The sequence below is a fragment of the Watersipora subatra genome, chromosome 10 (genome assembly GCF_963576615.1).
Source record: "Watersipora subatra chromosome 10, tzWatSuba1.1, whole genome shotgun sequence".
Classification (NCBI taxonomy): domain Eukaryota; kingdom Metazoa; phylum Bryozoa; class Gymnolaemata; order Cheilostomatida; family Watersiporidae; genus Watersipora; species Watersipora subatra.
In genome coordinates, this window is record NC_088717.1 from 47,154,229 (window position 1) to 47,226,317 (window position 72,089).

Genomic DNA, 72,089 nt, shown 5'->3' on the forward strand with positions numbered 1-72,089 from the left:
AATTGGTAGCACAGTTTTTAGCTATGTGAATTTTTTTTTTGATTACCCATTTTTCAACCATCTCTCATCCTAGGTCTCAATGCGCATTGAGCGCAATTAAACCTTAAGTTATTATCATGTATGTAGTTCTGTTATCAATGTGAACTGTGTACCCTTTTTCATGTGTATTTCTGTGTGCATGGATAACTACGTAATAAAAATTCAGCGTATCCTTACGGAGTAAAAAGCTGAAAAAATTCACAAATAGCTTGTCGTCAGTTAAAAAGATTTAAATAGAAGCATTCACAACTTTAATTCTCAAGTCATAGTTGTGTGACTTTTAAATGAATTAGCTCAGCACCGTTAAGCCTAGCGCTCTTTCAATCTAGACGTAAAAGCTTTGTTACATTAAGGTAAATAGAATAAAAATTTACATTTCAGCTCTTTACTAAGCTAACAGTTTTAGTCAATGATTCAGTAGATTTTTTTAGTAAGCTAATACTGCATAAAGCATCCATCAGCAGATAATCCTATCATCTCACTTATTAACACAATACCCAAGTTAGGAATTATTGACCAACAAAAATTGTATTATATTATTGTTTTATTAAATTTGTTAAGCCATCCAATTTAAGCTTTTAAAAGTTTTATTCAAGGTGCTGAATACAGATGATATCGACATATTCATCAAACAAAAACTATGTATTCATGTTCCTACCAGAACACCGGTAACCAAAGTTGGTTGTCTTTGAACAAAAATAATCAGTTATCAGCTTCACTGCTATGAAGGTTTTGATAACTTGTATTAAAAAAACCAAAATGTGACTCAGCTCAGATGAAATAATCTTTATTTAAAATAAAGCATAAATTTATAAAAGAAGTTAACGGAAGTAAAGAATTGCTTCTCAGTGTATCTTAGAAGAAAAATCCAACAAATGTATCAGCTTTCTTTTATAGTTCTGCAGCCATCACTGATCGTGCAAAGAGTGACGAGCGAAGAGCTGTAAAAGAATGTGTTTTATTAAGACGAGTGGACAATTATCACATATTAGTAGCTAGGGGCTACTAACGGTAACTATGGTAACCCCTGGTAACTATTAGTAACTATTGGTACCTACTAGTAACTACTGGTAACTATTGGTAACTAGTTGTAACTATTGGTAACAACTGGTAGGTAATGGGAACTATTATTATATTAGTGAAGAGCAAATAAATAAGATGCTTTTACAAAGTAAATAATTCATGCCAAGAATATTTATGTTGTAAAGATTTTACGTTAAATGAACATTAAAATACATGTGAATTGCGTAAGTTGTTCAAGATCTAAAATCACCATTTTGACCGTTTAAAAAGAAAAAACTCGTTTAAACTTTCTAATTTATTGGCTGTATTGTAACTGTAGAATTATTTGTTTATATCGACAAGTTTTTTCCATAGTCTTATAGCTTTCACTCATTTTATGTTTCATGATTGTGGTATCAATCACCTTCGAAATCCATTTATAACTATTAGTTTATTTTTCAAGCCAACAATGTCTATTTTGCAAAAAAAATTATAACAAATATTTTATACGTCTACAATAAAGTTAAACAAAAATATAATTGTTTATTATAAACGGGGTGTCTACCGGTCCTTTCTTTACTCGTTTCGAGAGGTCATGGTTATAATAAGCGATACCTTTCAGCAATACTCTAACTCATGACATTCAGATTAGTAGGCCGGCGACGTACGTATCGCCTCTAAGTATTTTTGAACAATTATGCAGCTACTTATTCTCTGTGCTTTGTTGACCCACCTGACGATCAATTATAGCAAAATAAACTGTCATTGAACTTGTGTATATAATAAAGATAACGCTATGAACACGATTTTTGTGCCAGACTTGGGCAAGAGAGAAAGCGGTATTTTAAGATGCACCAGAAGATTATCTTTTTTTAAGATTCTCGTTATTTAAATAGAACTTAGGAACTTGTACTGACTTGACACTAAGAACTTGTACTGACTTGACACTAGGAACTTGTACTGACTTGACACTAGGAACTTGTACTGACTTGACACTAGGAACTTGTGCTGACTTGACACTAGGAACTTGTACTGACTTGACACTAGGAACTTGTGCTGACTTGACACTAGGAACTTGTACTGACTTGACACTAGGAACTTGTACTGACTTGACACTAGGAACTTGTACTGACTTGACACTAGGAACTTGTACTGACTTGACACTAGGAACTTGTGCTGACTTGAAACTAGGAACTTGTACTGACTTGACACTAGGAACTTGCACTGACTTGACACTTCACCCTATATGGAATCTTTTACTTCATAAAAAGCAATAACTTTACATGAGTTCTCTACTTTATATAGAATTTGCGTTATATGAGATTTATGTTATAAGAGCGCCTACTGTGAAGGCAGTTAATTAATCCCAGCAAGTAAAGTAGTTATTAGTAGCCTAGCTATTATATTCATTCAATATAATCCTGGTGTAATTTTTCTGATCAATAAAATTAGTCAGCACCTTTATATGTGTCTCAAGCTTGGTAGACTGGCAAATTCTTACCAGTACAGGTATAAAGGTCACTATTAACTTTTTAAATGGTTTAATGGCACCTTCAGAAAACACCGTTTTTTTCCTTTAAAGTAACTTGATTAATAGAAGTGTGAATATCCCACTATAGCTGATCATAGTTGCTGTGATAAGGCCTGCAGTGTACAATATAGCCAGCTAAGACTGTGATAAGGCCTGCAGTGTACAATATAGCCAGCTAAGACTGTGATAAGGCCTGCAGTGTACAATATAGCCAGCTAAGACTGTGATAAGGCCTCCAGTGTACAATATAGCCAGCTAAGACTGTGATAAGGCCTGCAGTGTACAATATAGCCAGCTAAGACTGTGATAAGGCCTGCAGTGTACAATATAGCCAGCTAAGACTGTGATAAGGCCTGCAGTGTACAATATAGCCAGCTAAGACTGTGATAAGGCCTGCAGTGTACAATATAGCCAGCTAAGACTGTGATAAGGCCTGCAGTGTACAATATAGCCAGCTAAGACTGTGATAAGGCCTGCAGTGTACAATATAGCCAGCTAAGACTGTGATAAGGCCTGCAGTGTACAATATAGCCAGCTAAGACTGTGATAAGGCCTGCAGTGTACAATATAGCCAGCTAAGACTGTGATAAGGCCTGCAGTGTACAATATAGCCAGCTAAGACTGTGATAAGGCCTGCAGTGTACAATATAGCCAGCTAAGACTGTGATAAGGCCTGCAGTGTACAATATAGCCAGCTAAGACTGTGATAAGGCCTGCAGTGTACAATATAGCCAGCTAAGACTGTGATAAGGCCTGCAGTGTACAATATAGCCAGCTAAGACTGTGATAAGGCCTGCAGTGTACAATATAGCCAGCTAAGACTGTGATAAGGCCTGCAGTGTACAATATAGCCAGCTAAGATGGGCAGAACAGTAAACAGAAAGTATTTAAAGTTCAAGAACATTCAATTCTATAATCGACTATAAACTTCATGCGAGTAAGAATAAATGTTTTTATATATGAATGCTTGTATAAACACACATGAGTATGTATACACTGTAGTATGCTTACCTTTTTTGCATATCTACACATTTTTATGTATACAAATTAGCGTGTGTACACATTTGTATTATACACATTTGTATGTCTACAGGTTTGTATGAAGGCATGTATTTATTCATGCACTTATGTTTACATTCACACAGGTAAAGCTACTCTGTCTAAAGATTTAATTAACATATGGTATGTAGGTTACATTAACTATTGCAAAATAAAGGGTGGAAATAAATATTTGGCAGCATCTGACAGCACTAACATGGACTAAAACTAAACATAATAAACTGAAATGCCAAAAAAGATCACAACAATTTTATAAGCAGCGATTAGCTTGAGAAATAATCTGTTGCGATATAATTTGTATACAGATATTAGAGAGCTTGATCATCAAGAGACTTTTAGACTTTTATATTTTGAGCAAAGTATGCTTAGTAGAAATTTGCATTGCTACTTACTTTGAGTAAGGAGTTCTGAAACTCGTCATAAGAAACAAGGTCATTATCTGCAAGTGTAAAAAAATACTTTACAATTCGAGCGGGTAAGCCAATCTATGTGTTAACTGCATTACCGACAAGCCGATATCAGTCTACACATTCTGTTGATGTCTTTTACTGGAAAGATTGATAGTGCCTCATACATTTGTTTCAGGAGTAAAATATCAGCTACAATTATAACTTGTTAAAACTTTCAGAATAACCATGACTTTTTGAAAGGTTTCCTACTGATTTTTTTTCACTGCTACATGCAAAATTAAAAATTATAGTATTTAAAAATGAACTTACACAACATGTTAGTAGATTTTATCAGAATCTATGTATACTTTTTAATCATTTGTAATCGTTTATCATGTTTGAGATGATCTGAATGCTAGGATGCTTTAAGAATGAGATCAGCAGAACTTGATTGGGATTAAAACCCTCAGAAGAAAAACACAGGCAAAATGACATCACTAGTTGTTATCATTACTATAGTTGAAATCATTGCGTTCAAGTTACAGCATTATGAGTCTCTATTCTGTCAGTGTGTTTGCAACTATAGATGTCATAATGGCGCTTTCACTTGAGCTGATTGTTTTAACTGTGATCACATTTTATCGACTTCAATCTTTAAACATTCTGGCAATCGAATTACCTCAAACAGCAAAAGCCATCACGAATTTAAAAAAATTGTTACTTTTTGGTGAAAACTCTAAAAATTTGTGTTATTTTATTTTAAATAATGTAAAATATTGACTCATCATTGCAGCCATTTAAAATATAATGAATAAACCATCAAAATATATGTCAGCCTATACATAGCCTATGTACTAAACATGAGAACAATCAGCCAGTAAAAGATGGCTAATAGGCATAGGTAAACCGTAAGTGTACCTCCATAATCCATCGACTCAAACAGACTCTGCTTCTCTTGGCCATTGCCAAACATGCCATTTGTATCACTGTCAATATATGTAAACAAGAGCACAGTTCTGTCAGCTGGTTCCAAAGTCGCTCTCATCCAATTTTCTTTAAATTCTTCTTGACTGACCAGTCCATCCACTGCAGGTAGATGTAACATAACACTGACCAGTCCATTCACTGCAGGGAGATGTAACATAACATTGACCAGTCCATCCACTGCAGGTAGATGTAACATAACACTGACTAATTCATTCACTGCAAGGAGATATAACAATTGACGTGAGCCATCATGTTTTGTAGACCATATGTTGTAACTGAGATGTTACAGAAGCATAACACTAGTGATATCTCAACTCAGTTATGCCAAGTGTCCACACATACATGAGACGTGACCACACATTACCATGGCATGTGACCCGCCATATTTCAGACCAAAAATGAGCCATCACACAAGTGACCAATCAGATGTTAGGGCTAGTTCACTGAACAGGGTATATGGCAAGTTTCTTCTCTGTAATGATATAAACATAATTGAAATATTCCCATATGTCATGTGATTGGTGACACATCCAGAATGCAGACTCACCCACCATATCCCGTTTGTAAAGAGCCTTGACACAAATCAGACATGTCAGCAAATTTGATTAGCAGACATTTGGCATGCAGGGTGATGTCATGCTGGCAAACAGTATGAGGCAATACACAGAAAGTATGCTAAGGAATTTATGTCTACCTACGTAGTACCTTGTGCAGGGAGACAGCAAATAACAGGTACTTGGCATGTTACTTGCATAGATGACTCATACTAGTAACTTGCCAAGTGCTATCCTTGTAGAGAAATTTAGAGTAGTTTATAATCACACATGTGCAGTGAAATCGATTTTAGTTTGCTTATTGATTATGGTATGTAGGTACAGATACCTAAATAAATTCCTAACACCTATAGGGAATTGTAGTTCTGGTACCCAAATGTACACGTAATGCTATAAGTTACATAACAATCCTATCTAGAAATCACTCTTACGGGATAATATTAAGTTTTAAAGATGGACTTGCATAAAATTCAAATACATTTCATAAGCTTTAGCGGTATTCTTCTATCAATTATTTTTGAGGTTTGAGGTAATCTGCCTGTCAGCATATTTCAAGAAAAAAATCTTGAAAAAATTAACAATAAGTGCCAAAAGGAAGGCATTAGTTGCATTGCCTGTTTCTCTCGCTATTGATAACAACTATTGCAATTAAGTTGCAGCGTTACATGTCTCTATTCTGCCAATATTTTTGCAACTACAGTCATACCTAGATACATGAGCTTAATACATTCAGGAACTCAGCTTGTATGTCAATTTATTTGTGTCTCAAGGCATTGCCTCTTATATAAAATAGCTAAACACAAATTAATTTTTTACCATACTATGAAAAAAACAGGATATTTTGGTGGAACAACGTTTTTGATTTTTTGTAATTTATTACATACGCTAAGAAAGTAGCATATACCTATTCAGTTGTTAAAGTATGCAATACAGTGTATCATTACTATAAATTGTACTGTGAGTTTTTACCTTAAAGACAGATATTGTGGCTAACAGCGGTCTGAGAGACTGAAGCGTAACATGTTCGATACAGAGAACTTTTAATAAGGTAAACGAATTTACCTTAACTAGAAATTCCACTGTCATACATCCCCCGACCAAAGAGATATTGGAAAAAAAGAAAGGGCACTGATGGTTGAGAAATGCAATATTAGCAGTCAAATGGCACTGCAGTGCAATAGGATAACTGCAATAGTAGCTGTAATGTACTGGGTGTGGGTGTTTTTATATACAACAAAGAGCGATAATGAAAGGAAAAGATTATATGTTTATATCTCTCCCCTGCAATAGGAGAAATGCAATATTGGCCAATATTAGAAGTAAAATGCACTGATATTATTAGAATAACCAATATTAATAATATAGTAATAATATAAAACCAATACACAATTTTTTTACATTTAAAAACGTCATAGTTTTTATAATCCAATAAGTATAATCTCATAATCTTAAAATCTCATAAGAATCGTTAGAAAAAAATATCATCATCATTTCCTTTACTTACACTGCGTTGTACATCAGTTAGAATACCGAAGCACTCAAGGGTCTAAAATTTTAGTTACTTTGAAATCGGCAAAAATGAAACGTCTTCAGTACTCCTGCATTAATTACAGAAACCTTCGACAATGCTATACACTGGTGAAATGTGCACGTTATTTTTTCGCGAAATGCGCACGATTTTATCGTTCTATTCACAGTCGCTCGGCGTTTCAATTTCCGGTCTTAACTTTTATTAAACCAAGCTTTTCAAGTGTTTTGTTGCGATTTTCGTCCAAATTAATCTGTCTATATGTGTATAATCCGATCAGATGGGTAAGTTTTAAGATAATGCCGATGGTTTACAAAGACTTGGTAACATATTTAAATAGGCTTAAATGTGTTTTGTATCGTTATTATACTTTAACGATTCTACAAAACGATGGTGGAACTTTTTGATGAAATCTTTAGATAAGGGTTCGTCTCATTGTTAATAATTAATTTTCGTAAAATGTGTGCACATGCATTTATCATAAAAACTCTCATATTTCGCTTCCGCTCATTTGTTTGTTGGATAAATACACACTTAAACCTGAGTTTTCATCTTGTACTAAAATTATGGTAAAACCGTTAATTAAATGCCACCTCTCTTTGAACACCCCCTCTACTTGACGGCTACTATGGGAGAAAGGTTAAAAAAATAACCGCCACTCTCTAATTGAACGCCACATCCAATTGAATGCCATGATGACACTTTTTGATATTTACGAACCCATAATAGCAAGTGGTCATTATAAGCGTCTACAAGATCGTATTAATAGTTCACCATTTATATTAAAAACAATTAATTATTTCATAGTCCAACTCTAGAGCGATTCATTTTTTGTTGTTAAAACCTTGAAAGCAACATCACTGAAATAATTAAAACCTTTTTCGGGTAAATAATAGTTCTTGATTTAACACGGGCCTGGTACTTCGAAGTACAGATATAAAAATGGCTTACATTTATGATGGTAAGTGAACGACTAGTTTTAGGCTGATGATTGTGCTTATCGAAAAACTTTTATGAGTCGCATTTACACAAAATAAAGTCCGTAAGAGTTTTGCCCTACAAAAAGAAATTGCTTGCCTGCTAATATTGACTAGTTCAGCAGTGCAGAAAAAGAGTTTAGGTCGGAAGACGTTGAGGAAAGTATTGAACAACCAAAAATTAATTGTTTCATCAAAAGCAGCAATCAGGTCGCAGCTGTATATGCACATATTTTTGTTTTAAAAAAGTTAATTTTTGATTCTGCATGTATTATAAGTAAGGGTTGTCTATGTCACGTTTTCATAAATATATACAATGTATATATATATATATATATATATATATATATATATGTATATATATATATACATATACATATATAAAAAATAAAAAAAAATTGTTTCCTCACCCCGGATACCCCGGATACCCCGTATGGGTGGTAAATTCTGCTCTAACTCGGGTCTCCTACCAGAGACCTGGGAGTTTGAGCACTCGTCTCAAGATCTTAGCTGTTCCCAATAGCGCACTTTTCTGCAACTCACCTGAGTTGATTGTTGTTGGTATTTGGGCAAGCCACATTTTATGCGCCGGTGTTATTGCGCCCAGTGCCCCAATGACTACTGGGATTACGGTTGTTCTTACATTCCAGCATTTTTCAATTTCTTCTCCAAGAGGGAGATATTTTTCTACCTTTTCTTTTTCTTTGCTGGCTATATTGTAGTCATTGGGTACTGCTATATCTATTATAGTAGCCCTCTTGTTCTCCTTGTCTACCACCACTATATCTGGTTGGTTTGCTAGGACATGCTTGTCAGTTTAGATGTAGAAGTCCCAGAGGATCTTAGCGCGGTCATTTTCATTGACCTTACCAGGAGCTTCCCACCAGTGTTGTGGTTTATTAAGGCCATACTCATCACATAGACTTCTATACACAATACCTGCGACAGATTATGCCGCTCAGTGTATGCGTTCCCTGCTAGCTGTCTGCATCCACTGATGATGTGTTGGATGGTCTCAGGTGCATCTTTGCACAGTCTGCATCTAGGATCGTCTCTAGTGTGATAGATTTTCGTTTGGAGTTGCCTTGTTGGGAGCACTTGCTCCTGGGCTGCCATGATTAGCGACTCTGTATTGGCCGTTAGGTTTCTTTTGTTCAGCCACATATATGTCTGGTGAAGATCGCCAACCTTAGATATTTGTTGGTGGTAAGCACCATAAAGAGGTTTCGTATGCCAGTCAATTTCCTCATCATCAGGGCGTAGGTCCGTTGTGAGAGCAGCCGATTGAAATTCAGCTAGCAAATTATCTGAGATGGCCATGGAGGCTGCATATGCTTTGATGCTTTGCTCCTCCTCTTTCACTGTCTGCTGTACACTTTTGAGTCCCCTACCGCCATCTTTCCTATCAAGATACAATCTAATAGTATCAGATTTTGGGTGGAGTGCTCCATGCATGGTCAGCAGTTTACGAGTTGCTATATCTGTTTCTTTGATGGCTTCCTCAGTCCACTTTATTATGCCTGCTGGATATCTTATTACTGGCAGTGCGTAGGTATTTATTGCCATGATTTGGTTCTTGGCATTGAGCTGGCTCCGTAAGACCTGCCGAAGGTGTTTCTTGTATTCGGTAATGGCTTTTTGACGTACCTCGGCTTCGTGGTTGATGTTGCTTTGCATAATCCCCAAGTACTTGTACCCTTCTTCTATATCTTTGATGGTACCATTTGGCATTCTTAGGCCATCTGTGAGCATAGAATGGCCTTTCTTAAGAATTAGCCTTCCACATTTCTCAATACCGAAGGTCATTCCGATGTCCTTGATGTATACCTGAGCGAGGTGTATTAGCGAATCAATGTCCCTTTCTTTGTTAGCGTACAGCTTGATGTCATCCATGTAGAAGAGGTGGTTTATCTTGGTGCCACTTTTAAACTGGTACCCATATTGAGTCTCCTCCAGCATATTGCTTAGAGGGTTTAGGCATATGCAGAAGAGCAGCGGTGATAAGGAGTCACCTTGATAGATGCCTCGCTTAATTTGTACACTCGCCAGCTTTTTGCCATTAGCCTCCAGTTCTGTCTTCCATTTGGTCATTGACATCTTGATGAATGCCACAAGAGCAGGGTGAACATTGTACATACTGAGGCACTCAAGTATCCAACTATGGGGAATTGAGTCATAGGCCTTTGTGTAGTCAATCCAAGCCATGGCAAGATTGGTTTGCCTTCTCCTGCTGTCTTGACAGACCGTCCGATCTATCAGTAACTGATGTTTAGCTCCTCGGGTGTTGCGCCCAATTCCTTTCTGAGCACTGGTCATATAGTGACTCATGTGCTCTTCCAGTTTGTCTGCAACTATTCCTGAGAGCAGTTTCCAAGTGGTGGGCAAGCACGTTATTGGTCGATAGTTTTTGGGAATCGGCCCCTGCTTTGGATCTTTTATCAGAAGCACAGTTCGTCCTTTGGTCAGCCATTCTGGATGGTCACCTTGTTCTATTAGGTATTCCATCTGCTTAGCCATTCTAGTGTGAAGTGATGTCAATTTCTTTAACCAGAAGGCTTGAATCATGTCATGGCCAGGTGCTGCCCAGTTCTTCATACGCTGCACTCTGCACTTAATGTCGTCTTTGCTGATGGTGAGTCCTTGCTGAGCCACAGTGTGTTGATGGTTCTCTTTAAGCCTCTTCAGCCAATTTGCAGTGGTGTTATGAGTGGTCTCTTTCTCCCAGATGTCCTTCCAGAACTTTGAAGTGCTAGATCGGGGAGGCTCAGACATTGGCCTCTGCAGTTCACCTTTGAACTGGGAATACACTCTAGATGGATTATTGATGAACAGTTTGTTCATTCTCTTGTTATCTCGCTCTTTGGTGTACCGCTTCAGTCGTGCCGAGAGTGCTACTAGTATATATATATATATATACATATATATATATACATTGTATATATTTATGAAAACGTGACATAGACAACCCTTATATATATATATAAATATATATATATATATATATATACCTCAAATCCTTTCTCAATTTTCTCATATGTCGCGACATGACTGTATAGACACGATATTTGCAATTTCACTTTGGTCTGAGCATCTCAACTGTGATAAAGCTTTTCTGATCGCTACATTAAAACATCCTGGCAGTGAGATCACCTCAAACATCCAATACAATCGCTAATAACAGAGAAATACTGATACCTTCTGATAAAATCTAATAGAACATTGCACAAGTTCATTACTAGCCGGTATCACACGTCTGCTCACCGTTAGTGTCGGCCATGTTGAAGATGTTGCTAAACTCTCTATATGTCAGATTCCCGGTCTTGTCTGTGTCAAATTTGTTGAAAAGCAGAGCAGTTCTGCTACCTGTAAAGCTCGCGTCAGCAAGTTCTCTAAGGATATCTGCCCACTCAGCTGTGAACTCTTGCAAGATCACCCGGCCATCACCTATAATTACCATGCTTCTATTTGCTTACAAAAAGCAAAGCGAGCTATACTTTTCCCTGTTTAAGGGCTTGTTTCAGACTTAATGTGAACAGCAATTCAATGTTTGTTTGTGTTTATTTTTACAAAGAACACAGACGTATGCGATTTCCTTTTAAACATTGTCAAAAAACAGCTCAAAATTGATCGATTGAATACAATTCAAGTTTACTTACAAGTTGAAAAATTGCAGCTAAAACCTTCCAAGTGCGTAGTAGTATTTCAATACATTGTAATACAGTCTCAAATCACAATCAGCTTGGCTAAAAACTATGATTGAACCTATAATTTGATAATGCTTTTTATCAACTTCAATATAAATCCATTTAAAAATTTAATAAAAATAGGATATTTTATAAATAGTAACTTGTCGCTATAAATATAAACGAAGCATTAAAACTTAAAAGTTCAGAAATTAACACAACAGCTCACTGACACTCTACCTATTCAGTTATTTTTAAGTAAGCTTTCAAAAGGACATCACCCAGTTGGTTAGCTCTCAGAAGGACAACACCCCAGTTGGTAAGCCCTCAGAAGGTCATCACCCCAGTTGGTAAGCCCTCAGAAGGACAACACCCCAGTTGGTAAGCCTTCAGAAGACTATTGCATAAGTTGGTAAGCCCTCAGAAAGACACCACCCCAGTTTGTAAGCCTACAGAAGGATATCATCCCAGTTGGTGAGCTCTCAGAAGGACATCGCCCCAGTCGGTAAGCCCTCGGAAGGACATCATCTTAGTTGGTAAGCCCTCAGAAGGAAATTGCGTAGATTGTAGATCGTAGATCTCAAAAGGACATTACGTGAAAAGGTAAGCCTAGCCCTCAAAACCACATTGAGTTGAGAAAGGCATTAGTTATGAAAATTAAGTTTACTAAACATACACAAAAACTATGGAATACCCTCAACTGGTAATAAGATCATCAACGAAAGAATGATTAAAAAATTTAAAGATGCTATGAATTTGACAGCGTAGCGACTGATGCAAGAGTTCTTAGCAAACGCTATAAAAGAACTTTTTATCAGCTAATCTAAAATCTCACCATTGCTGTCTAGGAAAGTTATTGAACTATCAAAGGCTTGCTGGTTGAGGCTAGTGTCAAAAGTATTGCCAAGAAGACGATAGAACAGGTATTGAGCTCCTGTAGGGTGAAGACCTGAGTTAGCAAAGGCAGCAATGAACTCTCCAGCTGAGATCATGTTATTGGCTACAACGTGAGAATTAGAACAATCAAACTAATGACACTGGGAAATAAAATATCGCTGCATAATTTTCATGTAACATTAAAAACATAAATAACAATCTTTTTTACAGCAAATTCCTCTATAATTATTTACTCTAGCATCAAAGATACACCTATTTAACATTTTAGTAGATTTCATCAGAAAATATCAATATTTCTCTATCATTTGTGATTGCTTTTGATGTTTGAGTTGTTTTAACTGCCAGGATATTGTAAGATTGAAATTACCAAACCCTGATGGTGGTTAAAATTCTCAAAAGAAAAATATGTTAATGCTTGTCAACTACAATATTTTTAAAATGTTTTTAGTGATTGCTACAAATATATTAATTAAATTTGTCAGCGAGTTATCCTGTAATCGATAACACATTTACTGGGCTGACATTGTATATTGCAGTGAACAGTACGTTGAGGATGATTCCAAATTTATGGATACATGTAAACCACTCAGATTAGTTATCATGTGCCCCACCGTATTCAAAAATAAATATATTTAACAATAGATGTAACCAACAGCAGATGTATTCAATAATAGACGTATTTAATAATAGATGTATCCGACACTAGATGTATTCAACAATAGATATATTCATCAATTAAGTATTCAAAAGTATATGTATTCAACAATATATGTATTCAACAATAGATGTATTCAACAAGAGATATATTCAACAATACATGTATTCAACAATAGATGTGTTCAACAGCAGATATAGTCGAATGCACTCTACAAGGTTCTGTGTAGGGAATCTAAAGGTAACCATAAGTAATATAATGTATTGTAAAATCACTACTTTAGAACTGTTGTATGATGGGTTAATAGGCATTGAATACTTGGCACTATGTTGATGAATACTATGTTAGTCGTTACATATATTGCATAAGCAGAAGAATAAACATGATCAACTTGTACTTTTAAGGTTATGTGTCATCTGTACAAGATACCATTATAAGGTGTTGAATCAGAAACAAATAGCAATAAAACCACGTTTTAATCCAAAGATTGAGCAACTTACTAAATTTGAACTGAAATAAACATCATCTATACACTGCTTAGAGTTTATTCCTTGATTCATTTTGCTTTCTATGCGATATAGCTGAAACTTGGCTAGGTCTATTCTAAGGTGTTTGTTTAGGAAATGCTTAAACTTACACCAGCTGTAGGTTTCAAAGAGAAATTCAAAGAGAAATGCTCATTGCAATCATTTGCTTCATGCAAGGTTCTGACTGTTGTGAAGGGTATTAAGCACAACCTTTTAAATGAAAAAAGTAAAACTTTTTAAAATAGACATTGATATGCATTACATTTGCGCTAAATGTCTCAGATTAAAATATTATGAGTGGTTTTGGATTGATCATTACATTACTCAAATCTACCTAGTCAAAATGCTAGGTAGATATTAACACGCACAGCACATGACGACTATAAACTGGTACAAACATTATCGAATCAACTAACCATCATTGTCTACAGACTGGAATAGTATCTCGGTGTCATCAGTTGCCAAAACTTTATCCTCGTTTCGATCAGTCTCGTAGAATGATCTCGTGACATTAAAAGAGCCTTGAAGTGTCAAAGATGTCTCTAGTAGTTTACCTCTCATGGTTCTGGCATAGATCTATGTGAAAACAGACAGAATTTTACTTTGATTTTAAAAGATTATGGCTATTTTACATAGTATGGTACACTTTTAAGGACAATTAAAAACTTGCAACTACGGTCTGCCTGTCAATATCTAATTCTAACAAAACTTTTAGCATATTTTTATATTATCCAAATGTTTAATAAGTAGGTATACTTGATAATGCTGACAAAAGCTAGTAAAATCTTTTTTATAATAAGCTTTGTCTATTAGAAGCAAAGCTAAGAGCATTTGAAAAAATTATTGCACCGAACAGGAATCAAACCCGCAAGTGTGCGACCTAGCTCACCACTACTGCATCACTCGACCACCTTTGCACATGTAACAATTATTGCGCAAATGCTTACTACACCTGATTATCTCTCATGGAGTAAAGAGCCAGTATACTAGTAACTGAAAAAAACATGAAATTGATGATTAATATTGTCTTTCACGGATGATGCAGCAAGAATGTAAAATAAATTTGTTTGCACTCAACGGGTTTCAACAAGAATGAAACTGAAAAAGAAAGGTTGAAAACTTTCTGGTTATGACATCAAACTGGGTAGATATACAATTATTTTATTTAAGAATTCTAGGTATTTTCTTTTCCAATTTTGTAATCTATATATATATATATATATTTATATATATATATATATATATTGTATATATATACATATATATAAATGTATGTTAATGTATATTTGTATGAGTCTATATGTATATATAAATATATATATAGTGGCGGTCTACTATATATATATAGTAAACCGCTATATAATATAGATATATATATGAATATATATATGTATATATATATATATATATATATACATATATATATATATATATATATAGCAGTTAGAGCAGAAACTACTACCACCCATAAGGGTTAACCGAGGTGAGGAAACAATTTTTTTTATATATACATAAATATATGTATATGTATTTATATGTATATATATATATACATGTATATTACATATATATACAGACATTTGGTAAAGCTTTTCATTTTAGTACAAACGCGTCTGATGAGTGCATCACACGAAACAAGTTTGTAGCGCAATCACTAAAAGTTTACTTTCTTCGTAATATTTTTTCAACTATACGTATATATATATATATGTATATATATATATATATATATATATATATATATATATATATATATATAGTAGACCACCAGTCTCAATTTGAATATATTTATATATATAAATTTCAAAGTCTGTCATTCGGTCTTTCCAGTTATAACTGCTGAACTCCAGATATGAAAGGTTCGTTTCATGCTAGATTTGATCTCAAAAACCTCCCGTTCACCAGGCAATAAACTGACCAAGTAAGCTATGGAGATACAATAAATTTATTAGGCAATATGAGTTGTAATGTCAATTAAATTTTGCATAGCACTTTGCATTCCGCAGCGTCGCTAAAACTTGCCTTCATGGCTCTTATTTGTAAGTTTATCAAACGGATAGTAGCATCCTCAAACTGGTAGGCAACTACACTTCCTGTCACTACCTGTCACTGTTTATAAGCTGTTTTAATACTTGTGCAATGTCAGCCATTCAGCTAGTGATACTATAAATATCCTCAATTTGTTTTAAACACTCGCTATTAGTAGTATTAGTAGCCACAGGAAAGTCAGCCAAAATATTTGTGGTTAGAAGAAATGAAGCTAAATATGGCAACTTTAATAAGGAATAAGGTAGATCTGTGAGAATAATGTGCTATAGGTAGTTTATTAATGAGTTGAAAAAAGTGAATTTTAAGGCATAGAAAAGAAATATTAGTGCATAGTAGTTGAGTCTCTGATACCGAAATAGAGCAAACTGGACTCACCGAAAGCAAACCTCTACTGATCTCTTCTACTGATATGGTTCCACTCACTGCAATTGATCATTTTGTAGAAAAAATTGCCTAATAATACTAGACAAGGTACAGGTCAATAAAAAATCTCAAATAGCACTCATGCACTGCACAAAGGATCAGAAGCCTTATTTATATTTATAAAAGCGCGTCAAACACCACTGTAACACGTCAGCACTTTCCATTCCGTGTTTTGAAGTTATTTGTGACAGGACATCAGAGCTATCAAACAGTCTGTTATTTGAATGTAAATAATCACTATAATAAAAACTACAAATTCTCAGTTTTTATAGACTTTAAATCTTAGAAAAAACACAAAAGTCAACATAACCTTGCCTTATGACCTTTCAAATAAGCAATGCTATTCTGACAAAAATAACTTTTGCTGAAAAATGATATACTCATTAGCTTGAGTACTCAAAAAGGAACAAACCCAAATTAAATCATTTTAAATAATTTTTAATAAAAAACAGCAAAATATTTGCTCAGTTCTTTAGATCAACAGCTAGGAAAGACTAGTAATTTTAATTCTGATGAAATTTGCCGCCAATATACCTACTGTCTGAATCGAATTGACCGAAAGCTGCCAATCTTTCAACAAAAGAGCTGATGCCATTTTTATCACCGTCAAAAGCACTGAACAGTTGAGTAGAGACCAGCTTATCAAGTCCTGTGTGCTGTGACCAAAATTCAACAAATTCAGCTTTTGGGATGTTACCACGACCTAAAAAATAATCATTTAACCATAAATGACACCAACTTCATGTCTTGTTTTGTAAACTTGTTAAATATATTTGTACTACTTTCTTTGTTTGTTGAACAAACCACCAAGGTGGACAGTCAGACAGAAATTACCCCCCATATGGTTAACCAGGTGAGGAAACATTTTTTCTTATATATATATATATATATATATATACAGTGAAACTCGGATAACTCAAGCTTCAAGGGACCGAGGAAAAGTGTTTGAGTTATTAGAGCGTTCAAGTTATCAGGACAGTCATAAGTGCACATATTTATTAGTAGATACATGTACATATACAAACTATATATCAATCAAAAGCATGGATTGCTTGTTGCAAGTTAAAGGGTCTCTCGTGTGAAGTTTTAAATATTTTTAATCAGAAAGTATAGATATTTTTCTATCACTTAAGATTTGTTTGTTGCTTTAGGTGATGTGACTGCCAGGATGTTCTCACATTAAAATTGGCAAAACTTGATCGCTGTTAAAACGCTCGGAAAAAATACATACATATTTTTCTACCGAGCGTTTTAACCAAGATCAATTTTGCAGTAAGTCAGTTATTACAAAACTGCTTTACTATTAAAAACCCATTATCAATTTTGCCGATATTACTTTAAAGTTATTTAAATTTTACCTCGCTTTTCTTGCTTTCGGAGGGCTTATCGCTAAGCAAATGTTTGGTAAAATTTGATTTTCGCAAACCTTTAAAAAAGTTGTTAATAAAAATATTTGCCGATGTTGGTAATAACGAGGCCTAAGAACTACTAAAAGTCGATGTTTATCTCTATGGCTTGGAATAAAGTGATATTCTAAAGCAATAGTAACAACCGTCTCGGTAGCCGTTTGGAAAAAACTGTTAGAGTTAACAGAGTTTCGGTAGAGTCATCTAAAGCCATTTATCATTGCGTGGGAGCGGACCAAGCAAATCCATTCGAGTTAACCATGTGTTCGATATATCCGAGGACGATTTATCCGAGTTTCACTGTATATAAATATATATATATAAATATATACATCTACAGGTATCAATATATATATATATATATATTTAAAAAATTGTTTCCTCACCCCGGATACCCCGTATGGGTGGTAAATTCTGCTCTAACTCGGGTCTCCTACCAGAGACCTGGGAGTTTGAGCACTCGCCTCAAGATATATATATATATACATATATAAATATATATATACATGTATATATATATATATATTTATACCTGTTGATATATGTATATATATTGATACCTGTTGATCTTTATTGCTTGCAATGACTTGCAATGATATTATAGCCTGTGTCCTTCTTTGCAATATGTTGGCATTTATAATTTTTATTTCATCCTAGATTTGAAGACGGGTTTTTATTTTATATCTATATTTAACAATCTTGCATAAAAATTCATGCACTCACTGATATGGTTGCTACAGTTTGCAGCCAAAACTAGCTTTTTATGTGCAATAGAAGCGGATTAATGAGCATCGATCCATTGTAAGACCTTAATATAGCCGCAAGGATGCTATTAAATAACATGCTATAGATATGTATATTTATAAGTCATACAACAATAATCTATTAAATTATACAAATATATATTCATGAACAAGTGAAATAAACCAACTTTAGAAACCTTTTAAACACACTTATATGCGTGAGACTTTTAATAATGAAACCAATAACAAACATTTTACAGGAAGACACCCTAGCTGCCTCTTAATTATCTAACAGCTACAAGCACTAAATAAGGTGGCCCAATGTGACCTGTTTTCTTTGTGTCAATGAGTGTGTCGTGTCATTGAGTGTGTTGGTGGTGAATTCCATGTTTCCACCATTAGCCCGTTGCGTTGGCCCGTTGCGTTAGCCCGTTGCGTTGGCCCGTTGCGTTAGCCCGTTGCGTTGGCCCGTTGCGTTGGCCCGTTGCGTTGGCCCGTTGCGTTGGTCCGTTGCGTTGGCCCGTTGCATGTTCTGACATTGATTGGGCTGTCAGGTGCACTCGCAGAGAAATTGCCCAATCTGAAGACCCTTTTGGTGCTCTAATTTATATTTCTTTAAATTCAAATAAGTCAGCCGATTTCAGAGACAGCTAGTTGGAAGCCTTAGTACTGGAAACAGTTAATTTAGAAGCCTTAGTACTGGAAACAGTGTTTACTACAGAACAATGTTATTAAACAAGGGTTGTTAAAAGGATACAAAGGTCAGTAAATTTAATGTATGTATTTTTGATGTAATACCTTTTATTTGCTGTGAAGACACATGTTTCAACAAAGTTAATTTTGGCAATTGGAAGACTTTTAATGGAAAGGTTAGGCAGCCACCAGCATTAGTTCCATGACTTTTATATTGTATACTGTGTGCTATTTTACGCTATTGTGTTGTCAAATTTATGTTTTATTAGTTAATTAGTATTATGTAACATTTTCGCCTAGTTTATGTGAAGTTATGTTTTACATACTTCATGGTAGTCTAAATATAACAAAGATTATCAGTGAAACTTATTCCTTCTTCAAGCAACCCCAAGTAACTATAAGCGAGACGTAAAAGTCTCAGCACAAACCATACTTATATTACATGCAGAAACAAAAACAAACGTTTTTAAAACAAAAATATTTCCATCATTTGCTTGGATAGCTGCGTTCTGATTGTTGCTTTCAATGAAAGGAACATCTTATAGTTGTCATATACCTTCTACAATATCTTCTACAATATGTCCTACACCTTCAATAATATCTTTTGGCCTCAATTCTTTGTCTGCACTGCTGAACTAATCGATATTAGCGATCAGACAGTTTTTGACAGAGAATCAATGTCAAAAAACTGTCATGTAAAGTGATTAATCACACATTATCACTTTACATGACAATATGTGATTTTCTGTCAAACCGATTTCATCGGCTACTCAAATTAAGTTAAAAGTTGTTCTAGATTTGTCCATCAATCGGGCAAAATCTGATAAAACATATTTTGCAACATTTGGTCTTTCTACATGACGCAATTGTCAGCCAGTGGTCCAAATCATTCAGATCATTGGCCTGGTGTGAAAAAAGATTTAAAAAGTTGATTCTGATTTAGCAATGCCTAAACCATCATAGTTCAAAGTTTGAGGGAGCTTGGCTATGTTAGAATCCTATGACCTACTGTGTCAGCTCATTAACTTATTCACATTTGTGCGCACCTAAAATTAACGCTACATTAAGCATATTAAACACACAAAAAATGCTATAAATTTAAAATTTAGCATAATAATTTGTGGGAGCTATGATGGATGCATAGATAAGCATAACATTTTGCAGAGCATAGGGACATTTGCGTTGCCATAGCCACAAACAATGTTAGAAACACTATATAGAGAAACGTTAATTTGAAATCAGATTGTCCCTGAAAAGATGCTTATCTGTATAGGGTTTACCATCGAGGCTAGCGACAGCAGTGATGCTACTAAGTTCATCAGCAGTGTAATAATTGTCACCATTGACATCAGAAGCGGAGAGGATAGACCCTATCAGTGGACTCGCTTTAGCTGCTACCAGAATATCATCTTCAAGATAGTTGATAGCTCTATTAAACTCGTCCATGTCAATCTGACCATCCCCTGTAACATACAAATGCGCCGAGATATGATATTGACAATCATTGACCTTTTTATTGCACATTTATTATTTGTATATAAACTAGCTGAGTGCTTTTTTTTGCAAAACTGTTTTTGCACAAAAAGCTTAGTTTCAATCAACATATACAACATTTACCATTCTTACTCTAAAAGAAAGATGTTTGTTTGTTTCTGTTTAGTGTATTTATTTATATGTAATTTATGCCATACTGGCTGCAGTGCCTGCTACAGCTCTATACTGATTGCGTTAGTTTTGTTGGCAATGTGAGTTTAGGCACTTTCCTTCAGGTAAGTGTTAACGGATAACACTAGCTGAGATTTTAGCGTACTCGCTATCGTGCATGTCTGCAGAATTGAAGGTTCAGAGGTTCAAATTCAGTGCGAAGCAGATTTTTTGTTGCGAGATTTAAATAGCTCTAACTGAACACAGCTTTTATAACACAGCCACTGGGCATTGCCACCATATTGAGTCACAGAAACAATTTAAGCCCGGATTTTGAAATTCTGAACCACTGATCTGATGCTTGGCAGCTTGGAGTACTAACCACTATACTATAGCAAAATGTGACATAGTTTGGAGTGCTAACCACTACATGATGACAGTATGTGACATAGTTTAAACCCTTTGCTACATTTGCAAAAGCAAACAGTGGTTCCCGGTAAAAAAACCACATCGAAAAATAAAAGCTTGCACCAATTATACTGGCAGACTGAAGTGAATCCTGGAAGGTTGATCAATACGTTGCAATTACATCAAACTCTCACGAAATGTTTTATTAAAATGAACTTTGTGCCCTCCTTTGACATACTAAATTGGCAGAAATAGTGAGTATACAGTAACAATGTTCGCTGTTATCATTTTTAGAAGGAGTGAAATTGTAGCATTTGTATTAGCTCAGACCAGCGTGGTTACCGGCGAGCTATTAAGAATTATTACGACCGACAGTAGGCACCCCTGCAAATAAAGAATCCGTTCCAAAGATGTTTACGTTATAAGAACTTATCGCTATATGAACAAAAAATACATGTAAATTACATAATTCATTTTAAGGTTGTCCCAAACTCACCCCTTTGGTTTTTCACATTGGAAAAACCTATGCCTAACTTTTTAATTTGAAGACTGTATAAAATCTGTGGTATTATTGGTTTGTATCGACAATTTTCTCTTTTTTTTGTCATTTTCACTTGGTTTAAAGTTCACGATTATGGTAATTTCATATTAAGGGGAGTGCAAACCTTCAATTTCAATTTAAAATTGTGTTTTTTTTACATTTTCCAAACAGCGAAATCTTTAGTAAAAGAAAGAATTGTTTTTGTCAAAAATAAAATAAAGTTAAAATTTCAATTTACTATCATAAAATCAGTGTCTGTCTGCTCATTTTCCAAAGTCATAGTTTGCAGTTAGAATAATGAATTTACATGTAAGTAAACTCCAACTTGCGACATCCATATTCATACTGACACCTATATAACACTTGCACCAATCAATCGCTTTGAGGTATTTCTGAATTAATGTGCAGCAACTTATTTTCTGTACTTTATCAGCCCGCCTGGCAATCTCGCACTGAAATTATCTAATCTCTAGACCATCAGGCTGCTAGTATAATTAATAGAGATCTCTCATGACACACTAGACTGTCAGGGTACTAGTATATATAATAGAGATCTTTCATGACACACTAGACCACCTGGGTACTAGTATATATAATAGAGATATCTCATGACACCCTAGACTTCCAGAGTACTAGTATAAATATATAATAAAGATCTCTCATGACACACTAGATCACCAAAGTACTAGTATATATAATAGAGATCTCTCATGACACACTACATCACCAGAGTACTAGTATATATAATAGAGATATCTCATGACACACTAGACTGCCAGGGTACTAGTATATACAAAACATATCTCTCATGAAACACTAGATCACCAGAGTTCTAGTATATATAATAGAGATCTCTCATGAAACACTAGATCACCAGGGTACTAGTATATATAATAGAGATCTCTCATGACACACTAGATCACCAGGGTACTAGTATATATAATAGAGATCTCTCATGACACACTAGATCACCAGGGTACTAGTATATATAATAGAGATCTCTCATGAAACACTAGATCACCAGAGTACTAGTATATATAATAGAGATCTCTCATGACACACTAGACTGCCAGAGTACTAGTATATATAATAGAGATCTCTCATGACACACTAGATCACCAGAGTACTAGTATATGTAATAGAGATAACTCATAACATACTAGACCACCAGAGTACTAGAATATATAATAGAGATCTCTCATGACACACTACATCACCAGAGTACTAGTATATATAATAGAGATCTCTCATGACACACTAGATCACCAGAGTACTAGTATATATAATAGAGATCTCTCATGACACACTAGATCACCAGTGTACTAGTATATATAATAGAGATCTCTCATGACACACTACATCACCAGAGTACTAGTATATATAATAGAGATCTCTCATGACACACTAGACCACCAGAGTACTAGTATATATAATAGAGATCTCTCATGAAACACTAGATCACCAGAGTACTAGTATATATAATAGAGATCTCTCATGAAACACTAGATCACCAGAGTACTAGTATATATAATAGAGATCTTTCATGACACATTAGACTGCCAGGGTACTAGTATATATAATAGAGATCTCTCATGACACACTAGATCACCAGAGTACTAGTATATATAATAGAGATCTCTCATGAAACACTAGATCACCAGAGTACTAGTATATATAATAGAGATCTCTCATGACACACTAGATCACCAGGGTACTAGTATATATAATAGAGATCTCTCATGACACACTAGATCACCAGGGTACTAGTATATATAATAGAGATCTATCATGAAACAGTAGATCACCAGGGTACTAGTGTATATAATAGAGATCTCTCATGAAACACTAGATCACCAGGGTACTAGTATATATATAATAGAGATCTCTCATGAAACAGTAGATCACCAGGGTACTAGTATATATAATAGAGATCTCTCATGAAACAGTAGATCACCAGGGTACTAGTATATATAATAGAGATCTCTCATGAAACACTAGATCACCAGGGTACTAGTATATATAATAGAGATCTCTCATGAAACAGTAGATCACCAGGGTACTAGTATATATAATAGAGATCTCTCATAAAACAGTAGACCACCAGGGTACTAGTATATATAATAGAGATCTCTCATGAAACACTAGACTACCAGGGTACTAGTACATACAATAGAGATCTCTCATGAAACAGTAGATCACCAGGGTACTAGTATATATAATAGAGATCTCTCATGACACACTAGATCACCAGGGTATTAGTACCAGAGCTGTGCTCAAGTACTTTTTTTCAGTTCAAGTAGAGTAAGCGAGTACTCAAAACAAAATCGAGTACAAGTACAAGTATACACATGTTTCTGCCTTCCGAGTACAAGTAGAGTATCACAACTTGATTCCGAGTACAAGTAGAGTATCACAACTTGGTTCCGAGTACAAGTAGAGTTATTTATCAAATTTCAAGTTCAAGTAGAGTTTTCCTTCTGAATTTCAAGTACAAGTATAGAGTACATTAATCAAATATCAAGTACTTTTTATTAAATTAAAGTAAAACGAACAAACAAGTAAAGCAGCAAATTAACCAGTACAGGTAGGCCTATATATATAATATGATAATGATTAGGATATTATAATAATATGATAAAATAATATGATAATATAAAAGTATAATGTCCAACTATCCCCGGGTTCTAGTTTTCTTTATTTATACTAGGCCCTGCAGCCTGTTGCATGTGCAGAAAATGAGGTTCTCCAGAACGGCATCGCTCATTGAGGCGCGATGTGGCCTCATCAAGATGCCACCGTGAGAGAATATCCTCTCGACGGCAGCAGAACTTGCCGGCACACTCAACACTTTTTGGGCAAGAGGGTACAGCTTGAAGAGTTTTTCCCGCTTTCGGTGCCAGAACACCAACGGTCCTGCCTCTGCCATTGTTAAAATAAATCTCTCCTCACATTTTATTTTTCTGAATTCTCTCAGACACTTAACTATCATACCATATTACTTGCACAACATTTCAGTAGTCTATGTGACCTTGGATTGACATTTCAATAAGAAAAGCCCTTGTTCCAACATACATTACACACGTACAGAGTACAAACAGAGAAATTGTGGTGCTGAACAAAGCAGGTAGTACACAATACAAATTGGATCACAGACTAGGTAAAGTAAAGAGAAATATTATGTGTCAACAAGGAGTTGACAACTCCCTGGTGCAAGTAAGAGTAGAGTATATTTGATGTAGATTAAAGTAGAGTAGAGTATTTTGATGTAGAGTAAAGTAGAGTAGAGTATATATGATGTAGAGTAAAGTAGAGTAGAGTATTTAAGTTTGCAAGTAGATTCCGAGTACTTTCTTCCCAAGGGAGTACAAGTAGAGTATATTTATCCCATATCATGGCCCCTTCGAGTAGAGTAGAGAGTAGTTGAAATCGGTACTCGAGTAGTACTTGTACTCGAATTTGTACTCGAGTAGCACAGCTCTGATTAGTACATATAATAGAGATAACTCATGACACACTAGACCACCAGAGTACTAGTACATATAATAGAGATCTCTCATGAAACAGTAGATCACCAGGGTACTAGTATATATAATATAGTTCTCTCATGAAACAGTAGATCACCAGGGTACTAGTATATATAATAAAGATCTCTCATGACATACTAGATCACCAGGGTACTAGTATATATAATAGAGATCTCTCATGACATACTAGATCACCAGAGTACTAGTATATATAATAGAGATCTCTCATGACATACTAGATCACCAGGGTGCTAGTATATATAATAGAGATAACTCAATTTGTCATTTTCTCTCCAAAATGATAGTTTTATTGCTAACTATAAAAATAGCGTTAATGAAATCAAATTTCAACGCTATCTACGGAGCTCATGTTATTGAAATAAAAATTGAGGACTTGCACTGACTTAATGCTTTACGTTATGCAGAATTTTTTCCCATAATACCAAGCAAAACTTTACATAATTTGTTTACTTAAGGAAAATTGATATTATGCAGGGTTTTGACTGTAATAAAATTCTTAAATATCATTGTGAATGACAGTTAACCAGTTTAACAGTAAGCATGAAATGAATGCTTACTGTTCTGGTCGCCTTTAGCAAAAGGCCAAGCGAGCTCGGAAGAGTTGAGGTTACCATCACTGTTTGCATCTAAGAAAATGAATTGGTAGAAAGCTGGTTTTAGGCTAGAACCCTGATTCACCAGATAATGTTCAAATTCACTCAGGCTAAACATCTTGTCCCCTACAACAAATAAAGATCACATTTACACTGTTTCACTTAAATATGGCTGCAATCCTAAAAAGTTTGTACCTAAAAATTATAGAAAGCTGGTTGGTGAAATATCTGAAAACTTCTAATCGAGTGTATAAACATGTACATCATTCATGAGACTTGAACATAGGCGCTTCATTTTATACCAAGCTATATATATAATATCCAAGGTAAAAACTTTATTATAGATAATCAACTCTCTTTCGCGCATTGATCTTTCAAAAAACAAATAGGCTGTGTTCCTACACAGTTTATTAGAGGACATCTCATTTTCAAACTAATTGACACTAATACACACTCTAAAAACATATGGTCACACATATTAGCTATTAAATAATGAATATGAATGATTATTACTAATATACAAAATAGAAAATGAAAATCTGAGCTATTAAAAAGTCACCCTTACAAAAGGGGCAGATAGCCTGTGAACATAATCAGCTTACAAAAAAGCATCACATTTTTAAAGCTAACAGGCACTAATGAAGTGACATTTCTGTTAAATAAGCAATCTTTAAACGAGATTTTTTTAGAATCTTCCATGACTTAATGACAAAACTATGATAAAGTGGCAGTTGAAAAAGAGACTCACCGTTGGTGTCAGAAGAACTTCGGTGCTGAGTAAACTCATCCGCAGAAATTTTGGAGTCGCTATTAGCATCAATGCTGTTGAAGACCACGTGTCTGTCAAGGTTAGGGCTATAGAATTCACTGACGAGTTGTGCATTGACATCGACCATCACTTGCTTGAAGAGCTACAAATGTGTGTATATAATGGGTAAAGATAAGTGAAAGAACAATGATAACAAAAGAACCCCTTAGCAATTCTTACGATAAAGGCTTCCTTTCCGCACAGTGATCTTTAATATAATTCAAGAAAGTTCTTTTACCTACAAACATTTTATATTTAGACAACTGGTAATAGATACATTCGCTTGAGCTATTTAGTTGCTAGTTTGGTTATATGTTATCTCTATGAGGCTGATATTCGAAAACTAAGGGACTAAATACTTTCAGCGGTTATAGAGAAGGTGTTCAAGTTTAAGTGCCCACTCTTCTCAGGATTTGGGTCCTAAGGCGTAAAAACACTTTGTGTCCACGCCAATCAAACCCTACTCTCTTCAGGAGTGATGGTTTGGTGTGTGAGCTTGCACCTCAACCTGTTGATTGCAAGAGTGCAAGAATCCATTTTGAAGACCAAAAGGTTTTGTCACAACAATTTGCCTAGGTGACTCCAAACTTTCATCTAATCTATGTATCAAAAATAAATATCGTAACGCCATCACTTCTGAAAATGGTCTGTACATTTACTAATCTACAAAAAACAAATTTTAATCACTTTATATGAGGGAAAAAACCAGAAGATCATAAAGTCAGCTGTTATTTTATATGTTGCTGCTGCTTAAAACCATTAAAATATTTTTAGAATGATCTGCCAATATTGTACTGTATTCCTACATTGCAAAAGTTGGTTTTTCGTTATCTTTTGAAACTTTTCTGCTTCATCCAATAAAAGGGGAGTAAGATTGCCGTCATTAGTCGTTGGGGGTTTGACAATAAAAAAGAATAGGGAAGTTTTTCTTGTAGAGCAAAATACAAAGTCAATCAAATATATCCAAGAACAACTACTCAATGCATCTCAATCAGTGCGTATGTCAACACAACTGTCTGTGTCTGAAAGACCCATAATTTCCTACCATAGTCATAGACATAAGTCATAGTATAACAAAACCCTATATATTATACACCAATTCTTATCAATTCACTCTATGCTTTCTTCATTCCTATAGAAGCCTGCGAGACAAATATTTAAGTAAAAACTCATTCGTTTTAAATAGGCAAGTGTATAAATAATTCTTATGAAGTCTTTAGTCAACCTCATTTAAGCAAAATATTCTTGAAATTTTTAGTCTGTGAAACAATAAATGCTTTCCCATGATAAATATTACTAGTTGAATCCCCAGCATTGAATGGGTATTAAAAAATACTTTGTACAAAAAAATTACTGTTAACCATCAAATTCAACATCAACATTTAGCTTTTAAATCAATGCATTTTTAGTGTACCATGATATTTATGTTTACTATGTTTCTTTCTTTGTATCTTAGTTGGTACCGACTGCAGTACCTACTACAGATCTATACCGAGTGCAGTAGTCTTGTTGTCTAAATGAGTTTAAGCGTTTCTCTTCACTCCCAAACATGCAATTTTCTTCTGGTAAGGCTTCACGGATGTTTCTTTGGTATAATTAAACACTGCATCTGGCTTAACACATAAAGCTAGCTTTAGTGTTTAACATGAAGCTATGAAATATTGACATGTATTCCAGCTATGTGCCAAATTTATTCCATGGCATGGAAAGTTAGACAGTGTGGTGTATTGGATAACAAGATGTCTCCTAGACTGGAGGTTGTGAGCTCAAATCCAGTTCGCGGTGGATTTTTCATTCTAAAAACTTTATTGCAGTAGCTAGAAAAACGGAGAAACATTCGCATAAATATAAATGTTACTGCAATGCTGGTAACATAATACTTATGGAGGAACTGACAGTGGAATAGCCCTTTAATTTGGTTGCGCCATTAAATGTTATTATTTATATATTATATGAGTAGAAATTCTCCTGTCATACTGTAAAGGAAGTTGCTGGTCTTTACTTGGCACGATTTAGATTTTTTCATACAGAAATAAATTGTGTGTGATTTCGTTCAATGTTTTATTAGCGAAAGAAGTTCACTAGCCAAAGAGCGTACGGCCATTTGCTCTGGCCTACTGGGTGAGCGTTGCTCCCTTATATACAATAAAATCGCTCGTTCCGGCTAACGGGACCGAGTAAGAACACCGGCTAACAATGTGAATAATTAGTCAACTAGTGTGTTGATATGACAACATAAACGACGACAATTGATAGCATAACAAGTAACAAGACTATAATAAAAAATAGACAATACATGTAATAAAATATTTACAGTCATATAAAATATATACAAACATATAATAAAATATTTACAAGAAGTGTAAAGTCTTGACCCGGCGTCCACCACACACTCCCCTTCATTAGAGGCATTATCTAACTAAACAACATGGCTGGAGCAAACCAGCCAGGCCCAAGTCTCAAGCTGCTTAAACATGATGATCCAAGCGGCTAATTTCTTGATTAAGCAAATGTTTGTAGTCAGTAGCTGGCGTATCTTGTTTCTGGTACTGCAGGCTGCCTTTTGGAACAGTCTCTTTTCTTCCTGAAGTTATTGCGGCATGGCCTGAATACGGGTGACTAGCTGGAGGCTGTCCTAATAAAGTGGTCTGGCGGTCTGGACTAGACTCCCAGGTCATCTGGTCTGTGGCTAGGTCGTTGTATCCTCTTGTTGTCTGATAGACCCAATCACCGTACTGCTCCAGTTTTTTTCTAGTTCGAGACGAACGATGATTTAGATCTTTTGTAGAGGTGCCGGGGTTTTCCACGGCCTGGGGGTACATTGCTAGGAGTCCAGAGTCCAGGTCCGTAGCTAACTCACCAAAACTTTCTAGAGGGGGAAGGTTTATCTCCTCTCTAACTTCGTTTTGGGAAGGTGATGCGGGAGGCCCGGAGTTCGGGCCCTCGTGCAAGTTTTCTCTTCCGGCATTGGTCTGTAGAGTAACCTTTCCCATTTCGTCGAGCTTGTCAGCTGGACTCATTTGGGAAGGGAAATCCATTAATTCTTTATCAGGTTGCGGGCCGCTTTTTCGTGAAGGCTGAGCCCTCCTGGTTCCTTTCATATTTGGCCTCCTTCGACGCTCAAGCGTTGGCGGAGCACGGCTAAAGCTCTCTGGGTAGGCATGATAGGGTTTCAACCTGGACTCGTGTTGAGTCGAGGTATGGTCCTGTCTTTCCACCACATAGGTGTAGTTGGGCCAGGTGATTATGACTTGGTAAGGGCTCACGAACTTAGCTTGTAGCTTAGCGTTTGCCCCTTCACCTCCGCCTGTTTACCAACCACACCCAATTCCCAGGTTCAAAGAGCAGTGGCTCTTCTTGATCTGCCTGTCTAGTCTCCATCTGCGCCTCCCTAAGGGCTTCATGCTCTTCTTCCAACATCTTTTGCTTTTGCAGCGCGTAGTCACTGGCTGATTGCATCTCCGTGAGAGTGGGGTGACATCTCCCATTGGCATACAATTCCATTGGCCTGGGGATGGGAAGGAGTAGTCCGTGTCTTGCTCACCTTCAAGAGCTGGCAGAGCTCCTCCATTAGTTGGGTCTCAAATTGAGCTCACTGGTCTGTATGGATTTGCTCTGGAAGCTCAAGATAGAAGAATGCTCTTTCATCTAGGGCACTGGTGACCACTGGAGCCATGGCCTCGGTACCAAGTTGACTTTAGCTGTTTTAGTGAAAACGGGAGTCGCACCTGTAGACCGGCCGCCTTGGGCATAGGCCTGGGGATCTCTAATAGAACATGGTTTCTCCCGATCACTCTAGCCTCATCCTGGTTCTCTTGGTCCAACTCCATTCGGGTTGGACCCCATCGCGGTACTCTATATAGGCCCACTGTTGACAGTCTTTGCAGGTCTGTCTGCTTAAGCCATTGGTGTTGTCATGCTTTAATCCTGCGCGGTGTTCCAGCTTATACTTAAAGTCGGCTAGCACCTCTAACCACCGCACCACCTGGTGAGAGGGCTCTTTTTTGCAGCAGAGCCATCGCAGAGAGGCATGGTCCGTGCAAAGCCAAAACTCTTGCCCATGTAAGTACGGGTGGAAGTGTTTTACTGCTGTGACCACTGCCAGCAGCTCTCTGCGTGTCACGCAGTATTTTGCTCTGAGGGGTGAGTGTTTTGCTGCAGTAAGCAATCACTCGTTCCTGGTCATAATACTGTTGTGACAGCACAGCTCCTACGCCACACTCGCTGGCATCCGTGTCAAGGATATAGGTATTCCCCGGATTCGGACACCCCAGCTCCAGTGCTGTAATGAAGCTGTGGCGCAGGGTGTCAAACGCTGTCTGCTCCTCGCCTGTCCATTGCCAGGGCTTTTCCTTCCCCACTAGCCGGTGGAGGGGTTTCGCAATGGTGGCAAACCTAGGAATGTACTGCCGGCAATAACCGACAGCACCCAGGAACCCTTGCAGTTTCCAGACTCTACTCGGAACTGGTCACTGTTCTACCGCCTCCACTTTAGCTGATTCCGTGGCATCCCCTCCACTACTTACTATGTGGCCCAAGTACCGCACTTGAGACTGTAGAAGTTTGCATTTTGTTGGTTTGAACTTGAGGCCGGCTTGCTGCAGCCGCTTGAATACTTCCTCCAGCCCCTGGAGGTGGGTCTCAAAATCAAGCGCAATAACAATCACGTCATCAAGGTATATTAGTAAGGTTTGCCAGTGAAGCCCGTGCAACACCCTCTCCATCAACTGCTAGAAGGTGGCTGGGGCAGAAGTCAGCCAAAAGGGAGGACTCTCTATTTTCCCAATCCTGAGCGAGTGATGAAGGCTGATTTTTCCCTGGCATCTCCGTCCAGCGGAACCTGCCAGTGTCCGCTGACGAGATCGAAGGTACAAAAATATCAGCTTCCAGCTAAGGCATCCAAACTTTCGTCCATTCGGGGAAGAGGATAGGCGTCTTGTTCTATTACCGCATTGAGCTTTCGGTAATCTACACAGAACCACTATTGTCCATCCTTCTTTTTTACTAACACAATAGACGAGCTCCATGCTCCTCCAGCCGGCTCAATTAACTCTCTGGCCAACAGGTCCTGTACCTGTCTTTTGGCCTCCGCTTCCTTTTCAGGCCCTAAGCAGTGAGAGAGTTGACGAATAGTTTGGGTCCCATCTTTCACAGGTATAGAGTGCTCCATGAGCAATGTTCTACGCATATCGTCATCTCCAGTGCTAAACACTGACCCATACTTGGTCAGTAGGGTAGCCAGCTTTCTAGCATGCTCTGCATTCTGAAACGAGAGTCTGGTAGCCCGGCAAAATTCCTAGAGATGCTGGGGATCTGTGGCTCGGCTTCAACTCAGGTGATCGGCATAGCAGGGCCTCCCTTGAAGGTAGGGGTGCCGTTGATGGGAGCAGGTGCTTCCACACTAGTGTAAGTGCCTACGGTTATTCTTGAACGGATGGTCAGGGGTTGGGGGTTCGGATTGAGACACCTAACCAACACCTTTCCATCTGCTTCGGGCTCGTTCAGGCTTGTAGCTAGAGGCGGACCTTCAGAGTATATATATATATATATATATATATACATATATATATCTACAGATAATAGTTGAGATTTCACCGATATAGTGCTCAAAGTTGTCCACCGAGCCTGTATAGATACAAAGATGGAAAAGATTTTAGCAACAGTTTATGACATCGTTAATGAGTCAGTTTATTGAGTCATAAACGGTTGCTAAAATTTTTTCCATCTTTTTATTTATATATATATATCTATATATATATAGATATACATCTATTTTTATGACAACCAGCTAAAATCTGTTTAGATTATGAAATTCAGGATAATTCTTTAGATATAAATACAAAAAGCTAGATAAATATCACCACTTCTTGATATTGGTTGCTATGACCAATGATATACATCCCCCAGCTACATATATGTATATATATATATATATATATATATATATATATATATAATGTATATATGTATATATATATATTTACCATGAATCTCCCAATCAATCGCTTTGCTCTTGTTTGGTCATGGAAGGATTATATGTAATAATATTTAATGCTATAATGATCACATAATAACTATTATAATATGTTCCTGAGAAATGCTTTCGGAAATGCTTCTGATAAAGTCTTTAATCAACCATATTTGAGTAGGCCAGGCCTTCATTGAATGCTCAAAGATTAATGTGCACAAATTTTGGTGAAAGTTTTTCAGAAAATATCAAAAGATTTTTTTCATTTGAGATTGTTTTTGGCGTTTGGGGTGATGTGACTGCCAGAATGTTTCAAGACTAAAATCGAGAAAACTCAATCACAATTAAAACGCTCAGATCAATCGGAACTGTGATTATGATGTCTATATAGTTGCAAAGATACCGACAGAAAAGAGACGCATAACTCTGTGGCTTGAATGCAATAGTTGATACAAACTACTACAATTATAACTATTAGTGACGTCATTTCGCACAAGTTTTTCTTTTTAGCACTCTAATCTTGATAAAGTTGTATCAACTTTAACCCAAAAACCTCCTAGCAATCAGGTCACTTCAAATACCAAAAAACAATTGCAAATGATAGGGAAATATTGATACTTATCAATGAAACCTACAAAAATTTTGTTTTACATGTAGTTCAAGTTTAAATTAGATAAAACAAAAATAGGCTTAAAATATATACATTAGAAATTACCCAGTCATGCAGCCCGCGACCAAAATAATAATAAAAAAAAGAAAGGGTACTGCTGGTTGAAAAATGCAATATTAGCAGTCAAATGGCACTGCAGGGCAGTAGGAGAACTGCAATGGTTGCTGTAATGTACTGGGTGTTATTATGTACAAAAACAGCAATGATGAAAGGAAATATTATAAATTTATATATCTCCCTGCAATAGGAGAAATTCAATTCTAGAAGTAAAATGGCAAGCTGTTGTGTAATATACACAGTTTAAAAGTTGGTTGTGTTGAATGTAGAATGGTTTTGACTGCGATCTGTAACCAAAGTGAAGAAATGGGTCATGATCATAGAAACCATGGTTAAAGGTTGACTTGCAACAAAATTCACATTACAATTATTTGATATAAAAAGATTTACCATGTCTTACTCTGTTGTGTTGTAGGTTCAAAATATGTGGAAATGTGATTACAAGCTTTTAAAAGCTCAAAATGAACAGTTAATCGCAACCAAACGAGACCGCCGTAGTTTTAATTCTCTTTCCAAAACGACTCAAATGTGGCGTAGTGTTGAAAGATGGTTTCTGTTTACACTTTCATGCAACCTTATTCGTCGAAATATTTTTACAAATATCCTTTACGCATTCAATAAAACCATGTCTAATTGTTCTTATGCGTCTGTTTGATCATCAATGTAATGCTGTCACTTTTAGCAGTGATATCTTATAACTTACCATAAAAATTTGTTTAATTTTTTAGCCTTATCTTGAAGGAGTACATATCATTGTCCAATAACCCTGACGAGCTTGTTGGTCACTTGTGATAATCGAAAAGTGCTGCAAAAATTATTTGCGAAGTGTTGGGTAACATGATCAAATTACGACTTGCCGATCAGACCAAACCGAAACCAAACTGTAAAGTAGCGAGCGAGCACCTATATTTGATACAGGGTCTTCAGTAAAACCCGAAGTGTTTGTCATAAACTAGTGCTACGATAAGTTTTATATTGAGCTTTTTATTGGTCTTTCAATTAACGTGAGAACATCACGTGACAAGACAATAAATGAATTACATGACTACGTCAGAGAAATAAAGAGATTCCAATCTACCGCGGCTTTTCGTTTTTGAGCTTTTAAGAGCTTGTAATCACATTTCCACATATTTGGCACTTACAACACAACAGAGTAAGACATGGTGAATCTTTCGATACCAAATAACTTTAATGTAAATTTTGTTGCAAGTCGACCTTTAAGTAGAGTGTGTGAGATTTAGAGTTATCTACACTAGCAAAAGAAGAAAATTCTCAGTAGTTTTGCAAAAAACATTTGATTCCAGCTTAATTACAACAGATTTTATGGTCAATGAACTGAATGCATGTTTACTATTAGTGCGAAAACATAGTTCTGAGAAAACTGGTGTTCAAGTTTGAGAAACGAAAACCAATGAAATGTAAACAATTTTGTTTACATTTTAAAACATCTTAGCAACCAATATCAAGAAATTGTGATATTTATTCAGATTTCTGAATTTATATATAAAAAATTATGCTGCATTTAAAAATCAAAACAGATTTTAATTGGTTGTCATAGAAATAGCTGTATATCTATAAAAAAAAATGTAGGCCTAATACTTAATTTTGCTTATATTAAAACGGTTTGGCAGTACCGTGATATTGGGCACAACCATAATATCGTCAACAAAACCTTTAGATAAATAATAACAGTAACATATTGCACACCATCGGTCACTATATATTTCGATCTTGTAAGTTAAAATGATTATTCTTATAATTAAATCTTATAATAATCTTATAAAATCAAGTAATTAAATCGAATAATAAAATTGGCAAAAAATAAACGATTACCTTTCAGTACTTCTACGTTAATTACAGAAACCTTCAGCAATTGGACAATGCCATATACTGGTGAAACGTGCACAATTTTCTCGTGAAATGCGCATGCCTTAATAGTTCTACTATCTGTCAGACAGCTTGATTGGCATTTTGTTTGCCGGTTCTAATTTTTATTAAAAAAGGCTTGTCAGGTTTTAATGGCGATTTTAGGCCAAATTAATCTGTCTAGTTAAGCATTATTCGATCCGATGGGTAACTTTTAGGATATGGTCTCAATTTTTCCAAGACTTGGTGCCATATTTAAATAAGTTTATATATGTGTTTTGTATCATTATTATACTTAACTCTACACAAAAATGGTTAAACTTTTTGACGGCATTTTGGTACAAGGGTTTGGTCACGGCCAATGATGAATAATCTTTGTGAGTTGTGTGCGCATATGCATTTACCATAAATCTCCCAAACAATCGCTTCGCTTGTGTTTGGTCGTGGGAAAATTTTTCCTTTTTGATTCAAAGAATCTTAACAAGCCTAAAACCATCGAAAATTAGAAACGAACCCAGTATTTGTTGTGCATATCTTATATTATTGTAATTTTGACATGGCTGGTAAACATTTCTAATTGCCCTTGCTCCAAATCTTGTTCAACATGGTTATACTAATACTATACCAAGATAAAACAACCATGAATAATACTAGGGTAACCCCAGCAGTTCTAACAAAGGTATAGAGGGAGTCATAGAGCAACTCATAGAGCGACTTATAGAGTAACTCAAAGAGCAACTCATAGAGTAAATCATAGAGCAACTCATAGAGTAACTCATAGAGCACTCATAGAGCGACTTATAGAGTAACTCAAAGAGCAACTCATAGAGCAAATCATAGAGCAACTCATAGAGCAACTCACAGAGCGACTCATAGCACATAGAGGTCTATCATAGTGACTCATACAGCAATCATAGCACACAGAGGTCTATCATAGGGACTCATAGAACGAGTCATAGCACATGGAGATCTATCATAGTAACTCATAGAATGACTCATAGCACATAGGGGTCTATCATAGTGACTCATAGAGTGATTCATAGAGCAACTCATGTATCAACTTACATTAATCATTGCAATTTCATACTCTTCTTTGCTAACAAGAATCGTGCCTACAACATAACATTTTATGCTTTAAAAAAACATGTTATTAATAATACATTTCATATACTCAAACAGCGTGCTATCTACAATAAATTTGAAACATCCCAATAGCCGTTGTTATTTTCAATACAATCACCGCATTATAGCAGCATTTATTCTCTTATATACCCAGATATCGCTTTAAAAGTTCACTTGCAACAAAATTCACATTACAGTTATTTGGTATCAAAAGATTCACTATGACTTACTCTGCTGTGTTGTAGATGCAAAATATGTGGAAATGTAGCTCTTAAAAGCTCAAAAAGAAATGTTAAACGCTACCATCACAAAATCGCTGTAGATCGGAATCTGTTTATTTCTCTGGTGTAATCAGTCCATTTAGTTATTATTTTGAACTGTGATGTTTTCACGTGAAATGAAAGGCCAATCAAAAGCTCAATATAAAACTTCTCGTAGCATTAGCTTATGACAAACATTTTGTGTTTTACCGTGGATCCCGTATCAAATATAGATGCTCGTTACTTTACAGTTTCGTTTTGGCTTGGTCTAATCATCTAGTTGTAATCTGATAATGAGACCCATACTTCTTGCCAATCAGTGCGAATAATTTCTGCAGCATTTTCTAATTATCACAGGTGACTAACAGATTCGTCATTTTTATCAGACATTGATATGTACTCTTTTGATCTAAGGTTGAAAAATTAAACAAATTTTCATGGTAGGTTATAAGATATTAGTGATGAAAGTGACAGTGACATTACAATAACAAAAAAACAGATGCGTAAGAACAATAGACACGGTTATATTGAATGATGTTGCACGAGAGTCTAAACAAAAGCCATCTCGATCATTTACATGTATGTTCCATTTGAGCCGTTCTGGTAAGAGTCTTTAATTTAGAGCGGTTTTGTGATGGTGGCAATTAACTGTTTGTTTTTGAGCTTTTAAGAGCCTTTAATTACATTTCCACATATTTTGAACCTACAACAGAGTAAGACATGGTGAATCATATCATACCAAATAACTGTAATGTGAATTTTGTTGCGAGTCGACCTTTAAACATTCATAGGCCTATTGCTAATCTGAAAGTAAGGATGGGTCAACTAAACTCAGTTCAACTTAACGCATCCTTTGACAACCAACTCATGGCATAACAATAAAGAGCAAAGAATTGAAAAGAATTAATAGAAAAAAATGGTACAGATACTTACCTTTGTAATCAAACATGTCATAAAGATTTGACATCTCCAGATCACTGCCAAACTCCCCTTCATCTAAATTTAATTTACCAAACATACTCTTAGCTCTGTCTTTTGTGGCCAAAGTTTTATTTCGCCAGTAGGTAATGAACTCTGCCTCACTGATCAAACCGGAACCTGAGAATCAAATTACTCACTCTGCTCTCACGTCAGCACTGATGTACAAAAACTAAAACTAATTTGTCTTGCAAATCAAGCGACTACTTTTACAGATGGGAACTGATTTTGATAAAAGAAATATAACTATACAAGACTGATAAAATACAGTTTCAGATCAGTTACAAGTTTTAAAATCTTAAAGGATGACTTGCAACAAAATTCACATTACAGTTATTTGATATGAAAAGATTCACCATGTCTTACTCCGTTGTGTTGTAAGTGCAAAGTATGTGGAAAGGTGATTACAAGCTCTTAAAAGCTCAAAAACGAACAGAAAATCGCAGCCCCGCGAGACCTCCGTAGTTTGGATTCCCTTTTTCAAAACGGCTCAAATGTGACGTAGTTGTGGTAGATGGTTTCTGTTTACACTTTCATGCAACCTTATTCATCAAAATCCTTTCACAAATATACTTCCCGCATTCAATAAAACTATGTCTATTGTTCTTACGCGTCTGTTTTATCGTCATTGTAATGCTGCCACTTTTAGCAGTGATATCTTATAGCTTACCAAAAAAACTTATTTAATTTTTTAGCCTTAGCTCGAAGGAGTACATATCATTGTCTGATAATCATGACGAGCCTGTTGGTCACCTGTGATAATCAAAGAATGCTGCAAAAATTATTTTCAAAGTATTGGATCACATGATCAGATTACGAATTGCCAATTAGATTTAACCGAAACAAAGCTGTAAAGTAGCGAGCATCTATATATGATACGGGGTCTTTGGTAAAACCCGAAGTGTTTGTAATAAACTAGTACTACGATAAGTTTTATATTGAGCTTTGTATTGGCTTTTCAATTCACGTGAAAACATACGTGACAAGACGATAACCAAATTTCGTGTGTACGTCATCGAAATAAAGATATTCTAATCTACGGCGGCTTCTCGTTTTTGAGTTTTTAAGAGCTTGTAATCACATTTCCACATATTTGGCACTTACAACACAACATAGTGAGACACGGTGAATCTTTTGATACCAAATAACTGTAATGTGAATTTTGTTGCAAGTCAACCTTTAAGTAAATTATACCCAGAATAGTTATATTTATCCTTGCACACATGACCAACATCGTTTTCTATTTCGTGAAACCAACATGCTACGTCCACCATCGTATATTTCAGTTGGTAAACATTCTGTAACTGCAATCTCCAATTCACTAACCCCGACTACTCAAGAATAATATTAGAATATCATCTTTTAAAACAGGTCTGTTCAACTCACTCAATAATTCATGATTTCTGACTTTTCAGTTTTCTTATTTTTTAATGTAGCAAAAATCAGCACCTTTTATGATTACCAATGCCAATAAAAAGTTTTATGTACATAAATTAGGCAAATAAAACATTGAATAGGTCAATAGGTCATGACAAACAAATTGCCACAAGTCTTATAAGACCAGCAACACTCTCTCAATTGTATTAACACATATATTCACTAAAACTGTTCCAGAGGTTGACAGGTTCAACCCTTCACAGGCTAAACATATTTGCAAGAATTTACCATCAGCGTCAGCAGCGCTAAAGAGCAACCAGAACTCTGGAGGTGTTAGGTTGCCATCGGTATCCCTATCTGCATTGTCAAACAACTCGTTCCATTCAACCTTTTCTGCACCAGCTATCTGCAGCTGTGAGAGAAAGCTGTACATTTGAGACGCGTATTCGTTGTAGCTCAAATTCGCATCTCCTGAAAAAATTGAATACACTTTTTGGTAGTTTCCACTCAAAGAGCTAAGAAAACATTTCATCACAGCCTACATAATTCAGTTAACTAGCCATTGACTGATAACTAGTTGTAATAATCTCCATCGTGTAACAATATCTTTCAGAAACTCGGTTGAGTGATCATACATGCTTTACTTTGCACTGCGCTTTGCTTCGCATGCATACTATGTACTAAAGAGTATTCAAGAGAGACTTTGCGTTGTAGCTTGGAGCAACGTCGGACTTTGAAACTGGGTCAATATACTGTATATTTAATGGAAATCCTTGTACTTATGAAAAGGCAGGGGCGGAGTAACAATATAATATCACATATATTTACTAAGTGGCAAAGTTAACTGTCAACGCACCTGGCCTATCGGTATCTACCAGCATACAGGTGGGCTGTTCAGTCTTAAAAGCCTAGCCTAACCTTCCAGTAGATTTCCAAAACCTTAAATTGTTGACCCAAAAAAGCCATAATGTATTCTTCTAATAAACACTTTAAAAATATAAAAGCTTTCTTTCTAACTATATAAAATGGAGAAACAACCGAAAGTAAAAAATACTGAAATACTAAATGTTTTACTTTGCACTGCACTTTGCTTTGCATGCATACTTTGTACTAAAGAGTATTCAAAAAAGACTTTGCAATGTAATGACTGGAAACGTATTTTCATGTGTTATAGTGTTTTATCGATAATGTTTCTAACACGCTGAGTAAAGCCAGCTGGTGGTTTATTAAAACAGCCAGTTAGTTAGTCAAAACCTGAACAAAAACTATGTACAGGTGGTCCTCATTTGAAAGTTTACTTGTTTCATCGTCGAGTTGAAATCATGTTGGACTTTAAAACTACTCAATATATACTCTCCAGAAACCCCTGTAATTATGCGGAGGCGAGGGAGGGTGGTCACTGTAATTGTATCGCATACGTATGTTAAAGTTGCTAAGGCAGCTGAAAATTCAGCTGGCCCCATTATGATTGGAAAATTTCCAAAACTTTAAATTTTTGACAAAAATCCATATTTTATTGCTATATATTATTATTATCCAATAAATTCTTAGTAAGAAATAAAGGCGTTATTGTTAATCACATAAAGAGGACAAATAATAGAAAGGAAAAAATATTGTACATATGGTAGTACACTATTCTACATATTGTCAAATGATGATGAAATGACTAAACGCATTCACTTTTGTTATTCTAGTTTTGCCGGGGATTTAAAAACCTTAAAAATTATCACTAGAATATCAGTAGGAATTTATTAAGCAAAACGGGAAATTGGGCTCTAATGGTTAAAAGATAAAAGAGTAAGCGACACCTTATTGCCGAACTATGAAAAAATGACCTAATTTAGACTTTTATCAGCTTGATATTTACCTAACTACAATTTTTTTCATCGGCGGGTATCTACAACGAATCATTGCGTAGAAGACAGTTCTTTGCTAAATTGCATCTTAATACAAGATGTAATTAAGAAAATGTGACAAAAGCCTCAGCAGTGTGCAACACTTACCATCGAAATCAATGCTCGTGAAGAAGTTGCTGACTTCGGTAGTGTCCAGCAAGAGATCTGAATTCTGGTCTACGAAGAAAACTACATAAACAGATCCCTCAGTACTCATCCCTGTCACGGAGAAGTGGCTTGTAAACTCGGTGACGTCGACCTGGCCATCACCTGCAAAGAAGGTTGTATTCTTAAAGGTGACAGATAAATAAAACAATGTCTAAATTATTGTTATAAATTTTATTTATGTTGTAAAATTTGGAAAATGGAATAATAACAGCATAACATTCCTAGCAGAAAGGCAGAAAGAGACCTTGTCTTTGACTTAGCAATGATAGAATGGTACCTTATTATAAGCTCTATGTAGTTAATATTATAACATTTCATGGGTAATAATTTCATTCTCAACAGAAATGTTTCCCAAATTCGGCTCTATAAGAATCATTCATTACATGGCAACCCAATAAAACCAAAAATAGTAGTCAACTTGTTACTGTACAAATAAGTTATTAGTTGTCGACTTATCACTGTAGGAGTAAAATAGTTGTCAACTCATCACTGTGTGAGTAAAATAGTTGTCAACTCATCACTGTGTGAGTAAAATAGTTGCCGACTTCTCACTGCGTGAGTAAAATGACTTTACTGTATTTACTTAATTTTATTTACTTTTAATAATATTTACTTACTATACTGCAGTGATTTATTACTTTATGATTTTACAACTTACTTTAATATATTATAATATGTAATCGAATCGACTTAAGTTGTTTGTTGTGTCTATACCAAATTACAGCATATAACCAGTCGCATACCTTGGAACCTTATTGAGTGGATGATGAATACTTTGTAAACCAAGAATTAAGAAGTAAAGCTCTCCTTATACTCCACTGCACTTATAATAGCCGGATATAACAGCTCAGCATTCATAGTACATTATTGTACACAGGCTATGAGTTTAGCTAGCTTGCATTAACCGATGAGTGCACAATTAAAAGTCGATAAACCAATTCAAGCCATTACAACAAGTTACTTTAAGTATCTCAGCATTGATAGTACAGTATATCATTGTACAAAAGGTAGGAGTTTAGCTAGCCCGCAACACCCAACATGTGTACAATTCAAAGCCGATAAACAAATTCAAGCCACTATAAAAATTCATTTTCAAGTTTTTAATACAAAAATACAATGAATACCATGGTAAAATGACATTATAAACTTATGATTTTGGAAAGAAGGAGTTAAATCATAGCCAAATTCCTTACTTTAAATTTTCTTATCTGACAGTGTGAAAAATTCTGTAATGTTTTAAAGTTTTAGCTTAAAGTCTAATATAACAGAGCAGTTTTTAATTTTTCAAGTGTTTTAATTTTCAAGTGATTGTGCCCAGCTTGAACCTTCAAGATGACTTACATCCGATATATTTGTAGAGTTATCTGAACATGTCGGTATTGTTCTATCATTTGCAATTTTTTTATGTTTGAGGTCAAAACCGATAAAAATTGTTCTCGAATAACACGCTCAGATCAATCAGAATGGCAATTTTGACGACTGCATTGCAAAGAGACCAACAAAATGAAGACGTGGAACATTGCAACATGAACGCAATTAGCTATTAGCATTAGCTGGTATTAACTATCCACAACGATAACAACTAGTGACATCATTTCATACATATTTACTTCTGAGAATTTTAATCACAACCAAGTTTGATTATATTTAATCTTGAAACATTCTGGTAATCAGATCACCGCAAACAACAAAACAATTAAACATAATAAAAAACCAATGCTTTTAAATAAAATCTATAAAAAATTTGTATAAGTTATTCTTTCATTGCGCTGACACAAATTTTTCAAACGTTTCATTTCATATAATACACATGATAGCATAGCCAAGGCGGCAATTCGCTCACAGGCTATAGTATGTAAACTTTGCTAGGTCAAATTTTGGAGTTTGAAGATATACTTTTGTTTAAATTTATGCCGAAAGTGCATTGATATCTAGAAAGAAAAAATAGTCAAACTGTCATTTTTGTTCATTTTAATAAAAATAAAGATGTAATTTCAAATACGAATACATCTGGTTGATCTTGTAATTGAAGTTTTAATAGATAAAAAACAAGGTTATATAATACCTCTATTTCATACAATAGATCTATGAGGTAATAATCATATGAGTTGATATAGGTCGTACCATCGTTATCGAAGGTTGCAAAGAGGTTTTCAAACTCAGCCTTTGATATCCAGCCATTCATATCAGTGTCAATCAAATCAAATGATCCTTTCACATCCATGGCAGCTATCGAAGCACTTATGCTGAATTTAAATAGAAATATTAGCATTCTGAATACACTTTTTGCAAATGATATGATTACTTGTGTAAAGCAACCTTTTCAGCATTAGATGACCCCAAGTTACACAGGTAACAAGAAGACCCCAGATGACATGGCTGTGGAAAAAACCTTAGGTGACAGAGCTGCAAAAATGCCTACAAGAGACATAGCTACCAACATGACCCTAAGTGATACAGCTGCCAAGATGACCTCACATGAAATGGCTGCCAAGAAGAGCTCAAGTGACATAGCTGCATAGAGTATTCGTCACGTATCCGGTTTATACATAAATTGTACATTTTTTGCTCAAGTTTACTGGCATTATAGCAACGAGTATCTTTGAACCACCATAAACATGGGCTGATAACTCCACAAATTCATAACAGTTCCTTTTCTTATCTCATATCGGCTTTAATAAAACGAATGAGCTGACAAACTTGACACATACATAACTCTCTGATATGGAAGGATATTTAAGTCATTGTCCGATACTCTTGTGGGTTTTCTTAAACCTTATAAAAACTGGATACCATATATACATGATTGTAGATGTATATATGGTATCTAGTATTGTACATTATAAAGCCAATTAAATCCATATTAAAGAGCAGCATTTAAGGCAAAACCTATTTAGCAAAAGATAGTCCTTAACTGAAAGCTTACCAAGTAAGAGAGACAATTGCTGTGAAGAACTTCATGATTGGCTAGCTATGCTCTGTCCGAACAGCTCTGCTAATCAAGACAAAGTGAAGATGATGTTCTAATGCCTGTGATATATAGGCGAAATTTTTAAACAATCTTTTTCAAAAGCCAATCAGAGGACGTTGTCTGAAAGCCAATCATATCGTTGAATAATGTAAACATAAACATTACCACATGCTTTGTTTGGTGCAATGATGGCTGAATCACATGAGTGTAAACGACTGTGTTGTTTGTTTGTTTTTTAGCCAATTATATCTTTGGCCTTATCACCACTAGCAATAATACTAACAAACCGGATTTTCAATAATCATACGCACACTGCCCCATATTGAGCATCAGCTTCTAATTCCACTGAATTTTATAGTTTCTGAGAACTTCTCTGCTTTGTACGTCAACCATTGAACGTTTGTTCATAGCTTCTCTTTTGTTATAAAACTGTTGACCTTTCCAATGAAGAAAAAAACACTGTTGACATTTTATCATAAAATCTTTCATCAAAATTCTCGGGAATCTTGTATCAAAACATGATTGTTTCCGGTTTAACATTAGGTGATCTAAACGTCGTTTATGCCAAAATAGATTGTTTATAAAATTCACCTGATATATACAATATACATCCTTACAGTGTAAATAATTCGTTTCTGGAACATTCATAGTCTGGTTGCCGCACACCATCATTGTGTCAGCTGGCCACAGAAATGTGGGTTATGATAGCTTAATTATCACTTCTAGCAATTTTTTAGTTCAGTAATAGATCTTTCATTTGCCATGACTGTGTATTTCGGTGTTAGAGGGTGTGTACTGTAGTTAACTGTAAGGTTTGAATATAATCGCTACAGGTAGGCCTCTTGACGCAGCTCACTTGGGGAATAATTCAACGGTAACAACATAATATTCCCGCAAATAAGCTTTATACCGAAGGAAGTCTATTATCACCACTCTTGTAGAAAGGACTACTGTCACATAGTGCATTTGCAAACTGTCTCCACCACAATTGAAATCAGTAAGTACAGCTAACAATGTTGCATAAGCTGTATAGAGCGAAATAAAATCTTTCAAGAGCCCTTTTCACTATGAAAATGCTGTCTAACGTTTTGTTCTTGATTGAAGAAATATATACATGAATTATATTTATTTTGCTATGTTTTATTCAGATATGATAGTAAGTTTTTATAACTAAATTCTATTAACCTTTTAATTGGTTGTACACAGTTGCAAATGTAAATGTGATCACACAATGTTTGTACACATTTCTAGGTAAATTGGAATGCATCAAATAAATGATATTTTAATAAGGTGCACTCAGTGAAATATGCGGTCAAGCAGCAAACCGAGATGTTTACTGTTCCACTCAATGCTGGTACACTCTAGTTACAAGTTTACGCATGTGTACACACATGTATCACGTTCAATCAGGACTACCTGAGCTAGCATTGGGTCTTGATTTACAGATTTTATTGCATGCATAGCAAGTGTAATTGATCAGCCTTTTGTATTTAGTAACATTACACTAGGTTTTTTAGTTTAGTTACTGAATAATAGTGTATAAGTCATTGAACCTCATTTGTGATGTATACTGTATGTGCATTTGACAATTTAGGTTATTTCCAAGAATACATAAAATTATATGAGCTGAGACACTCAGTGAAATATGCGGTCAAGCAGCAAACCGAGATGTTTACTGTTCCACTCAATGCTGGTACACTCTGGTTACAAGTTTACGCATGTATACACACATGTATCACGTTTAATCAGGACTACCTGAGCTAGCATCGGGTCTTGATTTACAGATTTTATTGCATGCATAGCAAGTGTAATTGATCAGCCTTTTGTATTTAGTAACATTACACTAGGTTTTTTAGTTTAGTTACTAATCTACTATATAAACGACAATCGTTGTCTGTGTATCTGTGTATCTGTGTATGTGTCTGCCTTATAGAGTACCGTACTTTTCAGACTATTATTATATTTTGCACAATACATTGTTTTACCAATTTACTTTAAACGATTGCAGTTGTGTCTTTTTCTTGTCAGCATCACCCGTTAGAACAGCATGGCATGTGCCAGTAAATATGCAGTAGGCTTAGATACTGCTTCGTAGTAGTCGAGACCAATTTCCGGTATTAGTTCCTAAACTATTGTTACAGTACCGGTGCTGTTTGTTTGCAGCTTGAAGACGGTGATTAGCTACTCAATTATTATGTATACTGTATGTGCATTTGACAATTTAGGTCATTTTCAAAAATACATAAAAGAATATGAGCTGAGACACTCAGTGAAATATGCGGTCAAGCAACAAAACAAGATGTTTAATGTATGGGCATTTGACAATTAAATTGTCAAATGCCCATACAGCATACATCATAAGTTTTGTATTATTGGAAATAACCTAAATGTTTGGTTATTTCAAAGAATACATAAAAGATTACCAGCTGAGACACTCAGTGAAATATAAGGTCAAGCAGCAAGACGAGATGTTTACTGTTCCATTTAATGTTGGTACGCTCTGGTTACAAGTTTACTCTGGTTACACGTTTACGCATATACACACACATATATAATGTTCAATCAGGCCTACCTGAGCTAGCATTGGGTCTTGAGTTACAAATTTTATGGCATGTATAGCAAGCGTGATTGATCTGCCTTTTGTGTTTTGTAATCATGTATAAGTCATTGAACCTCAATTATTATGTATCCTGTATGGGCATTTGACAATTTAGGTTATTTCCAAGAATACATAAAAGAAAATATGCTGAGACACTTGATGAAAAATGCGGTCAAGCAGCAAAACAAGACCTTTGCTGTTCCACTCAATGCTGGTACACTCTGGTTACAAGTTTACGCATATACACACACATATATAATGTTCAATCAGGCCTACCTGAGCTAGCAGTGGGTATTGAGTTACAGATTTTATGGCCAGCGTGATTGATGAGCCTTTTGTGTTTAGTAACCTTACACTGGGCTATTCAGTTTAGCTACTAATCATGTATAAATCATTGAACCTCAATGATTATGTATACTGTATGGCGCATTTGACAATTTAGGTTATTTCTAAGAATGCATAAAAAAAAAGTGCTTAGACACTCGGTGAAATATGCGGTCATTCAGCTATACAAGACCTTTACTGTACCATTCAATGCTAGTGCACTCTGTTTACAGGTTTAAGCATATGTACTAGTGTTGGGTCGGTATCAAATTTAGTGCCGGATCGGATATCCTTGCTCATTTTCATCGGTTTTTCCGGTATCGGTATCCTCGGTATTTACCATGTTCGGTATCCTTTGCCAATTAAGAAAGTTCGGTATTGTCGGTACTATTGTTCGGTATGTGGTTATCAGTGTGTCTTTAAATTGTTTAAACTTTAAATCATAACTGTCTCGAACAATTTTTATCGTTGTGCAAAAAGTAGCCTGTGCAAAAAAACATTCTTTAGTCAGCAGTATATTGTTACAGCAAAGAGACTCCTTGTTTTAGAAAGCCAACCAAGAAAGATGGAAATATAATTTTCATGATAGATGTTTTTATTGTTTATTCTATTAAAAAATATCGTTATTGATACAAACGTTATGCATAATAAAGAACAGATAGATAATGGCAATGGGCTCTCTTTGTTAAATATACTGAAACAGTTTAAAAAAAATCTTACTATCACATATTGTAATCAGGTAATGTAATCACATAATTATACGCAGTCCAATTAGAGACCAGTCCCGTTAGTCTTTATACGTCCTCTCATCTGTGTAGAACTCCCAAACCTTCGAGACTGGTAGCATTATCAATGTAACATAATATAATAGTAGAAACAGTGAGCATGGAAATTTTTGTTGAATTTGTTCGCCAATGCATGCTGAGATTGGCATGTTCGTCATGAAGCGTTTTAAATATCTCTCCGGATATCTGTATAACCATATACCGATAGGCTTTTACGGATAAATACCGATCATATCAAACCGGCCGCGGATACCTAGCTGACACCGAAAATGATTGGTTTCCTCGAATACCGAGAATCCCTCGGTATCGGTAAGAGCGGATAACCCAATACCGGCCCAACACTAATGTGTACACCCCATAGGTATATAAAATATAAGGTTTATATTTCTATGGTACACACATATATACCAATTAGTCAGGCCTACCTGAGCTAGCATCGGGTCTTCAGTTACAGATTTAAGGCATGTATAGCAAACGTGATTGATCGGTCTGTTCTTCTTAGTGATATATCACTAGGTTTTTCAGTTTAGTTACTAATAGTGTATGAATCATTGAACTTTGTAAGATTACACAAAATTTAGATATATATAAATTTTGCTTTTCTTTGGGGTGCTCTAATTTTTGTTGTTTATTTAATCTTTTCATTGCAAAAAGTCTTGCAAAGAAGTCGAGGCATTTCATCAGAAAGATCCATAGTAAAATTGTTGGTTCGAAGCTAATGTTACGCAAGCATGGCCAATATATTAATAGAAGAAAGAAACGGCCATGCAAAGACTAAGTGAATGGAGGTTTCATAGCATTGTTGTCATGTATAAAGGGGTGACATACTGCACTCATGGTAGACGACTAGATGTCAATAGCATTGCTACTTTTCTACATGAATCATATTGGTCTTTTTTTCTTGCCAAACTTATAATATCATTTTGTTAATATAGGTAATGAATTGCTACTTTTTGTTGTGTCAGCGCATCTTTGTACCTGCTTCACTCAGTAAATTCATGCTTTGTAATGTGGTATGTAATAGTTGTGATGTGTTGTAGAAAGAGATTAATTGTGATCATCTTATCAGTGAGACAATGGCAAAATCGGGTGAAAGATATGATAAAGATGGATTGCTCTGCCAGACTGGCAATAAAATAATAGTCAAAATTCTGCTGCTCAAAAGTTACAGATGGGAAATTGTAGCCTTTAAGCCAAGCAACAGGTTGAGAGAGCCTGCGAGACCTTTAATATAATATTATTGTAAAGGTTTTGGTGAGCTACCTTTGCTGCTACACCAGTACAAGACTCGGTGCAAAAGTTCATACATATATTTTATCTGATTAGTATAATGTGGTTACAAGAATAGCATGCAACAAGTCGTATAACAGGTGCAGATCAGCTCTGCTTTTCTATGACAAACGGTCAAGCTTATATAGCGGGTAGCCCCTCCTCTTGTTGGCTGGACTGGACTGGACTGGACTGGACTGAACTGGACTGGACTGGACTTGACTGGACTGGACTGGATTGGACTGGACTGGACTGGATTGGATTGGACTGGAATGGACTGGACTGGACTGGACTGGACTGGACTGGACTGGACTGGACTGGACTGGACTGGACTGGACTGGACTGGACTGGACTGGACTGGACTGGACTGGACTGGACTGGACTGGACTGGACTGGACTGGACTGGACTGGACTGGACTGGACTGGACTGGACTGGACTGGACTGGACTGGACTGGACTGGACTGGACTGGACTGGACTGGACTGGACTGGACTGGACTGGACTGGACTAGGCTTGGCTTGGCTTGGCTCAGATTGGCTCTGATCGGCTTAATTTTCTTCACCTCGTTATTCCACATGGCTGAGCACAGCCTGGCTTGGCTTAGCTCAGCCCTAGTCTCAGCTCTCGGTGGATCACATTCCAGAACATCATATCATTATCAACAATCAAATCTTCTTACTGTGCAGTATCTACAACTTAACTTTTTTTCATTTTTTTGTTTGCACTTATGCAAAATCAGTTGCTTAAAAATAGAATACGCATGTTAGGCCAGCATAACTGACACAATGTCCGTATTATATTCACATAGTCTTTGATATCAAGAAAAACGCCTTATACACTACCTCACTCATGCTAAGCCCAGAATAAATAAAAAATATCTACAATACAAATAAGTATCCAAATATTTCTAAACATGTACACTAGAAACACATAAAATACATAATAAAAATACCACCCTGATGGCTCGAGCTGCCAATTGGCTATAATGAAAACAAAAAAAGCTCCTCTCTCGTCATACCAATAAGAGGTTACAAACAGACCAATACCAGTTGATACAAACAGATTTAAAACTTCATCATAACCATATAGCTTATACATATTTATACATATGCCATAGCATGAATCTTGCGTCATGTATGTAAATAAAAAACCTAACCTAAAGGATCACCCATCCTACATTGCCATTCATAATCCACAACACCAGTAAAAGGATCAAAATATCTGGTTTCATAACGATGCACCAACAGTGAAACTACTCATTGCAACTGCCACATATTAACATCTTTCTACCAGGCGAGTCTAAATTGGTGTCATCATGTTCAACATGTGCAGAATAGCTAAAATGAACAGGTCAGCTTGTTAACACAAAATATGAAACTCCAGCTATTTATGGATATTCCTTTCATTTTCATCAAAATATTTTCTTAGTAATTTGATCTTTGACTATGAATAGTAAACTGCCACCTGCCAAGGGATGTTTCAATAATTGAAAAAAGCAACTATTTTTCACTTCTGAGTGAAGCAGGTACAAAGATTACGCTGAAACCACAAAAAGTAGTGATTCATTATCGATATTAACAAAATACATATTTCAGTTTCGGTAAGAAAAAGCAGAATAATATGAAGCATGAAGAAAGGTAGCATTACTATTGACATCTATCATGAGTGCAGTATGTCACTCCCTTATAGACAAAAGGCTATGGACTATATGCCTTTGCACAATCTCTTTAAAAAGTTTGCATGTATGTTTAATGGTTCAGAATATGGATATAGAAAAGCTATTTTAATAGCCTTGAGCTGAATAATTGAGAATGCATCAATTTTAGTAGAGCAGACTAAGCATACAGTGGTTTAAGGCTTTCTTACACACCGACGAAGTGAGTCCGTAACGTATCTAATGTGCTAGAAACGTATCGGCGTCAAGTTTTTAGTGTACATTTCAAAACAAGTCAGTTGTTGGTTGGTCGAGAAAGATAAAAAAATACGTCTGCGATTGGCTTCAACAATTGATTATATCGATCTCAAATACTTTACGATTAATATTGGCTTTCAAACAACATTAAGAAAGGGCTTTACAAAAAAGCTATTTATAAAAGGACAAAGGTGTTCTCACTAACAGCATACATGCAATAGTCGCTATTCTATATTGGAATAGTTTACAACAGATATGAGATAATATTTTTTGTAATTAAATGCATTAAAATCTTTTTTAACAATATAACTTACTTTTGTGTATTTAGTAGCATTTTTTCTTTGGAGTAAAATGTAGCAATGCAAACATCTGTGACATCACAAATCATCGATGAATTTTGGTGCTATGCCAATATTCTCACAATACTTTACTAAAATACTGAAAATTCTAGCAAAGGTTTCATGGCCGTCGCACGGGTAGAACCAATTTTTATTGGTAAGTTTAATTTTTAACTCGATACAGTTATTTAGCTGTGGTGTACATAGTCTAAGCAAATATTTGCTCCATATGTATGTGGGCGATGCGTGTTATCAGGATGTGGCTGACCAGGCTTTTAGATTGATGACTTGCAGCAAGTACCTTACTCTCAAGAAAGGCAAGGCAAGTAATGTAGAAGGCAAATGAAGACTAAGGAGGAACTCGTACACATATGAGTTCCTCCTTTGAATGTATCATCAAGCGGAATTCTATTGATGTCCTTTAAAAGGTTTGCGTGAATTTCACATAACCAAAATGATCGTCTTAAAACTCAATTAATAGCTATGCCTGTAGTTTCTCGGAGAAAAAAATGAGACACGCATGATGGCCTATGCAAACATTGCCAGACTATGAGTGATGGGTTTAATAAAATTTCTTAGTCAACATTATTCACCAAGATCTTTAGTCAAGTTCATGAGGCCTGGCTAGATGCTGGTGGACAGGTATCATCAACCAGTTACTGTGCTGGTTTTGGGTAAATCAATCGGCCTTCGGTCTAATATAGGAGAATCCCATGAGCTGATTGATTTATGTGTTGGCATATAGTAAAAGGTTTAGGCAGTGTTTTTGTGCCAATCACTGCTTCTCCAGGCTTTGAATGGTTTCAGAGTTTCTTCCACTCTGAATCATTGAAACGGTCTATTTATTTTTGACACAGTTTTCTCTAACTAGCTTTGTGCAAATTCACTCGCTGGAAGAAAGTTTGGCATCATGGAAATGCTTGCTACTAGTAGCTTCAGATTGATAATACTTGGCTACACTAGTAGAAAACTTTAGTACACAACTATGTGGATCTCTGCTACAAAAAAAGTTATCCTGCAGCTCACTTTTGTTTCATTTGACTTTTTGCTTCTACGTTAACATTTACATACAAATGATGAGTCGCTCAGATATATGAGGATTACAACATAGTTACTTTTTAGTGCTCTTGGTTGACTTTTCATAAATTAAAAAGTGACCGTGATCCAAAAGCCAGTCTACGTTAACAAGTTTTGTTTCGTGGTATACTTACGAAAATTGAAAGAATCTGTAGTGTGATCCCAAATCATTAAAACGGTATGGCATGATTTTGTCTGCGACTAGCAACTCTGAACTAATTCAAAAAATGAAAACACAGTATATCTAATGTCATGATAATATCCGTAGTGAAACCATTCTTTTGGTACTATACATGTAGATTCTTGTAAATATTCCCCTATAAATTTATAGGAAGGCATAAGAGGAGATAATTACCAAAACTATTGCGCTATGACTGCTGATGCTCAAAAGGAATGTGTGTTTTGATTCCAAAACTTGCTTTCGAAAAATGAGTATTTGGAATTGCAATAAAATGCAGCAATAATAACTGGTTCAATTTTTCACATCACAATAACTTGCCTTGTTAGACTTTTGTACGGGTTCCTGTCACACTTATATTCAAACCTATTGCACCTCGATAAAACCTATGGTAACTTCTAAAACACGACTGAAAACTCATCTGGCCGAATCGCAACAAAACAAACCTTCAAATGTTCGCTCACTTCAAACTTTAAACAACCTCACCAGAAAGTATCGACATTACTCAATTGTTTGAGTAATTACTGAAATTTTCTTTGTGTTTTACAAGATCTGACTGCCAAGATGGTTCAAGATTAAAATTGGCTAAAAGTAATCGCGGTTAAAATGCTCATAAAAATGACGCGCTCAGACTTCGGTAGTCATGCATATTTTTAAGTGATAAATATGTGACATTGTTGTGAACTCATTGCACAGTGAACACCAGAGAGTAACCAGAACATTACAAAAGTACAAAAGAGCTCATACTCAGCGTTTTTAGCCAAGGATGAAAAGAAGAAAAGATAGAAGTTTAACCTCTTAGCTGTGCCATCAGAGAGAAATCCAAAGAGGAAAAAGTGTCTATGCCATCATCGACTATTTATGTTTCCTTTGTTTAAGCTCTAAAAATCAGTCTGCTTTTCATTGAAGGTGCTGACTATTTCGCAATGTTCAATTACGTCAACAAATTTCTGCCTGCAAAACCATTGGTAGAAGGCATAGGTGTTTGGCGATCATTAAAGATAGAAGTGTGTCAGACAATGGACTTTAGTTGGCAACCCCTGATTTGAGACATTTCTGTAACTCTTTAATCTAAGAGTGGTAAACACACCGTCAGCTCCCTTTGCATGTGACAGTTAATGGCCAGTCATAAAAAACTTGAGAGACAGTTCAGTCTATGATGAAACTTTGTGCTAAAGTGGGTACAGGCTGGCTAATGGAATTGACTTTTATAGGCCACATGCCCTTAGCTGATAAGTTGTCGTCTCTTGCTGTGAGATTCTTCAGGGTAGGACTTTAAGTAAAGAGCTTTCGGTTAGTCATGGAATCTGGTCAAAAGCTCCTACATGACTATCAACCTTATCATAATGCTTCTACTTGACCTGAGAAAGAATTTATGTTTGAAGGTGAAAGTAAGGCTTGTCATTTTAAGACTGCTATAGAGATGGTCGAACTTTTAGGTCATATCTCATGCATTGACAAGCCCAAGTTCTAAAAAATGTAATGATCAAGCTCACATTTTCTATCATAACGGAAACCACATTAGGCGTAGGAAAATACTTTAAAAATTAAATGTCTGCAATGACTATTAACTATCTATTAACTAACTGTCTGCCTATTAACTATGACTCTTAAAAATGAGATTGAGGAATGAGAAAAATGTTTTTTAGCACAGCTGGGTTGGAACAGCCAAAATTATTGTATATTTTAAATGCAGCATGTGAGAGCAAATTTAAACCAATTAATGAGGATACAAATTGGTTTGAATGACCTAGGCACTACATCAAAGTTGTTCAAGAAGAAGTTAAAAAGTGTTAAGCCAGTTACAATGTTGATGCTTAAACCTATTTCTGCTGGTAATTCATCATTCTGATGAAGTCATCAGGCTAAAAAAGTTTGATGTGCTAGGCCTTGGAGTGCCTGGCTGACATGACAAGAACCGTACAATGTACTTATACCACTGCCAGAAGTGATGATATTGAGACCAGCAAGAATGTTGTTAAGGCAGTTATGGTTACTAAGGCTACTAAAATTGGCAGCACTACCAAAAATGATGTACACCACCTAGCTTGGAGGGACTTAGCAGAAGTTCTGATGAGGTTAAGGATACTCGTGACCTGTATGTTTGTCAGGGGGCTGACTGGTTTGGGAATGTTTAGACCATGGAGTTGTCTACTACTGATAGCAAATCTGACATTACAAATGTAAGCTCATTTGTATTCCTTTATTCATTATTATACTAAAAATTGATTGCACAGGTTTTTTGGGTAACCAAAATGGGTAATCAAAATATTTTTGGTTACCCATTTTTTCAACATTTTTCATTCTAGTTCGCAATGCTCATTTATAAGCATATAGTAAAACTACATATCAGTGCCTTTAAACCTTTTGTTGTTTGTATAATTTGTAGTTTTGCTATCTACATGAACTGTGTAGCTTTAATTATGTGTGTTTCTGTGTGCATGGATAACTATGTAATGACAATTTTTTCCTATGTCTCAATGCTCATTTATAAGCAAATAGTAATACTATCAGCGCAATTAAAACTTCTGTTGTTGTTGTGTATGTAGTTCTGTTATTCATATGAAATGTGTACCTATCGTCATGTGTATTTTGGTGTGCATGGATAATTATGTAATGACGAATTTAGCTCAACCTCATCCCACGACGAAAATGAGCGAAGCGATTGGTTGGGAGATTTATGATAAATGCATATGTGCACACAACTCCCAAAGAATTATCCCTTAACCGGCCGTTACCAAACCCTTGTACCAAAATTTCTGTAACAAATTTAATTGTTTTTTTGCAGACTCGTTTAAATATAATAATGATACAAAACACATATAAACATATTTCAATATGTTACCAAATCTTTGAAAGGTTACCGCAATATCCTTAAACTAACCAATCTGGTCAGGTTATATATAAATAGACAGATTAATTAGGGTTAAAAATCAACATAAAAACTTGCCAAGCCTATTTTAATCAAAATTAAGACCAGGCAACGAAACGCCGATAAGGCGGTGCAACAGAGAGTAGAACTATTAAGTCTTGCACATTTCACACAAAAAAGCGTGCCAATTTCACCAGTCTATCACATTGTCTGATTTCCAAAGGTATCTGTAATTAACGTTGAAGTACTGAAATGTGATCGTTTTTTTACTGATTATGTTGGACTCTGACATTTGGACACTTATAATTAATACTTTGGTATTCCAACTGATGTCCAAAGCAGTGAAAGTAAAAGAAACGGCGATGATACTTTTCTAATGATTCATTTGCTATTTTATCTATTTTAACGATTTATAACGATCTACTATATAAACGGCAATCGTTGTCTGTCTGTCTGTCTATGTGTCCGTCATATAGAGTACCGTACTTTTTCGACTATTAGCCGCTACTTTTTTCTGATGGCTTGAGCCATGTGGCTTATAAAAGGGTGCGGCTATTCTGTGGTTTTTTCTTTCACCGCTAGGGCACATTAACGGGAATCTCCGATTAGTGCCCCTCTATACTAGGGATCGACGATAAATACTGATTTGCTAATATCGTATCTTTGGGAGTTGTCTTCTCGATATATCAAGTTACCGATGACTCTTGGATATTGGTGATGCAATCAACTACCTACCAAAATAAAATAACTATTGACCTATCAGTCAAATAAAACATTGAGTTGACAGAGAAGAATTTAAAAATTTTCAATAATTATCAAGGGAACAAGAGTTGTCATGGCATAAGATTTACTGAAATGATAAGATTGTGCGCGTGCGAAAATAGTCTTCAAAAGATTTACTTGGGCGCTTAGGCTTCAGTCAACATTTATTAGGATAAAGAAAATACCTTTGATTCAGCAAAAAAATCACAGCCACGACCATCGTGATATCGTGATTTATCAATAAAAAGGATGAACTGCAAAAAAAACAATCTTAAGCAAAAATTTCACAAACAATATATTGAGGTGTGAAGTTGCGAACTATCGATGAGAAGAAGAAACTACTGGTAAGATCAATAACGGGATAGGGCAGTTTCACTTTGATATATATGATCGAAAAGACAACTACCAAATATCGCTATCGTTTATTGTTATTTTGTCCATCCCTACTCTATAGTCTATACATAACCTATTCATTTCCAACATGACATCATCATTATGATGATGTCATGTTGGAAAACTTGGTGAAAATGTCTGATGGAAAAAGTGGAAGTTTCAAAATAAGAGGTGCGTGGGTTGGCAGTTGCACAAAGAAAGATAGATTGGCCGACATTGAAATGAATACATGGTATCAGTGTGCTACTACTCCGGTGAGGTAAGGCATCGAATGTCTAGCTTAGAGGCCGGTAGAACAGCCATCACCCAAAAGAAATGAAGAAGGTCCGAGTAGGTCAGAGTAGGTCAAAGGAGATGAGAGCTAGTACCATTTTTGGCAATGTTGAGCCAAAAGCAAAGGTCCTGATTGTAGCACCATCCAGCGGCAGCCATGGATAAGTTAGTAAAGGGGGATAACAGCCGATAAGGTGGAGTCATTCCTGAACAGCATTAAGTCTGACTTTATGTTGCATGAAGAGGTCAATGAAAAAGAGAAGACATTAAAAAGGTGATGGGCATTCAAAGCAGCCAATGAGAGGGCTACAATTAAGCTTTAGGAAGCAGAGGACAACTGCTTCATTCAGACTGAAACAAGAGTCAGATGTGCTAGGCCTTGGAGTGCATGGTTGAGATGAAGAGAACCGTACGATGTACTTGTACCACTGCCAGAAGTGATAAGATTGAGACCAGCGGAAATATCGGTAAGGTATCTACGGTTACCAAGGCTACTGCAATTGACAATACTACCAAAAGTGATGTACACCAACTAGCTTTCGTGAAACTAGCAGAAATGCTGATAAGGTTAAGGATACTCGAGACCCGTATGTTTGTCAGGGGGCTGACTGTTTTGGGAAGGTTTAGGCCATGGAGTTGTCTGCTACTGATAGCAAACCTGACAAAACACAAGCTCGATGGTATTACTTTGTTTACTATTCTATTAAAATTGGTAACACAATTTTTAGCTGTGTGAAAATGTTTTTTGGTTACCCATTTTTCTAACATGTTTCATCCTATGTCTCAATGCATATAAGAAAGTAGAAAATCTATCAGCGCAATTAAGCCTTAAGTTGTTGTCATGTATCTAGTTATGTTACCAATGTGAACTGTGTACCTTTTTTCATGTGTATTTCTGTGTGCATGGATAACTACATGATGACAAATTCAGCGTATCCTTATGGACTGAAAATCTGAAAAAAAATCACAAATAGCTTGTTTTCAGTTAAAAATATTTAAATAAAAGCATTCACAACTTTAACTCTCAAGTCATAGTTGTGTGACTTTTAAATGAATTAGCGCAGCACCGTTAAGCCTAGCGCTCTTTCACTCTAGATGTAAAAGCTTTGTTACATAAATAGAATGAAAATTTACAATTCAGCTCTTTACTAAGCTATACAGTTTTAGACAATGATTCAGTAGATTTTTTTAGTAAGCTAATACTGCATGAAGCATCAATTTGCAGATAATCATATCATCTCACTTATCAACACAATACTTAAGTTAGGACTTCCTGACCAACAAAAATTGTATTATATTATTGTTTTGTTAATTGTGTTAAACTAGATTCAATTTAGTTTTAAAAGATTTTATTTAAAGTGCTAAAAACACATGAAATCAGCATTTGCAGAAGAAAACTATGTATTCATGTTCCTACCAGAAGACCGGTAACCAAAGTTGGTTGTCTTTGAACAAAAGTAATCAGTTATCAGCTTCACTGCTATGAAGGTTCTGATAATATTAATAAATTTAGCATAAATTTATAGAATATGGTAAAGGAAGTAAAGAATTGCTGGTCAGTGTATCCGAGAATAAAAATCCAACAACTGTATCAGCTTTCTTGAATACTTCTGCAGCTGTCACTGATCTTGCGAGGAGTGAAAAGCGAAGAGCTATAAAAGAATATGTTTTATTAAGACGAGTGGACAACTATCACATATTAGTAGCTATGGGTATCTACCGATAACTATGGTAACTCTTGGTAACTACTGGTATCTATTAGTAACTGCTGGTAACTATTGGTAACTATTGGTAACTAGTTGTAACTACTGGTAACTACTGGTAGGTAATGGGAACTATTATTATATTAGTGAAGAGCAAATACATTAGATGCTTTTACAATGTAAATAATCCATGCCAAGAATATTTATGTTGTAAAGATTTTACGTTAAATGAACATTAAAATACATGTGAATTGCATAATTTGTTCAAGATCCAAAATCACTCCTTTGACCATTCAAAAAGCAAAAACTATTTTAAACTTCCTAATTTAATATCTACAAATGTATATCGTAACTGTAGAATTACTGGTTTATATCGACAAGTTTTCTCCATAGTCTTATAGCTTTCACTCATTCTATGGTTTATGATTGTGGTAACAATCACCTCCGAAATCCATTTACAACTATTTGTTTACTTTTCATGCCAACAATGTCTATTCTGCAAAAAATATTATAACAAATATTTTATACGTCTACGATAAAGTTAAACAAAAATATATTTGTTTATAATAAACGGGGTGTCTACCTGTCCTTTCTTTTGCTAGAGATCCCATGATTTCTAGCAAAAGAAAAAAAAGGATGATAAACGATATCTGTCTGTGATACTCCAACTCATGACATTCAGATTAGTAGACCGGCGACGTACGTATCGCCTCTAAGTATTTTTGAACAATTGCGCCGCTACTTATTCTCTGTGCTTTGTCGACACACCCTACGATCTCTCACAGCAAACCAAACTGTCATTGAACTTGTGTATATAATGAAGAAAACGCTATCAACACGATTTTTTTTCTAGACTGGGGCAAAAGAGAAAGGAATATTTTAAGATGCACCAGAAGATCTTCTTTTTTTTAAGATTCTCGTTAGTTATATAGAACTTAGGAACTTGTACTGACTTGACACTAGGAACTTGTACTGACTTGACACTAGGAACTTGTACTGACTTGACACTAGGAACTTGTACTGACTTGACACTGGGAACTTGTACTGACTTGACACTAGGAACTTGTACTGACTTGACACTAGGAGCTTGTACTGACTTGACACTAGGAACTTGTACTGACTTGACACTAGGAACTTCTACTGACATGACACTAGGAACTTGTACTGACTTGACACTAGGAACTTGTACTGACATGACACTAGGAACTTGTACTGACATGACACTAGGAACTTGTACTGACATGACACTTTATATTATATGGAATCTTTAACTTCATAAAAAAGCAATACCTTTACATGAGTTCTCTACTTTATATAGAATTTGTGTTATATGAGGTTTATGTTATAAGAGCGCTTATTGTAAAGGCAGTTAATTAATCCCAGCAAGTAAAGTAGTTATAAGTAGCCTAGCTATTAGATTCATTCAATATACTCCTGGTATAATTTTTTTGATCAATAAAAATAGCCAGCACATTTATATGTGCCTCAAACTTGGTAGACTGGCAAATCTTTGCTAGTACAGATATAAAGGTCACTAATAACTACCTAAATGGTTTAATGACAATCTCAGAAAACATACTCTTTTTCCTTTGAAGTAACTAGATTAATATTAGTGTGAATATCACACTAGTGCTCATCATAGTTGCTTCAATAAGGCTTGCAGTGTGCAATATAGCCAGCTAAGATTGGCAGGACAGTAAACAGAAAGTATTTAAAATTCAAGAATATTCAATTCTATAATCGACTATAAAATTTCATGCAAGTAAGAATACATGCTTTTATGTATGAACTTTTGCATAAATACACATTAGTAGGTGTACATGTTAGTATGTATACACAGTAGTATGCCGTCCTTTTTTGCATATCTTCACATTTTTATGTATACAACTTACTGTAGCATGTAAACACAGTTGTATGTCTATACATGTTTGTGTGGAGGAATGTATTTATTCACGCACTTGTGTTTACATTTATACAGGTAAGGCTACCCTGATCAGAGATTTAATCAACATATGGTATGTAGACTACATAAACTATTGCACAATAAGGTGTGGAAATGAATATCTGGCAGCATCTGACAGCACTAACATCGATTAAAAACTAAACATAATAAACTGAAATGCCAAAAAAGATTACAACAATTCTATAAGCAGCGATTAGCTTGAGAAAAACCTGTTTAATAATACTTGTGATATAATTTATATACGGATATTGTAGAGCTTGATCACCAAGTGTCTTTTAGACTTCTATATTTTGAACAAAGTGTGCTTAGTAAAAACCTGCATTGCTACTTACTTTGAGTAAGGAGTTCTGAAACTCGTCATAAGAAACCAGGTCATCTTCTGCAAGTGTAAAAAAATACTCTACAATTCAAGCGGGTAAGCTATTCTAGGTCTTTACTGCATTATCAACAAGCCGATATCAGTCTACACATTCTGTTGATGTCTTTTACTAAAGAAGTTGATAGTGCCTCATACAATTGTTTCAGGAGTAAAAAATTAGCTACAATCATGACTTGGTTGAACTTTCAGAATAACCATGACTTTTTGAAAGGTTTCCTACTGATTTTTTTCTTTTTTACTGCTACATGCAAAATAAAAAATTGAAGTATTTAAAAATGAACTTACACAACAAGTTAGTAGATTTTATTAAAATTTATGTATAGTTTTTAATCATTTGTAATTGTTTTCCATGTTTGAGATGATCTGAATGCCGGGATGCTTTAAGAATAAAATCAGCAGAACTTGATTGCGATTAAAATGCTCAGAAGAAAAACACATGCAAAATGACATCATAAGTTGTTATCATTACTAGAGTTGATATCAACTATTGCGTTCAAGTTACAGCATTAGGTGTCTCTATTCTGTCAGTGTGTTTGCAACTATAGATGTCATAATGGCGCTATCGCTTGAGCTGATTGTTTTAACCGCGGATTGTTTTAACCGATGTTTTAACCGTTTTATGTGTACCCAAATGTACACGTAATGCTATAAGTTACATAACAATCCTATCTAGAAATCACTTTTACCAGAAAATAATAAGTTTTAAAGATGGACTTGCATAAAATTCAAATACATTTCATCAGCTTTAGCGGTATTTTTCTCAAGTTTTGTCGATTTCAATCTTTAAACATTCTGGCAACCGGATTACCTCAAACAGCAAAAGCCATCGCAAATGTTAAAAAAGTATTACTTTCTGATGAAAACCCTAAAAATATGTGCTATTTTATTTTAAACAATGTAAAACCATGACTCATTATCGCAGCCATTTAAAGTGTAATGAATGAAATATCAAAATATATGTCAGCCTATACATAGCCGAGGTACTAAACATGAGAACAGTCGGCCAGTATAAGATGGCTAATAGGCATAGGTAAACCATAAGTGTACCTCCATCATCCATCAAATCAAACAGACTCTGCTTCTCTTGGCCATTGCCAAACATGCCATTTGTATCGCTGTCAATATATGTAAACAAGAGCACAGTTCTGTCAGCTGGTTCTAAAGTCGCCCTCATCCAATTTTCTTTAAATTCTTCTTGACTGACCAGCTTATCCGCTGCAGGTAGATAGAACATAACAATGACTAGTCCATCCACTGCAGGTAGATAGAACATAACACTGATTAGTCCATTCAGTGGAGGGAGATATAACAATTGGCATGAGCATTCATGTTTTGTAGACCAAATGTTGTAACTGAGATGTTAAAGAAGCATAACACTAGTGATATCTCAACTCAGTTATGTCAAGTGACCACACATAACATGGGATGTGACCACACATTACCATGGCATGTGACCCACCATATTTCAGACCAAAAATGAGCCATCACACAAGTGACCAATCAGATGTTAAGGCTAGTTCACTGAACAGGGTATATGGCAAGTTTCTTCTCCGTAATGATATAAACATAATTGAAATATTCCCATATGCTACACATCAAAAATGCAGACTTCCCTCCATATCTTGTATGTCAAGAGCTTTGACACAAATCAGGCAGATCAGCAAACTTGATTAGCAGACATTTGGCATGCAGGGTGATGTCATGCTGGCAAAACAGCATGAGGCAATGCACTGGAGGTATGCTAGGAAATTTATGTCTACCTACGTACCTTGTGCAGGGAGACAGCAAATAACAGTTACTTGGCATGCTATTTGCATAAATGATTCACCCTAGTAACTAGCCTGTCTTGACAAACTGTTGTTTTTGCGGAGTTGTTCCCCCGTCGAGCGGGTGAGCAACACAACAGCTTGTCACAAGACGTACTGCACCTGATGCATCAGCAGCACTGAAAGAGTTGTTTTCTTTTGTCTATGCGGCTTGGTTGCAATGTTATGTCGGTCGCTCTATTGGTAATCATAATGAATTTCGCGCAGAAATTTATGTAGAAAAAAAAAGATTACCACGTCTAACCAGCGACCAGTCTCTGCGCTAAACTTTAGTAGAACTTGAGAACTTAGGCAACAACAGCGACTAAACATGTTGTTATTTGTGCGCTCAGTCAGTTTTATTTGTATTTTTGTATCAGTCAGTTTTATTTGTTCGTATGGATTTTATTTTCAGTTTATTTTATTTTTATATTTTAATAAAGTTTACAAAAAAAACTGGTTTTTGGTTAAACGCTGTAATCTTTTTTTTCTTACAAAATTTTTTGCCCGAAGTTCATTATGATTACCAATGGAGCGACAGTCATAACATCGCAGCCAAGCCGCATAGACGAAAGAGAACAACTCCCTTTCAGTGCAGCTGATGCATCAGGTGCAGTACGTCTTGTGACAAGCTGTTGTGTGGCTCGCCCGCTCAACGGGGGGACAACTCCGCAAAAACTACAGTTTGTCAAGACAGGCTAACTAGTAACTTGCCAAGTTATATCCTTGTAGAAAAATGTAGTGTAGTTTATATTCACACATATGCAGTGAGATTGAATTTAGTTCGCTTATTGACTATTTAGGTACAGACACCACACATCTGCAGTTGATCCAAATAAATACCTACACATATAGAGACTTGTGGCACTGGTACCCAAATGTAAACATAAGTTGCATAACAACCCTATCTAGAAATCACTCTTACAGAATAATATTAAGTTTTAAAGATGGACTTGCATAAAATTCAAATACATTTCATCAGCTTTAGCTGTATTTTTCTATCAAGTATTTTAGAGGTTTGAGGTAATCTGCCTGTCAGCATATTTCAAGAATAAAATCTCGACAAAGCTAACAATAAGTGCCAAAAAGATGGCATTGGTTGCATTGCCTGTCTCTATTGCAATTAAGTTGCAGTGTTACACGTCTCTATTCTGTCAATCTTTTTGCAACTACAGTCATGCCTAGATACATGAGCTTAATACATGCGGGAACTCAGCTTGTACGTTAATTTATTTGTGTCTCAAGGCATTGCCTCTTATATAAAATAGCTAAACACAAATTAATTTGTTACCATACTATGAAAGAAGCAAGATATTTTGGTGGAACAACATCTTTGATTTGTTGGATTTTAGTACATACGCTCAAAAAGTAACAAATACCTATTTAATTGTTAAAGTATGCAATACAATGTAGCATTACTATAAATTTTACTGTAAGTTTTTACCTTAAAGACAGATATTGTGGCTAACAGCGGTCTGAGATACTGAACAGTAACATGTTCGATACAGAAAACTTTTAATAAGGTAAACAAATTTACCTTAATAAATACACACTTAAACCTAAGTCTTAATCTTTTACTAAAATTATGGTAAAACCGTTAATTAAATGCCATCTCTCTTTGAACGCCACCTATAATTGACGGCTACTATGGGTGAAAGGTTGAAAAGTTGACAGCCACTCTCTAATTGAACGCCACATCCAATTGAATGCCATGATGAAATTTTTTGATCCTTACGAACCCATAATAGCTAGTGGTCATTATAAGCGTCTACAAGATCGTATTAATAGTTCGCCATTTATATTAAAAACAATTAATTATTTCATAGTCCAACTCTAGAGCGATTCATTTTTTGTTGTTAAAACCTTGAAAGCAACATTACAGAAATAATTTTAAAAAAATTCAGGTTAATAAATTATAGTTCTTGATTTAACACGTGCCTGGTACTTGGAAGTACAGATATAAAAATGGCTTACATTTATGACGATAGGTGATCGACTAGTTTTAGGCTAATGGTTTTGCTTATCGAAAAATACTTTTACGAGTTGCATTTACACAAAATGTAGTCCGTAAGAATTTTGTCCTACAGAAAAAATTGCTTACCTGCTAATATTGACTTTTTCAGCAGTGCAGAAAAAGATTTTAGGCCGGAAGACGTTGTGGAAAGTATTGAACAAAAAAAAATGTTTGTTTCATCAAAAGCAGCAATCAGGTCGCAGCTGTATATGCAAATATTTTTGTTTTAAAAAAGCTAATTTTTGTTTCTGCATGTATTATAAGTAGGGTTTGTCTATGTCACTTGTTCATAAATATACAAATATCTGTAGCATTTGATAAATTATTATTATATAACTTATGAATTTGCAGGCCTATATAATATTATTTGATAGCCGCATTGTGTTAATCTTATACTGCAAGGAATCGACGCTCATAACTCCTCTTCTATTGCACATAAAAAGCTATTTTTGCTTGCAAACTGTAACAAACATATCAATAAGTGCAATAAGCTTTTATGCCACACTGGTAAATATAGATATAAATATAAAATATTCTTCCAAATTTAGAATGGATTAAAAACTCAAAGCTTCAACAAGTTGCAACACAAGCTAAAACATCATCGAAAGCTAATTGCAAGCAATAGATATCAGTTGATGGAGATATTTCTTGGTTGCTCATTGCATATTTATGAAAAGATTTTTGAAAAGTTAAAGGTAAGTCAGCAGATTAATTGCCTCCAAATGGTTTAATAGCACCTCACCAGAAAAAGAAAGCAAAATATGGTTGGCATTCGTTTCGCTTGTAATATTGCTAAATTTGTCTTACCAAAGTTCTGATGAGCCATTTGCCAAATATAACGTCAGCCTCTATTTGACTGCCATTATAGAGGGAAAGTTGAAAATTAGAGCGCCATGGCATTCAATTAGAGGTTTTACAGTGCTTTAATTTTGTCGTCTCAATTTTTTATTGTCCATCTACTTTAACTTCCAGCCAACCATTTACAAACTTTTTCAAACTGATTTGAGAAAAAGACCAAGAAAATGTTTTCGAAAGTGGCATCTCGCATACTTGATTACATAGTGGCCAGTGAAAGCTTGCTCAGACGCTCACATCTCAAAGATTACTCGTATCTAAAGAAGAATTTTCCTCAAAATGCTGTTCATATCATAATGTGCTTGTATGTCGAGATATGACTGTCTAGACACCATAATCACAATTTCACTTGAACCTGAGCATTTTAACCGCGATCAAGTTTTGTTGATTTTAGTTTTAAAACATCCTGGCAGTGAGATCACCTCAAACATCCAATACAATCATAAATGACAGAGAAATACTAATACTTTCTGATAGAATCTACTAGAACATTGCACAAGTTCATTACTAGCCGGTGTCACACGTCTGCTCACCGTTAGTGTCGGCCATGTTGAAGATGTTGCTAAACTCTCCATATGTCAGACTCCCGGTCTTGTCTGTGTCATATTTGTTGAAAAGCAGAGCAGTTCTGTTACTTGTAAAGCTCGCTTCAGCAAGTTCTCTAAAGATATCTGCCCACTTGGCTGTGAACTCTTGCAAGGTCACCCGGCCATCACCTATAATTACCATGCTTCTATTAGCTTACATAAAAACAAAGCGAACTATTATACTTTTCCGACTTTTTCCGACTTCCGAATTTTCCGACTGATTATACTTTTCCGACTTTTCCGCTTGTTTCAGACTAAAGGCGTGGTCACATGATCACTGAACCGACGTAGGATCGGTTCGGAGGCTGGTTCGGTTCGTGGCACATGTCACACGGCATCCGAAGTCACTTCGCTTCTTAGATACCATACGTATAGAGACGAGACACGGTTTCATTAGTAGTTTTTATGTTTTTGAGTTAAATATTTCTATTGTAAACCAAAAACTTTGAGAAACAATTATAGATTACAATTACACAGCAGACATATCAGAAGATCGTTCAGCTGCTCAAAATAAATTACTCAATACAAAGATTTTGCCAACCTTTCCCATCAACATAATTCCACAACCAAACAAGAGCGAAGCGATTGATTGGGAAATTTATGATAAATGCACATGTGCACACAACTCTCGAAAAATTATCCGATAACGGCCATCACCGAACCCTTGCAACGAAATCCTATCAACAAATTTAACTATTTTTTAGTAAGCTCATCTAAGTATAATAATGATGCAAAACGCATATAAACCTATTTTAATATGTTACCAAGCCTTTGAAAGGTTACCGCAAATTCCTAAAACTAACCCATCTGATCGGATTATACACCAATAGACAGATTAAGTTGGACGAAATCGCCACAAAACGCTTGAAAAGCTTGGTTTAATAAAAGTTAAAACCGGAAATTGAAACGCCGAGCGACAGAGAATAGAACGATAAAGTCGTGCGCAATTCACGAAAAAATAACGTGCATATTTCACCAGTTTATAGAATTGTCGAAGGTTTCTGTAATTAACATAAGAGTACTGAAATCGTTTCATTTTTGCTGATTTCAAAGTAACTGACATTTTAGACTTTTGAGTACTGCGGTATTCTAACTGATGTACAACGCAGTGTAAGTAAAGGAAATGACGATGATATTTTTTTCTGACGATTCTTATGAGACTTTAAGATTATGAGATTATACTTTTGAGATTATAAAAACTATGACGTTTTTAAATGCAAACAAAATTGTGTAATGGTTTTATATTATTACTATATTAATAATATTGGTTATTCTAATAATATCAGTGCATTTTACTTCCAATAGTGGTCAATATTGCATTTCTCCTATTGCAGGGGGAGAGATATAAACATATAATCTTTTCCTTTCATTATTGCTGTTTGTTATATATAATAACACCCACACCCAAGACATTAAAGCTACCATTGCCGTTATCCTATTGCACTGCAGTGCCATTTGACTGCTAATATTGCATTTCTCAACCATCAGTACCTTTTCTTTTTTTCCAATATCTCTTTGGTCGTGGGCTGTATGACAGTGGAATTTTTAGTTATATGTTTTTATTAACATATTATTGTTTATCTATGCTGAGTGCATAACAAACAAAAACTTTTTTTATCATAGTACTGTGATTAATAAATCAGTCAATGATACTCCATCGGGATGAATATGGCACATTACTTATATTCTACACGAAAGAAAATCACAACCATTCTATTACATTTATGCAAAACTTAAAGGTTGACTTGCCACAAAATTCACATTACAGTTATTTGGTATCAAAGGATTCACCATGCCTTACTCTGTTGTGTTGTAGGTGCCAAATGTGTGAAAAAGTGATTACAAGCTCTTAAAAGCTCAGAAACGAAAAGCCGTCATAGATTGGAATCTATTTATTTCTCTGACGTAGCCGTGTAATATGTTTATCGTCTTGTCATGTATGTTCTCACGTGAATTGAAAGGCCAATACAAAGCTCAATATAAAACCTATCATATTACTAGTTTATGACAAACACTTCGGGTTTTACCGAAGAGCCCGTATCAAATATAGATACTCCGCTACTTGACAGTTTAGTTTCGGCATTATTCAATCGTCAAGTCGTTCTATGATCACGCGAGCCAATACTTCGCAAATAATTTTTGCAGCACTTTTCGATTATCACAGGTAACCAACAGGCTCGTCATGATTATCAGACAATGATATGTACTCCTTCGAGGTAAGATTAAAAAGTTTAACGATTTTTTATGGTAATTTATAAAGTATCACTGCTAAAAGTGACAGCATTACGATGACGATAAAATAGACACGTAAGAACAATAGACATAGTTTTATTGAATGTGTGAAGTATATTTGTGAAAATAATTTGACAAATAAAGTTGCAAGAAAGTTTAAACAGAAACCCATTTCTCACAACTACATCACATTTGAGCCGTTTTGGAATGGGAATCCAAACTATGGCGGTCTCGTGTGGCTGCAATTTTCTGTTCGTTTTTGAGCTTTTAAGAGCTTGTAATCACCTTTCCACGTATTTTGCACCTACAACACAACAGAGTAAGACATGGTGAATCTTTTCATATCAAATAACGGTAATGTGAATTTTGTTGCAAGTCAACCTTTAAGTGCAACATCTTACATTTATGCAGCACAATCACGAGTCTAGGTGAACCTTGTCGTAAATTGCTTCATGTTGTTTATTTAACAAAATAAAAGTATCGTTCTTTTTCTTTTTTAACTTTACTCACACGCATGTAAGGAGAAATGTGATGTGTGCTCGCTAGATTTCTAAAAATTTAACCAGCCAATAAGAGCAAGGGTTTGGCCACAAAGTTTTGAGCAGGACCGAAATAGTTCGTTGCGGCCAGAAATTTCTTCGGTCAAACTTTTTACAGCTGAGAGCAACGTCGTTTTGTGTCATTTAGTTCGGTTCGGCGCTCGTGTGATCACCCCTTTATTGTGAACAGCAATTCAATGATGGCTTGTATTTATTATCACAAAGAACACAAACGTATGCGATTTGCTTTTAAACATTTTCAAAAACAGCTCAAAATTGATCGATTGAATACAAGTCAAGTTTACTTACAAGTTGAAAAATTGCAGCTAAAACCTTCCAAGTGCGTAGTAGTATTTCAATACATTATAATACAGTCTCAAATCACAATCAGCATGGCTAAAAACTATTATTGATCCTAAAATGTTAAAGTACTTTTTTATCAACTTCAATATGGTTCTATTTAAACATATTAATAAAAAATATGGTATTTTATAAATAATAACTTGTCGCTATAAATATAAACAGAGCATTAAAACTTAAAAGTTCAGAAATTAGCACAACAGCTTACTGACACTCTAACTATTTAGTTATTGTTAGGTAAATCTTCAAAAGGACATCACCCCAGTTGGTAAGTCCTCAGAAGGACATCACCCCAGTTGGTAAGCCCTCAGAAGGACATCATCCCAGTTGGTGAGTCTTCAGAAGGACATCGTCCCAGTTGGTAAGCCCTCGGAAGGACACCACCCCAGTTGGTAAGCTTTCAGAAGGACATTGCGTAGATTGTATATCGTAGATCTCCAAAGGACATGGCGTGAAAAGGTAAGCCTAGTCCTCAAAATAACTTTGAGTTGAAAAAAGCATTAGTTATGAAAATTAAGTTTACTAAACATACACAAAAACTATGGAATACCCTCAACCGGTAATAAGACCATTAACGAAAGAATGATTAAAAAATTTAAAAATACTATAAATTTTACATCGTGTCGCATGATGCAAGTGTTCTTATAGCAAACGCTAGAGAAGAACTTTTTACCAGCTAATCCAAAAACTTACCATTGCTATCTAGGATAGTAATTGAACTATCAAAGGCTTGCTGGTTGAGGCTAGTGTCAAAAGTATTGCCAAAAAGGCGATAAAACAAGTATCGAGCTCCTGTAGGGTGAAGACCTGAGCTAACGTAGGCAGCAATAAACTTTTCAGCTGAGATCATGTTATTGGCTACAACGTGAAAATTAGAACAATCAAACTAATGACATCGGGAGATAAAATATCTCTGCATGATTTTCATGTAACATTAAAAACATAACTAACAATCTTTTGTGCAGCAGTTTCCTATATGATTATTGGCTCTAGTATCAAAGACAAACTTACATAACATTTTAGTAGATTTCATCATAAAATATCGATATTTCTCCATCACTTGCGATTGCTTTTGACATTTAAGCTGATTACACTGTCAGGATATTGTAAGATTGAAATCATCTAAACCTGATCGTGGCTAAAATTCTCAAAAAAAAATATGTTAACGTTTTTCAGCTACAATAATTTTAAAATGTTTTTACTGATTGCTACAAATGTATTAACTGAATTCATCAGCGGCTTATCCTGTAATCGATAACACATTTACTGGGCTGACATTGTATATTGCAACGAACAGTATGTTGAGGATGATTCCAAATTTATGGATACATGTAGGCCAATCAGATTAGTTATCATGTGCCCCGACCGTATTCAACAATAGATATATTCAACAGTTATGTATTCAACAGCATATCTATTCAACAATATATGTATTCAACAATATATCTATTTAACAATAGATATATTCAACAATTATGTATTCAACAGCATATCTATTCAACAATATATGTATTCAACAATATATTTATTTAACAATAGATATATTCAACAATTATGTGTTCAACAGCATATCTATTCAACAATATATGTATTCAACAATATATCTATTTAACAATAGATATATTCAACAATTATGTATTCAACAGCATATCTATTCAACAATATATGTATTCAACAATATATTTATTTAACAATAGATATATTCAACAATTATGTGTTCAACAGCATATCTATTCAACAATATATGTATTCAACAATATATTTATTCAACAATATATATATTCAACAATAGATGTATTCAACAATAGATGTGTTCAACAATAGATGTAGTCAAATGCTCACTACAAGGTTCTGTGCAGGGAATCTAAAGGTAACCTTAACTAATTTAATTTATTGTACAATTGCTACTTTAGAACTGTTGTATGATGGGTTAACAAGCATTGAACACTTAGCCCTATATTGATGAATACTATGATAGCCAATACATTTATTGTGTAAGCCAAAGGATAAACATAATCAATTTTTAGGGTTTTGAGTAATCTGTACAAGATGCTATCATAAAATTTTGAACCACAAACAAATAAAAATGACACCCTACGTTTTAAATCAAAATTGAGTAACTTACAAAAATTACTAAATTTTTATTAAAATAAACATCATTTATACACTGCTCAGAGTTTATTCCTTGATTCATTTTGCTTTCTATACGATATAGCTGAAACTTGGCTAGGTCTATCCTAAGGTGTTTGTTTAGAAAATGCTCAAACTTACACCAGCTGTAAGTTTCAAAGAGAAATTCAAAGAGAAATGCTCATTGCAATCATTTGCTTCATGCAAGGTTCTGACTGTTGTGAAGGGTATTAAGCACAACCTTTTAAATGAACAAAGCAAAACTTTTTAAAATAGACATTGAAATGCATTCACTATATTTGCGTATGAGTGGTTTTGAATTGATCGTTACTCAAATCTACCTAGTCAGAATGCTAAGTAGATATTAACACGCACAGCACATGACAACTATAAACTAATACAAACATTATCGAATCAACTAACCGTCATTGTCTACAGACTGGAATAGTATCTCGGTGTCATCAGTTGTCAAAACATTATCCTCATTTTTATCAGCCTCATAGAATGATCTCGTGATATTAAAAGAGCCTTGAAGTAACGAAGATGTCTTTTGTAGTTTACCTCTCATGGTTCTGGCATAGATCTGCGTGAAAACATATAGAGTTTTCTTTTGATTTTTTTTAAATCTTTGCTGTTAGTCAAAATATGGTACATTGTTAAAGACAGTTAAAAACTGTCAACATCTAACTCTAACAGAACTTTTAGCATCTTTTCCAAATGTATAATA

At 35.3% G+C, this 72,089-nt stretch overlaps 2 protein-coding genes across 2 annotated transcripts; one reads left to right on the plus strand and one right to left on the minus strand.

Annotated features, from left to right (window-relative positions):
- Positions 1 to 842: 842 nt before the first annotated feature.
- Positions 843 to 44,038, minus strand: LOC137405953 (uncharacterized). The gene is made up of 17 exons (XM_068092435.1): positions 43,969 to 44,038; positions 43,167 to 43,288; positions 40,983 to 41,144; positions 39,268 to 39,450; positions 37,558 to 37,722; positions 36,308 to 36,354; positions 26,622 to 26,784; positions 25,838 to 25,999; positions 20,423 to 20,605; positions 16,839 to 17,003; positions 16,253 to 16,299; positions 14,245 to 14,404; positions 12,585 to 12,749; positions 11,328 to 11,510; positions 4,939 to 5,106; positions 4,024 to 4,070; positions 843 to 980 (listed from the first exon to the last, which is right to left on the minus strand). The coding sequence occupies exons 1-17, from the start codon at positions 44,001 to 44,003 to the stop codon at positions 948 to 950; spliced, it is 2,190 nt and encodes a 729-aa protein (XP_067948536.1). The 5' UTR covers positions 44,004 to 44,038; the 3' UTR covers positions 843 to 947.
- A 5,076-nt stretch (positions 44,039 to 49,114) lies between these two features.
- On the plus strand, positions 49,115 to 49,501 carry LOC137407152 (RNA-binding protein 6-like). The gene has a single exon (XM_068093754.1). The coding sequence runs from the start codon at positions 49,115 to 49,117 to the stop codon at positions 49,499 to 49,501; it is 387 nt and encodes a 128-aa protein (XP_067949855.1).
- The last annotated feature ends 22,588 nt before the right edge of the window (positions 49,502 to 72,089 follow it).

Coding starts and splice junctions, on each gene's coding strand:
- LOC137407152 (XM_068093754.1), top strand. CDS start 49,115: ATGACAAACGGTCAAGCTTATATAGCGGGTAGCCCCTCCTCTTGTTGG.
- LOC137405953 (XM_068092435.1), bottom strand. CDS start 44,003: ATGAAGTTCTTCACAGCAATTGTCTCTCTTACTTG. Junction 16,300..16,838: donor CGGTCAATTCGATTCAGACA/GTAGGTATATTG, acceptor GATCAATTGCAG/TGAGTGGAACCATATCAGTA. Junction 981..4,023: donor TTCAGAACTCCTTACTCAAA/GTAAGTAGCAAT, acceptor ATTCTTTTACAG/CTCTTCGCTCGTCACTCTTT.